Below are 70,502 nucleotides of genomic sequence, written 5' to 3' on the forward strand. Positions count from 1 at the left end.
ATAGGAATGCTCTGTTAAAGGTTTTGAACCAGAATTTTGTTCCGAAAGAGTTACCCATTGAAAAGTTGGACCGATTAGTTTCCAATATACAAGCTGATAATTTTTTATCTTTTTTCTGATGATGAGATCCCTTCTGGGATGATTGGTAGTCAGAAGGCTTTGTATATCACAGTTAAGTGTAAAGGGCATGTGTTGTCCCGGGTTTTGGTTGATAATGGTTCGACTTTGAATGTGATGCCCTTAGTGACTCTGAAGAAGCTTCCATTAGATAGCACACTTATGAGAACATGTCAAAGTGTGGTTCGAGCTTTCGATGGGACTAAAAGAGAAGTGTTGGGCAAGATTGATGTTCCTCTAACTATTGGTCCAGCAACTTATGAAGTTGAATTTCTCGTAATGGACATTATGCCTACGTAAAATTGTTTGTTGGGAAGGCCATGGATTCATCAAGCCGGTGCAGTTCCGTCCACATTGCACCAGAGACTGAAATTTGTGATTGATGGAAGGTTGATATGTATTCATGCTGAAGAGGATATTATTGCTTATGTTTCTACTACTGCTCCATACATTGAAGTGGATGAGAAAGCGGTCGAGTGTTCTTTCAGATCGTTGGAGTTTGTCAATGCTACGTTTGTGGCTGAAGGCAAGAAGATACTAAAGCCTAGACTGTCAAATTGTACTAAAATGGGACTCAAGTTGACCCTTGAAATAGGAGCAAAAGTTGGGAAAGGGTTAGGAAGTCAGTTACAAGGACCGGTGAATCCAATATGCACTGTTACTAAAAGAGATCGATTTGGTTTGAGGTATCAGCCAACCCCGAGGGATAAGCTGAGGGGAATTAAGAAGGGTCAGGAAATGAAAAAGGCCAGATTGGCTGGTGAAGACCTTAGCTAGGAACCCATGACCTTCTCGCCGTTGAGCAGCATTTTCATATCTGGGGGGCATATGTTTCAAGGGAATTCAAGGAATAATGAAATGATGGTTGAGAATGCCTTGGGAGATTTAGGCATTAATGTTATAACTGATGGTGAGTTTGAGGAAATGAGAGCTATGGGCATTTATCTTGCACCGCCGGGCTTCGTGTTGAACAATTGGATCGCGGAAGAACTGCATGTAGTTTACAAATCTGTTACAGAGTAATGAACTAGAACTTTCTCCCTGTTGTTCATACCCTGGGGCAATAGGTGATTTTATGTAAAGGGTTAAGCTGTTTGTTTTTTCTTACTTTCAATAAAAGATGCATTATGTTAGTTCCAAATGGCAAACATTCTCCCATGCATTTCATTCATTCATTCTTTGTTTTATATATGTATGTATTTATTTATTTCTATTTATTTATATGGGAAAAGATCCTCCCATATGTATATATGTATATATATATCTTCTCTTTCATTATTTTTTCAGGAACTCAGATATCAATAATATGAATGCTAATGACCCTGACCTGTAGATTGATTTCGAGAAGCCTATATGTCAAGGGGAAATCAAGGATTATGATGATGATGAGGGATGTGAACTACCTTCTGAATTACTGAAAATGGTAGAGAATGAAGATAAGCAGATTCTGCCTCATAAAGAGTCTACTGAGATTTTGAATTTGGGGACAGATAATGATAAGAGAGAAGTAAAGATTGGTACCACTCTGTCAGTTGGAGGTCGACAAGATTTGATAGAATTGCTTCGAGAATACAAGGATATCTTTGCTTGGTCATACGAAGATATGTCGGGTTTAGATATAGAACTGGTTGTTCACAAACTACCAATAAAGCCTGAACATAAGCCGGTACAATAAAAACTGAGATGAATGAGACCCGAGATGCTGCTCAAGATTAAAGAGGAAGTGAAGAAACAATTTGATGCCGAGTTTCTTAAAGTGCCCAAATATCCTGAATGGGTGGCGAATATCATCCCAGTACCGAAGAAGGATGAGAAAGTTCGAATGTGTGTTGACTACAGGGATCTTAACCGAGCTAGTCCAAAAGATAATTTTCCTTTGCCACATATAGACACACTAGTGGATAATACTGCTGGAAATTCTTTGTTCTCTTTTATGGATGGTTTCTCTGGCTACAATCAAATTAAGATGAACCCTGAAGATATGAAAAAAAGACATTCGTTACCATGTGGGGAACGTTTTGTTATAAAGTAATGCCATTTGGACTGAAGAACGCATGGGCAACATATCAAAGGGCCATGGTGACGTTATTTCACGACATGATGCATAAAGAAATAGAAGTTTATGTCGATGATATGATTGTCAAAGCTAAGACAGAGGAAGAACATATGGGGAATTTGAGAAAGCTCTTTAAAGACTAAGAAGATGCCAGCTAAAACTCAACCCAAATAAATGTACTTTTGGGGTGACATCTGGGAAGCTGTTGGGTTTCGTAGTAAGCCAAAAAGGAATTGAAATAGACCCAGATAAAGTAAAAGCTATTCAAGACTTGCCAGCCCCACGAACACAAAAAGAAGTCAGAGGATTTTTGGGGAGATTGAATTATATAGCTCGATTTATTTCACAGCTGACGAAAAAGTGTGATCCCATATTCCGCCTTCTTTGCAAGAATAACTCAGGGGAAAGGAGTGAGGATTGTCAAAGAGCTTTTGAAGTAGTGAAAATATATTTGTCGAGTACTCCAATCTTGGCGCCACTCATCTCAGGCAAACCATTGATCCTTTATTTGTCGGTTTATGAAAATTCAATGGGGTGTGTGCTGGGGCAACGTGACCAAACTGAGAAGAAAGAAAGGGCTATCTATTATCTCAATAACAAGTTCACTGAATGTGAGACTAGATACTCACCCATTGAAAAGTTGTGTTGCGCTTTGGTATGGGCTACCCGAAGGCTTAGGAAATATATGTTGTATCATACTACTTGGCTTATATCCAAGCTTGATCCCTTAAAATATCTAATGGATGTGCCTGCATTATCTGGAAGATTAGCTCATTGGCAGATCCTATTGTCCGAATTTGACATCTAGTATGTAAACCAGACAACAATTAAAGGAAGTGCTATAGCGGAATTCATTGCAAGTAGAGTTTCAGAAGAATATGAGCCGTTGAGCTTTGATTTACCAGATGAGGATTTAATGCCCATTTCGGTAGAAGAAACAGTGGCATCCACTAGTAAATATTGGAAGTTGAACTTCGATGGTGCTTCAAATGCCTTGGGACATAGAATCGGGGCAATTTTGGTCTCACCAGAATGAGAGCATTATCCTTTTACCAGTCGGCTTAATTTTGATTGTACTAACAATATGGCCGAGTATTAAGCTTATGTTCTAGGTCTTAGAGCTGCTGTTGAACGCAAAGTAAAAATGCTCAAGGTGTATGGGGATTCAACTTTGGTAATTTACCAGCTCAGGGGAGAATGAGAGACAAAAGATCCCAAGCTTGTAGAATATCGTAAGTTGGTTATGGATCTTGTTGAAGAATTCGAAGAAGTAACATTCAATTACCTCCCCAGAGAAGAGAATCAAATGGCAGATGCCTTGGCCACACTGGCAGCGACATTTAAGATGAACGAGCATTCAAATATGATGCCCATTGAAATGAAAGCTTATGAGTATCCAGCCCATTGTTTTAATATTGAAGAGGAAGAAGATGGAAACCCCTGGTATTATGATATCTTGCAATATATAAGGTATTAGAGTTATCCAGAACAGGCCACTGAGAATGATAAGAGAACCATTAGAAGAATGACATCAGGGTATGTGCTTGATGGTGAGACTCTATACAAAAAAAGTCTGGATCAGGTCTTGTTAAGATGTGTGGACGCGAAAGAAGCCAAACTGATTCTTGAAGAAGTGCAAGAGGGAATATGTGGTACCCATGCTAATGGGCATGTTATGGCTAGGCAGATTATGAAATTTGGGTATTATTGGTCAACTATGGAAACAAACTGTATCAATTATGCCCGAAAATGTCACAAATGTCAGATTTATGGAGATAAGATACATACTCCTCCTCATCCTTTGCATGTAATGACAGCTCCGTGGCCATTCTCAATGTGGGGCATGGATGTTATTGGACAAATTTCGCCCAAAGCTTCAAATGGTCATCGCTTCATTCTGGTAGCCATAGATTACTTCACCAAGTGGGTAGAAGCATCTTCTTATGCAAATGTTACCCAGTCTACAATATGCAAATTTTTAAATAAGGAGATCATTTGTAGATATGGTTTGCCAGAGAGGATTATCTCCAATAATGCATTGAATTTAAACAATAAGATGAGTGATTCAGTCTGTAAACAGTTCAAAATAAAGCATCATAATTCCACCACTTATCGCCCAAAGATGAATGGGGCAGTAGAGGCGGCTAATAAAAACATCAAAAGGCTCATAGAGAAGATGACTGAGACCTATAAGGATTGGCATGAGAAGTTGCCCTTTGCTCTGTTTGCTTATCGAACTTCAGTACGGACTTCAACTGGGGTAACTCCATTTTCTTTGGTTTATGGGATGGAAGCTGTCTTAAAAGTTGCCTTCAGAATTCCATAAGGGAGATTTGGTGCTTAAAAGGATTTTGCATGTTCAGAAGGATTTCAGAGGAAAATGGATGCCCAATTGGGAAGGACCTTATGTTGTCAAGAAAGCCTTTTCTGGGGGAGCTCTAGTCTTAACCGAAATGGACAGATCTTAATTACCCTATCCAGTGAATTCCGACGCTGTTAAGAGATATTTCACTTGAAGAAAAATAAAAATGATGCAGAAAATGAAAATGAAAAAAAAATGAAAATAAAAAAAAGGAGAAAATGAAAAATGATGAAGAAAACGAAAAAGAAAAAAGAGCAAAATGAAAAGAAAAAGAAAAAAAAGGGAAAGTGGAAGAAAAAATGAGAAAGAAAAAGGAAAAGAAAAAATGATGAAAAAAGAAAAGAATAAAGGGGGTTCAAGATGAAAATCCGTAAAGGCGTCTTGAAACCAAAGGAGGTCTCAAGTTGAAAACCCGTAAAGGGCGGCTTAAGTTTTAAATTCATAATTTGTGCATGGTGAAGGTTCTGAATTGATTTTGGATGTGAAAGAGCTTCACACTCTTAAGCATCATCATAATTTTGGAGATCCTTTCGACAGAAGCTGTACTCGAGTCATTCTAACGGCGTGCCAGTTCAAAAGCATTTGCATTATTGATGTTTGAAGATGCCTATTCTTTTGTTCTTTTGTTTTTCCGAGTTAAAAGTTTGTCATTTAGTTGCCTAAAATTCTCTGTATTTATATAAATAAAGAGATGTATTTTTTTGTTAATTTCCCATTCGGCAAGCATCTCATTTTGAAAAGTTAAAACATATATTTTAACTTGAAATATATGAGATCATTTTGTATTATTGTACAAAAGGTTTTGGAAAATACAGGTATTCTGAAGTTGATAATGGTTTAAACATGCAAGCTTGTGTGGCTACGGGAAGCTAAAACCTTGGAATTCATAGAAAATCTCAGCCATGATAAGAAGACCCAAAGAGATTGTCATTGATCAAGAAGTTGGTCATGGGCACTGGCGGGTTTCAAGAAAGGAAAGAGTCAAGGTTCTGTTAAGCCGAGAGATACGAAATGAGATTGTTACTGGGTAATTGGTCAAATGTTCTGTACCCAAGATGAACCGAGTTCCATCGATCAAAAGGAGATAGAGTTCCTTTGAAGAGAAAAACACATTGAATTGCATAATTGCATACATTTTAGGCATGATTAGGATCATGACATTCATAATTGCATGATGACTTAAGCAGTTACAGGTTTCCCTGGGATAGTTGAAGATTGAAGATATTGAAGCATTGAGATGAACATAACTGGTTTGGAGATTTTGAAAAGAATGATGTTTATACGAAAACTGAGCCAAAGCAGATTCACGTATCCAATGGTTTCCAGACAAGTTTTCGCGATGGAGATGGATTTTCAGAAATTTTATCAAATTCTAAATTTTTGAATATAATATTTTCAAACATACATTAATGATTGGTAATGTTTGATTTTCAGGTTGGACCTTCGAAACAGGTCAGTCTTAAGCCTTCACGGAAGAGTAGTGAAGCAAACCATCTGTAAGCCTTCACGGAAGATTAGTGAAGCAAACTCATTTTATGAAGATTGAGTCCTATACTCTCTGAAGAAATAGGGAGCATACACATTTTATGAAGATCGAGTCCTATACTCTCTGAAGGAATAGAGACTGGACCCGTTTGTTGAAGATTGATCGAGTTCTATACTCTCTGAAGGAATAGAGAGCGAACCCGTTTTATGAAGATTGTTCGAGTTCTATACTCTCTGAAGAAATAGAGAGCGGACCCGTTCGTTAAAAATTTGATGTAAGGCGAATCTACACGCTTTGATGGAAGAATAGATAGCCTTATTATGTCCCGATTCTAGGATTGACAAGTACTGATGTCCTTGAATTAATAAGCTTGGGCTGCAAAATAATAAGAAAGAAATATGAAATAATGGGTTTAAGAAATAATAATATAGTAAGGAATGAAAGAATAAGAATAGAGATGGCTGCGGAATTATGGGATTGATGATGGTCTTGATGAAGGATGTTGATGATGTTGATGATGAAATGAAGATGGTGGTGATGTTGTATCTCAAACTCGCCAAAGAGGAAACTATGCTATGAAGCACAATCCCAGTCTTCACAAACTTGCTTGAGGGGTGGTGATTGTGTCTTCAACCCATAAGATATCAATCTAAGAATTTAGGAATCAAAAAAATGGAAGGAATGACGCCACAAGTATAGAAACTATACTTGTTTAATCGATAAAGTTCACAAAGAACTTTGAAGAGAATTAACTCACAAGTATATTTTATATTAGAGATGAGATGAGTACAAATGAATTGCACTAGCCTATTTATAGTTTTTCAAAGGGTTTAGGCCGAATAGATACATGATGGCTCGGCCATGGATGAAACCCCTTTGAAAATACATGTTTTTTAAATGAAAATACATGATTTTAATGAAGATACATGCTCTTGGCCGAATGGTAAGGTGTTGGTTCGGCCTATGGATGTTTTAAATGCTTTTGGAAGTCATTTGGGCGCCAAAATGGAGAGGAATAAGTCTTTGGCCGAATAGGAAGCATCCCTTGGCGTTTTGGCGCCTATTTGATGTCACATGGAGTGCACATGCTTGAATGAAGCACATGGCAGCCTACTTGAACGCACATGGGTCTTCTTGCAAGGCTTTGGTGAGGATGCAACCATAGGATAATGTCTTGAAGTCCATGGAATGAAGATGGCAGCAACTAGGCGTGACTTGGCTTCCAACATGCATCTAGGTGTCATGGTCTTCAATGGGCAACAACTTGTCATGAAAGGTCACATTTGTGGAAGGTAACCTTTCATCATTTGAGCTACTTCCCATGTGTATGAGCTGAAGATGAGCTGGTCATAGGTGAATTACATGAAGATGAGTCTTTGGCCAACTCTTTGTGAAAAGGCACCTCTTGGAATAGCATCTCTTCGCGAAAAGGTACGAATCCACAAAAATTGTCTTAGACCATATTTGAAGTATTCTGTGTGGTGGTGATGATGGTGCAACTCTCCAGCTGAAATGAGGTCTTTAGCTAGCTCAAAAGTCCAGCTCAAGTGAGCTATGAGTTCGGGGTCAGCTGATAACTTTTCACTATTTGTTCTTCATGATCTCCTGAGTCATCCTATGTAAATTTTCCTAGCTCCTTATCCTTAGTTAAGCTCAAATGTAGCTCCCAAGTGTCGGTCAAATATTCCTACATGCATAACATAAAGAAATAAACTAAGTATATAAACTATATAATGCATATAATAATATGTGCATATGATAAATATGTAACTCATATATAATGAATATCAATCAATGATACAAACATAGGATATAATGAATGAATGCACATACTATGATAATTCAAGTATAGTCTAATGTGCAAATGTATGCTCATAATAATAATTAGTGCATAATAGTAAATATAAGATAAAGTATGGAAGAACTCCCTTAGAACCAGCTTTGAATAACATCCATGGTGTGATCAAGTCATGGAGAAAATTGGAGCTAGATAGGATCACATTATCCTCCAATTCTTTTGGGTGATTTGTCCTCAAATCGAAAGGTGAATTCTCCTTAGTATATGCCCATTAAATCGTTGCTGGTTTGCCTCCATATGTCATCTTTGTGAAAGGATTCTTATCAAAAGTCATATCCCTTGAATGAATTCGTTGAATGTCCATGACTTCTTTTCGCACTCCAAAAGACATATTACTTGGTTTCCCAAAGATCACGTCCTTTGAATGAAAAGTCATATCTTCTAGCACTTGAGAAGATAATTCTCTTAAGCTTCCAAAGATCATGCCTTTTGGTTCCTCCATTTGACAAATTGCATCATTTGGAATATCTCCTTGATCCGACACATCATATTCGTAAAAGAATATGTATCTTCAACTCCACTCTTTGAATCATCATGATGGTTTGTGGAGTCTTAACCTTTGAAACTTCTTGAAATACTTGAGTTCAATGCAATCAGGCTTATACCACAAAGGATCTTGCCATTATTGGTTGGTAGGATAATACCATGTACATAACTCAAATTCCTGTAAAGTAAATCAAAGTTAAAATATAAGAAATTATTGACAAGATGATGGAAACATCAACCAAGGTGGATGTTTAATAGGAGTTGGTTGCTGAATTCTTTTCAATTGGCAATGCACTTGGAATGTCAATGAACACAACTCTTGGCACTTCAAATGACGCTTCTTTTAGAACTCCAAATGATAGCATCTTTGAAACATCAAGAGACGTGTTTTGTGGATCAAAAGTAACAACTATATAATCTTCAAAAGTCACATATTTTAGTCCTCCAAAAGACATGATTCTTGAATCATCTCCTTGAAAGATATGTCCTTGAATTGTCCTGCAAAACAAAAGGAAGATTAGGAGAAAAAGTAATGTTAGATAAAATTTGTTTTTTACTCTACTCTTTGGATCCAATTTCACTCATCTCATTTTCAACTCCAATGTCTTCTTCAAGTTGATTGTCTTTAATTTGCTCTTTCATTGCTTCAATGTTTTTTCCTCAAGGTGTTTTTGATCTTCATTCACGGCTAGGAGATAATGGAGTCCATATGACTTTTCGTTCATTGTGGATGAATGAATACTGATTTGTGAATCCATCATGGACAACCCGCTTGTCAAATTGCCATGGCCTCCCTAAGAGTAAATGACTCGTATTCATAGCACACGTCACATAGAATCTCGTCTTTGTACTTCCAAGTGAGAATGGCACAAGTACTTGTTCAGTGACCCTTAACTCTTCCTCGTCGTCCAACCATTGCAAGTCATATGGGCTGGAATGTTTAATTGTCGTAAGCCTCAATTTGTTCACCATGTATGTGCTTGCAATGTTTGTACAACTCCCTCCGTCAATAGCTACAAGACACACTTTACCATTTACATGGCAACGAGTGTGAAATGTATTTGTTCTTTGATGTTCGTCCTCCAAGGTTTGGAAAGATGAAAAATCATAAGACATTTGTTAATAAAAAAAATTAAAACCTTACCAGCACACTCAAAAAGTCTCACAAGTTCACTCCAAAGAAATGATAAGATCACTCCACTCAACACTCGTGTTTACTCTCGGGAATATATCTTGGCTTTTAACAATTCCCCTTCTGATCTCACTCTCTCAATTAGCCTTTTTCCACTCCAATTTCTCTTGCTAAGTCCTTTGAAGAACTTACTCAAGATTAGAACAAGTTAATTCTTTCCTTGTGTGCGTCGGCTGCAAATAGGTTAGGGTTGAAAAGAAAAGAAGAAATGGAAAGATAGAAGAAATGATTTAAAGGTATTAAAAGATAAAATGGTTGAAGACAAGGAAAATGAAGGTATAGAAAAGAAAGAGGTGACTTACAATTCAAGAAACAACACTTACTGCAATGTTTCTCAAGAACAATAAGGTTATCTTCTCTTAGTGTAGATGACCTCTTTGATGTACTTTGCAATGGTAGAGCACTTTTCTTGGCTTGCTTTCTCTTTTTATTTTCTTTTCTTCTTTTCTGATTGTTTTCTCTTCTTTTGTCTTTTTCTTTCTTTTTGCACACCAATTTTGATGTAGGAGTCTTTTCTTCTATTTTGCACGCCAATAACACTTTTGTTGTCAATCCAACTATGCTCTGATTACCGCTTGATGTAAGGCGAATCTACATGCTTTGATGGAAGAGTAGATAGCCTTATTGTGTCCCGATCTAGGATTGACAAGTACTGATGTCCTTGAATTAATAAGCTTGGGCTGCAAAATAATAATAAGAAAGAAATATGATTAATAATGGGTTTAAGAAATAAATAATAATATAAGTAATGGAATGAAAGAATAAAAATAGAGATGGCTGCAGAATTATGGGATTGATGATGGTCTTGATGAAGGATGTTGATGATGAAATGAAGATGGTGGTGATGTTGTATCTCAAACTCGCCAAAGAGGAAACTATGTTATGAAGCACAATCCCGATCTTCACAAACTTGCTTGAGGGGTGGTGATTGTGTCTTCAACCCACTAGATATCGATCTAGGAATTTAGGAATCAAAAAATGGAAGGAATGACGCCACAAGTATAGAAACTATACTTGTTTAATCGATAAAGTTCACAAAGAACTTTGAAGAGAATTAACTCACAAGAGTATATTTTATATAAGAGATGAGATGAGTACAAATAAATTTCACTAGCCTAGTTATAGTTTTTCAAAGGGTTTAGGCCGAATAGATACATGATGGTTCGGCCATGGATGAAACCCCTTTGAAAATACATGATTTTTAAATGAAAATACATGATTTTAATGAAGATACATGCTCTTGGCCGAATGGTAAGGTGTTGGTTCGGGCTATGGATGTTTTAAATGCTTTTGGAAGTCATTTGGGCGCCAAAATGGAGAGGAATAAGTCTTTGGCCGAATAGGAAGCATCCCTCGGTGTTTTGGCGCCTATTTGATGTCACATGGAGTGCACATGCTTGAATGATGCACATGGTAGCCTACTTGAACGCACATGGGTCTTCTTGCAAGGCTTTGGTGAGGTTTCAACCATAGGATAATGTCTTGAACTCCATGGAATGAAGATGGCAGCAACTAGGAGTGACTTGGCTTCCAACATGCATCTAGGTGTCGTGGTCTTTAATGGGCAGCAACCTTGTCATGAAAGGTCATATTTGTGGAAGGTAACCTTTCATCATTTGAGCTACTTCCCATGTGTATGAGTTGAAGATGAGTTGGTCATAGGTGAATTACATGAAGATGAGTATTTAGCTAGCTCTTTGTGAAAAGGCACCTCTTGGAATGGCAACTCTTCGCGAAAAGGTACGAATCCATAAAAATTGACTTAGACCATATTTGAAGTACTCTGTGTGGTGGTGATGATGGTGCAACTCTCTAGCTGAAATGAGGTCTCTAGCTAGCTCAAAAGTCTAGCTCAAGTGAGCTATGAGCTCGGGGTCAGCTGATAACTTTTCACCATTTATTCTTCATGATCTCCTGAGTCATCCTATGTAAATTTTCCTAGCTCCTTATCCTTAGTTAAGCTCAAATGTAGCTCCCACGTATCGGTCAAATATTCCTACATGCATAACATAAAGAAATAAACTAAGTATATAAACTATATAATGCATATAATATAATGATGTGCATATTATAAAGATGTGAACTATAGGTTATAATAATAACTCATGCATCATATGATAATGAATGAATATTAATATTATAACTATAGATTATATACATGAATATCAATCAATGATACAAACCATAGGATATAATGAATGAATGCACATACTATGATAATTCAAATATAGTCTAATGTTCAAATGTATGCTCATAATAATATATATAGTGCATAAATAAGTAAATATAAGAAAAAGTATGGAAGAACTCCCTTAGAACCAGCTTTGAATAACATCCATGGTGTGATCAAGTCATGGAGAAAATTAGAGCTAGATAGGATCACATCATCCTCCCCTTCTTTTGGGCGATTTGTCCTCAAATCGAAAGGTGAATTCTCCTTAGTATATGCCCATTCAATCGTTGCTAGTTTGCCTCCATATATCATCTTTATGAAAGGATTCTTATCAAAAGTCATATCCCTTGAATGAGTTCGTTGAATGTCCATGACTTCTTTTCGCACTCCAAAAGACATATTATATGGTTTCCCAAAGATCACGTCCTTTGAATGAAAAGTCATATCTTCTAGCACTTGAGAAGATAATTCTCTTAAGCTTCCAAAGATCACGCCTTTTGGTTCCTCCATTTGACAAATTGCATCATTTGGAATATCTCCTTGATCCGACACATCATATTCGTTAAAAAGAATATGTATATCTTCAACTCCTCTCTTTGAATCATCATGATGGTTTGTGGAGAGTCTTAACCTTTGAAACTTCTTGAAATACTTGAGTTCAATGCACCAATCAGGCTTATAACCACAAAGGATCTTGCCATTATTGGTTGGTAGGATAATACCATGTACATAACTCAAATTCCTACAAAGTAAATCAAAGTTAAAATATAAGAAATTATTGACAAGATGAATGGAAACATCAAACCAAGGTGGATGTTTAATAGGAGTTGGTTGCTGAATTCTTTTCACGATTGGCAATGCACTTGGAATGGCAACGAACACAACTCTTGGCACTTCAAATGACGTTTCTTTTGGAACTCCAAATGGCATCATCTTTGAAATATCAAGAGACGTGTTTTGTGGATCAAAAGTAACAACTATATGTTCTTCAAAAGTCACATCTTTTAGTCCTCCAAAAGACATGATTCTTGAATCATCTCCTTGAAAAGATATGTCTCTTGAATTGTCCTGTAAAACAAAAGGAAGAATAGGAGAAAAAGTAATGTTAGATAAAATTTGTTCTTTACTCTCTTCTTTGGATCCAATTTCACTCATCTCATTTTCAACTCCAACGCCTTCTTCAAGTTGCTTGTCTTTAATTTGCTCTTTCATTGCTTCAATGTTTTTCCTAAAGGTGTTTTGATCTTCATTCACTCGGCTAGGAGATAATGGAGTCCATATGACTTTTCGTTCATTGTGGATGAATGAATACTGATTTGTGAATCCATCATGGACAACCCGCTTGTCAAATTGCCATGGCCTCCCTAAGAGTAAATGACTCGTATTCATAGGCACCACGTCACATAAAATCTCGTCTTTGTAACTTCCAAGTGAGAATGGCACAAGTACTTGTTCAGTGACCCTTAACTCTTCCTCGTCGTCCAACCATTGCAAGTCATATGGGTTGGAATGTTTAATTGTCGTAAGCCCCAATTTGTTCACCATGTATGTGCTTGCAATGTTTGTACAACTCCCTCCGTCAATATCTACAAGACACACTTTACCATTTACATGGTAACGAGTGTGAAATGTATTTGTTCTTTGCTGTTCGTCCTCCAAGGTTTGGAAAGATGAAAAATCACAAGACATTTGTTAGTGAAAAAAATTAAATAAAATTAAAACCTTACCATCACACTCACAAAGTCTCACAAGTTCACTCCAAAGAAATGATAAGATCACTCCACTCAACACTCGTGTTTAATCTCGGGAATATATCTTGGCTTTTATCAATTCCCCTTCTGATCTCACCCTCTCAATTAGCCTTTTTCCACTCCAATTTCTCTTGCTAAGTCCTTTGAAGAACTTACTCAAGATTAGAAAAAGTTAATTCTTTCCTTGTGTTCATCGGCTGCAAATAGGTTAGGGTTGAAAAGAAAAGAAGAAATGAAAAGATAGAAGAAAGGATTTAAAGGTATTAAAAGATAAAATGGTTGAAGACAAGTAAAATGAAGGTATAGAAAAGAAAGATGTGACTTACAATTCAAGAAACAACACTTACTGCAACCTTGCTCAAGAACAATAAGGTTATCTTCTCTTAGTGTAGATGGCCTCTTTGATGTACTTTGCAATGGTAGAGCAATTTTCTTGGCTTGCTTTCTCTTTTTCTTTTCTTTTCTTCTTTTCTGATTTTTTTCTCTTCTTTTGTCTTTTTCTTTCTTTTTGCACTCCAATTTTGATGTAGGAGTCTTTTCTTCTATTTTTCTTCTATTTTGCACGCCAATAACACTTTTGTTGTCAATCCAACTATGCTCTGATTACCGCTTGATGTAAGGCGAATCTACACGCTTTGATGGAAGAGTAGATAGCCTTATTGTGTCCCGATCTAGGATTGACAAGTACTGATGTCCTTGAATTAATAAGCTTGGAATGCAAAATAATAAGAAAGAAATATGATTAATAATGGGTTTAAGAAATGAATAATAATATAAGTAATGGAATGAAAGAATAAGAATAGAGATGGCTGCGGAATTATGGGATTGATGATGGTCTTGATGAAGGATGTTGATGATATTGATGATGAAATGAAGATGGTGGTGATGTTGTATCTCAAACTCGCCAAAGAGGAAACTATACTATGAAGCACAATCCCGGTCTTCACAAACTTGCTTGAGGGGTGGTGATTGTGTCTTCAACTCACTAGATATCAATCTAGGAATTTAGGAATCAAAAAAATGGAAGAAATGACGCCACAAGTATAGAAACTATACTTGTTTAATCGATAAAGTTCACAAAGAACTTTAAAGAGAATTAACTCACAAGAGTATATTTTATATAAGAGATGAGATGAGTACAAATGAATTTCACTAGCCTAGTTATAGTTTTTCAAATTTGAAAATACATGATTTTTAAATGAAAATACATGATTTTAATGAAGATACATGCTCTTGGCCGAATGGTAAGGTGTTGGTTCGGCCTATGGATGTTTTAAATGCTTTTGGAAGTCATTTGGGTGCCAAAATGGAGAGGAATAAGTCTTTGGCCGAATATGAAGCATCCCTTGGTGTTTTGGCACCTATTTGATGTCACATGGAGTGCACATGCTTGAATGATGCACATGGCAGCCTACTTGAACGCATATGGGTCTTCTTGCAAGGCTTTGGTGAGGTTGCAACCATAGGATAATGTCTTGAAGTCCATGGAATGAAGATGGAATCAACTAGGCGTGACTTGGCTTCCAACATGCATCTAGGTGTCATGGTCTTCAATGGGCAGCAACTTGTCATGAAAGTTCACATTTGTGGAAGGTAACCTTTCATCATTTGAGCTATTTCCCATGTGTATGAGCTGAAGATGAGCTGGTCATAGGTGAATTACATGAAGATGAGTCTTTGGCCAGCTCTTTGTGAAAAGGCACCTCTTGGAATGGCAACTCTTCGCGAAAAGGTACGAATCCACAAAAATTGACTTAGACCATATTTGAAGTACTCTGTGTGGTGGTGATGATGGTGCAACTCTCCAGCTGAAATGAGGTCTCTAGCTAGCTCAAAAGTCCAGCTCAAGTGAGCTATGAGCTCGGGGTCAGCTGATAACTTTTCACCATTTGTTCTTCATGATCTCCTGAGTCATCCTATGTAAATTTTCCTAGCTCCTTATCCTTAGTTAAGCTCAAATGTAGCTCCCAAGTGTCGGTCAAATATTCCTACATGCATAACATAAAGAAATAAACTAAGTATATAAACTATATATTGCATATAATATAATGATGTGCATATTATAAAGATGTGAACTATAGGTTATAATAATAACTCATGCATCATATGTTAATGAATGAATATTAATATTATAACTATAGATTATATACATGAATATCAATCAATGATACAAACCATAGGATATAATGAATGAATATACATACTATGATAATTCAAGTATAGTCTAATGTGCAAATGTATACTCATAATAATATATATAGTGCATAAATAAGTAAATATAAGATAAAGTATGGAAGAACTCCCTTAGAACCAACTTTGAATAACATCCATGGTGTGATCAAGTCATGGAGAAAATTGGAGCTAGATAGGATCACATCAAAATTATTCGAGTCCTATACTCTCTCATGGAATAGGGACCCGTTTGTTGAAGATTGATCGAGTTCTATACTCTCTGATGGTATAGAGAGCGGACCCGTTTGTTGAAGATTGTTCGAGTTCTATACTCTCTTAATGAATAGAGAGCAGACTTGTTTTCTGAAGATTGTTCGAGTCTTATACTCTCTAAAGGAATAGAGAGCAGACCTGTCTTTTGAAAATTTTTCAAGTCTCGTTTATCCTGAAGTTACAGTGGAGCAAATTAATTTTTTAAAGTTCTCATGATCGTACAAACTTGACCATCTATTGATCTTTGCTTTATTCTCGTTACACGACAATGAGCAAAGAGGGGCAGCTTTAGATGCTCGATTTGTCTGGGGTGTCATTTGGTTTTTATTTGGTTTTTATATTTTAGTAATTATATTTATGTTAGTTAGATTTATTAATTAATATTATTTAGTTAAATAAATTGTTAGGGTATTTATATGTTATACGTATTATAATTATATATAGTCGAAATAAATTAATGTTGAAAATATACATATATTGATTGGGCTTTATGAAATACTAACTAAATATTTTATTTTTATAGGTCAAACTCAAAGTGCTCAATTAGTGGGAGATCAAAGCCATATTGGTAGCCCAACAACAAAGAATCGAGCTCCGCTCCCAGCAACAATGGTCCCCAGCCTCTGCATGAGCGGTTTGCCAACTGAAAATGAAAGGAGCCCCTGCAAACAAATATAATAACCAAGGCAGCACCAAAACATGGGGGGAAACCGTTAGCAATAGAGAGAGATATTTTGAGCAGTCAAGAAAACCGTAAAGGATCGGTTTATATTTAGCAATTAACCACCAAGAACGTGGGGCACAGACATGAAACTAAAGGGGGAAAGATATTAGTAATTCAACAGGAGTAATAGAGGGGGATCGGGAGAAACAAGAGAGTATACTGTAAATCCACTCCCGGACATTCAAAACAAAGGGCAAATTGAAAGGGGTTCTTCCCTATTTTCTGAAAGAGAACGAAGCAAAAGAAACAAAAAAGGACCATTCGAGTGAAGGGAATGAGAGAGATACATTGTAAAAAACAGGGGGTTTCCCCTTTGTTCTTGTAAGCATAGAGTTCAAAAATAAATAGAAAAGAAGCAGTTTCTTCTTCCTGGTACATTCGTTTTTTCAGCAATACAATCAATACATAACATAGCTTTTTTAAGGTACATAATACTTCATTGTTCCTCTTTCTTTCTTACAATCGAAAAGCATAGATAGATAGGGAGTTGAGTTTTTACCTTAACGGTACAAGCTCTCATGGCTGGAGTGGTAGACATGGTTGTTTCTTAAATTAGTGATCAAAAAATAAGCGAGTAGTAAACATAACAACCCAAAAAGAACAATCCATCAAAACCCAGGAGAAAATATAAAGGAAAAAAGGGGAAAATCTAAGGGAAACCTTACGTCTTCTGCGATAACAGCCTTTGTGCCTTCATCAAAGGAAGTAAACGTCTTCAACAGTCGAAGGTAATGCTCTTATAGTATCTCAGTTGGGGTTGTTTGGGTTTTTAGAATTTGTGTTTATTTGTGGGTTGTAAGGCCCGAAGAGGGATGATTTAGAGACTACGTTTGAAATGGAGTTGTATAGTAGTCACTCAGCTCTTCGTCGGAGCCGTAGAGTGACGAGGAAGGGCTATGAGCGGCTTTCTCGTTTAAGAAAAAGAAAGAGAGTGAGATGGAGAACTTGAGTGACCGAAAGTTGAGGATAGAAGAAGAGAAAAAATAGGGTTGTTTAGGATTCTTGTAGAGCTTTTAGTGGTCAGAGTGGAGTGTAGTAACCACCGGGGAGGCTGCCGGTGTCATAAGTGTGAAAACCTTGAACTTTTCGGCTGTGCAAATAAAAAGGAGAATGACGAAGAAAGCCTGAGCAGTATTGGAGAAGGAGAGTTAACGTAATGGGATATTAGGGTTAAAAGCAAGTTTAAACCATGTTTATTAAAGCCAAAACGTTTCTGATTTTAGCAAATATAGGCCAAGAGTTGTGTTTATTTTGTTATTGGGCTTATTAAGTGAGGGATCAATTTAGTTTTGAGGTTAATGCAAGTTGGTTCTCAGTTTGAGGTCTTTCTAATTTTTGATTTAGTTTCTTTATTTTACATGCATTTTAATCTCGTAAGTGTATTTATTTCATTTGTTTGTCATTTAGCATGGTGGTCTATTTAAATACGTATACGTACAAAAATATATGCATGGGTTTGTTTGTGCTTAAATTATTTAGATACGAATTATATGTATGTATAAATGCATTTGTTTTTAAAAATCCTGTGAACTATGAATAGTGGGATATATGAGCATTGGTATGTTAACACATATTTTGCACATAATTTTGGGATGTATGTTTACATGTATGTATGTACTTTATCTTTTTATTTATTTATTTATTTAGTATTGGTAGTATTTATATAATGTATTCTTGTTTTTTTTCAAATATATTTATTATTTTAATTGGTATAAAACCATATAGATTTAATTGCATGTATCTTTAATTTCCGGTGTATGAAACCTCATTTGCATAACTCGACATAATACATAATTGGACTAAGGGTAATATGCTTTTAATTTAAAATTGTTTTAAGTGGGCAGTCATAACTGATTTGAGGTCCGCTTTTAATGATTTTAAAATAAAAGTGTATCCCATTAGTGACGCCTAAAAATTGATCCATCACTCTAAAATTTGGGAACAAAAGAAAAAGAAATGTTCGTTTATTTAAATTTATCGAGAAAAGGTTGTTATAACTTTTAAGATCTGGTCTCGATATTTGTAAATAATCGAACATTCTTTATCTTTCTAAAACGACTCGGTAATTTCAATTTAATTTATTTGAGTGCTTTTGAATGTTTTAAATTTACATTTTTGTTTTATGAGATCAAAAATCAAATTAAATTTGAAGTTGTAAAGTTCATTGCAAAGACGTTAATTAATCGACTAGGTACTGATTTAGGGCATTGTGGGGGTGCTAATCCTTCCCCACACGTAACCGACTCCCGAACTCGGATTTTGGTAACGCAGACTCAATTTGTTGTTTTAATTAAAATTAATTTTTATTTAAAATGACAAAGCATTTTTGGGTGCCCAATCACACCCTAATCAATGATTGGTGGCGACTCTTCGAACCGTATTTTTTGATCGTAAAGGAAATCCAAATTTTTTTGAAACGAGAGGTCTTTCAAATCGCATTTGTTTTTAAATTAAAAAGAGATAATTAAGAATTAATGTGGTTTTTTAAAATCTCACCTTCTCACCTTTTTAGAAAAAAATCGTTTCGACAGTATGATGGAACAATTAAAGTTGTTCGAGATGTGCGGCACATGAAAGGCCTGAAGAAAAATTTATTATATTGTGGATTGTTGGATAATAATGCAAGCAAGATTGAAACACGGAAAGAAATCATGAAGGTGTTTCGTGGAGCGCTAATGGTGGTGAAAGGCGAAAAGATAGCAGCAAACTTATACATCCTGAAAGGAGAGACTTTGCTAGAAGGAGAAGCCTCTGTTGCCTCATGTAGTTAAGATTCTGCAATGCTATGGCATCAGAAACTTGGACACATATCAGAACAAGGAATGAAAGTCCTTGTGGAGCAAAAACTACTTCAAGGCTTAACAAAAGTATTATTTACTTTGTGTGAGCATTGCATAACAAGTAAGTAACACCGGTTGAAATTCAACACGTCAAATTCTAGAGGCAAAAGTGTTCTAGAATTGATTCATTCTGACGTATGGCAAGCACCAGTTACATCCCTAGGTAGAGTAAAATAATTTGTCTCATTTTTTGATGGCTACTCCAGGAGATGTTGGGTGTACCCTATTAAGAAGAATTCAGATGTGTTTTTAACTTTCAAAAACTTCAAAGTGTGGGTGGAACTTGATTATGGAAATAAGATCAAGTGTTTCTAAGCAGATAATGGAGGAGAATACACAAGTGAAGAATTTGATGACTTTTGCAGGAAAGAAGGCATTAAAAGACAGTTCACAGTGGCGAACACTGCTCAACAAAATAGAGTGGCAGAGCAGATGAACAGAACCTTGTTAGAAAGAACAAGAGCAATGTTGAGGGATGCAGACCCAGAAAAATCATTCTGGGTAGAAGTAGTCAATACCGCCTGTTATTTGGTGAATTGAGCCCCATCAACTGCAATAGAGCTGAAGACATCAATGAAGATGTGGACTGGTAAACCAACTAATTATTCAAACCTTCATGTATTTGGAACTATAGTGTACATGATGTAAAACTCCCAAGAAATTTCAAAGTAGGATCTAAAATCCAAGAAATGCAAATTCTTGGGGTATGCTGATGGTATAAAGAGATATCGCTTGTGGGATCCCACTGCCCGCAAAGTGATCATTAGTAGGGATGTTATCTTTGTAGAGCATAAACTACAAAGAAAAGAAGAAGATAGTAGCGCTGAAAAGTCAGAGACTACACAGATACATGTGGAAAATGAGTGAACAAGGAGATTCTTCTGAAGCAGAACCAGCACATGATAAACAAGAACCAGAGAGTTCTGAAGCTCCAACAACTCGTCAATCAGATCGTGTGAGAAGACGTCCCAATTGTCACTCAGATTATTTTATAGAAGGTAATATTGCATATTGCCTTTTAACAGAGAACGGTGAGCCATCAACATTTTAGGAGGCAATAAACAACTCAGATGCTTCACTCTGGATAATGGTAATGCAAGAAGAAATTGAAGCCCTTCATAAAAATAATACATGAGACCTTGTGTTACTACCACAAGGAAGGAAGCCAATTGGTAACAAATGGGTCTTCAAAATCAAGCGAAATGGTGACGATCAAGTGAAGAGATATCGTGCAAGACTGGTGGTCAAAAGATATGCTAAAAAAGAAGGTATTGATTTCAATGAAATCTTTTCTCATGTGGTTTGACTGATAACAGTTCGAGTAGTCTTGGCAATATGTGCTACATTGAACTTACATCTAGATGTTAAAATAACTTTTCTTCATAGAAATCTTGAAGAAGAGATTTATATGCTCCAGCCTGAAGGTTTTGAAGAAGACGAAAATAAGAACTTGGTTTTTAGGTTGAACAAATCTCTGTACGATCTAAAGCAGGCGCCGAGGTGTTGGTATAAGAGATTTGATTCCTTTATTATATGCCTTGGATACAACAGACTTAATGCAGACCCTTGTACTTATTTCAAGAGGTTTGGTGATAACGATTTTGTTATATTGATGTTGTATGTGGATGACATGTTAGTTGCAGAACCCAACAAAGATCATATTGAAGAATTGAAGGCACAAATGGCTAGGGAATTTGAAATGAAGGACTTGGGATCAACAAACAAGATTCTAGGGATGTAAATTCATCGAGACAGAAGTAATATGAAGATTTGGCTTTCACAAAAGAATTACTTGAAGAAAATATTGTCACGTTTCAACATGCAAGATTATAAGTCAATTTTACCCCTCTTCCTATTAACTTCAAATTATCCTCCAGTATGAGTCCTAGTAGTGAAAAAGAGGATGGAGATGTCTCGAGTGTCGTATGCATCGGTAGTGGGAAGTTTAATGCTCGCTATTATATGCACAAGACCAGACATTGCACAAGCTGTAACAACCCAGAAATTTGAAAATAATAGTTAATTGAAATTTGAGTTTTTAATTGTGAAAATTGATAAATTTTGGTGACTAAATTGAAAGATTTTAAAACTTGTAGCTTGTTTTAGAGTTAAAGAAAATTTAGGGACCAAGCCCAGAATTTACCCAAGAAAAGTTGGTGAGGTTTGGTATTATATACGGCAATTGGTTTCTGAAAAAAGTTAGAAACCAATTGCTCCTAAATTCCCTTCCCCCAACGTCAACTTCCGACAACAATCCCGACGCCGTCTGAATTCTGATCGTCATTTTGAAACCACCATCATGTTCGTTATCGAGTCAGGAAAAATTCCCTTAAATTAATTGAGGTGAAACGATGCCAAACATCGGGAATTTCCAGTCAAAGTCTCGACGTTTTTTTAGCACAATCGCCGAGAAAATCTTAAATTCATCGCCGATCGTTGCTCCGTTTACGACACCTCTTGCACCATCGTGTTCCTTGTGCCATTCCGAGTCCACCGGTGTCATCCTTGGTCTCCGTAGATGGTGGCACGTGGGGAGGTGAAGTGGTCAAAGTTTTCGATTTGTTTAAATTGAGCTCTCCGCCGTTCAAAAATTTGAACCGAGCTTTGTAAGTATCTCGAAATCGCTCAAAATAATTTTTAGAAAATTTTCCGTGAATTATAAGACACCGTAGGACGTCACACGTGCCCCTACGCGTCGCCACTGCGCGTGGGGAACCTTCGGTAGTAGCTTGAAACCGGTTGGACCGGTTTTTGACCGGTCTGAACCGGGTTGACCGGTTCGAACCGGTTCGACCTGACCCGTTGACCGTTGACCTTCTTTGACCAGAACTTTGACCGGGTATTAAACGACATTTGATTTTGACCTAGTATACCTATCCTGACATTTTTCGACGTTCCAAATCTGAATCCGAAGTCCGTTTCACCAAATTCGAACCCGAAAGTCTCCAAATTGTCAGTTAAACCCTTTGAATTTGACTTTGACCAAGAATTTAAATATCCGGAAGGCCATACATTATGTTTTTTGGACGTCTTGAATCTGATTCCAAAGTCCGTTTTGCTAAATTCTGACCCGAAATTTCCAAATCGAGCATGTGAACCCAAAAAGGCTTAGTATTTTAATATTTTGATTATTTAATTGAGTTTTGGTTAAGGAATTGATTCAATAAAATATTGTATGAAAGTACTGGTGTTTCAACTGAGAGAGGATCAGTTAGGTCCGAAATTGTTCGTTCGTCAGATCAGCCCGAACCACGTACTACTAGACTTACCCGTAGGTTTCCGTATATTATTTAAATAAAGATTAAGATTATTTATATTATGATTCCAATATGGATTTTTTTCAATTCGTAGGATCTAGAGCTGCAGCAGAGCGTGATCGACAAAACCAGTAATAGGCTTCCCTATCTGATTTCTCAGACTGTTACAGGTGTGTTTCCTGATAGTGTTATATTATTGTTTTAAAGTATATAAATATCTGAATACTGTGTATCTGATTTCTGATTTACTGTATATTTCTGATATGATTTTTGGTTATGGTATTTTATACCGTTTTCTGAATACTGATTTCCCAACATCTGAATTACCATACATTAATGATTTGATTTTTGATTTCTGTATTTCTGTTTATGGTTTTCAAGCTTGAAATATTCTTATGTTTTTAAAGAATTATTCATTGTTTTACGTGAATACATTCATGTTCATTACTATCATTGGGGGAATATTATTGGATGAAGATTATCTGCAGGCTCCTCGGCTGTGTGCTCAGGGCCTTACTGGTTGTGCGGGGTGTATGGTTCTGGGAAACCTACACAAACAGATTGTGAAAGGATAGGGGTAGTGTTCATGTTTTCAAAACATGTTGCATAAACAAATTTTATTAAAATATTTGGTTAATATGTTTTTATACACTGTATGGAGCACACTGAGCTTTTTAGCTCATTCTGTAGTTTTTACCTTTTTCAGATAACAGCAGACCGTAAGCTAGTAGATTTGGTATCAGGAGAGATCAACTACTTATTTTGTACGAACATATATCTCTATATGTTTTTCAGTTATATTTGGTGACATGTATTTGCTATCATTTTGGATATATATGTATTAATAATATTTTGTTCTATATTATATTTAATGCTCTATAAGTTGTTAAGAAAAAAAAACCTTTGAATAGGACATGTGACCACTTAGGTTTGGGTCTAACTTACAGACCGGGTCTGGGGAGGTTACATTTGGTGGTATCAGAGCCTTCGGTTTTAAACACTCGGACTGTATATGGGTCCTAAATTTTGGATTTTTAATAAATAAAAAAATGTCAACTTATTTTATGATTTAAAATTTTCTCGAGATCCCTGATGCTAATCTGACATATGTTTCAAATTATTTCTGTAGAGCCTTATAGATCCAACGATGAGTGCTGCTAGAGGTCGTAGGACAAGACGTGGACGTGGTCGAGAGTGAGTTGCTCGATCTTCTGTTACGATTGACGATCCGATGTCTCCACGTGATCCTCCTGTTCCACAAGTAGATCCAACCCTTTCTCATGATGATCAGTTTACTCCTGTGAGAGACCCTCCCGTCACTGGAGATGAGGATACTGACGTGAATGAAGACGTCATTAATAGAGCTATATTCTGCATGTTTCAGAGAGCTGCAGAGCCCCTAGTAATATGACTGCGGTTGAGATTTCAAATTCTCTGGTTGCTGATGGTGTAGTTCCATTCGAGGGTATTACTGGTGGACCCTCGACAGACGCTGAGTATTGGCTGGAGGACACATATATGATTATGGATGAGATGGACCTCAGACCTGAGTAGAAGTTGAAGGGGGTCGTAACTATATTGAAGAAAGAGAGCTTTAGATGGTGGCAATCAATTTCTGGTAGTATTCTGAGAAACCAGTTAACATGGGATCTTTTTAAGACTCGCTACCGGAGTCGCTACATCAGAGAGAGATACTTGCAGGAGCGACGTCAGGAGTTTCAGGATCTGTAGCAGGGTAATGTGTCTGTTATGGACTACGAGGTTGAGTTCATCCGATTGAGTCGTTATGCTCCTGGACTTGTTGGCACAGAGACAGATAAATGCTTGATATTAAAAAATAGACTCCGGTATGAGATCAGGAGTCGAGTCGCTACCCACCGGGAGAGGAATTTTGATGCATTGGTTGACATAGCCAAGACTGCTGAGGAAATATAACGATTGGGTATGGAGCACAAGAGAGATAGTGATCGAGCCCAAAATCGATTTAGGAGGCCTTCTGGTTCTGTTGATTCTTCTACACACCCTAGAAAGAGAGGCATGTGTGAGTCATTTCGAAGAGGCGGTGCGAGTGTCAGACCTGTTGCATCTGGTTCTTCAACTTTTCAGCCTTCTAGATATGGTGGATCTTCTGGGTCGCAATCTTTGCAATCATGTAATTATTATAGGAAACCTCATTATGGGGAATGCAGGAAGAAATTGGGTACATGTTTTAGATGTGGTTCAGGTGACCATATTGTAAAGGATTGTCCAGAGTTAACTCATTCAGTTCAGACACCAGCTCGTACTCCCGCTAGTTCTCATAGTACAGTCCAGACTCCAGCAGGGGGTCGTGCTCAAAAGAGAGCACCTGGATCGACTAGTATAGGCCGAGCATCTCAGAGTAGGGGTCCAGTCAAATCTGAGGCCAGACAACCTGCATTGGTTTACACTGCTAGACTTTGACAGGATCGCGATGGGCCTAATGTGATTTCAGGTACTGTTACTATTCATTCAGTTCCCTACTTTGCATTGTTTGATAGTGGTTCTACCAATTCCTATGTATCACATTCAGTTTCTAAGGGTCTAAATATTCATGTTGAGAATACTGAGCATTCAGTGATAGTTCAAAGTCCCTTAGGCAAATCCATAATGTTGAATCGTATTTTTAGAGAATGTCATATAGAGATCAATAGGGAAATTTTTCTGGACGACCTGATGGAGTTACTTTTGGAAGAGTTTGATTTGATTCTCGGTGTAGATTGGTTGGACAAACATCGAGTAAATATTGATTTTGAGACCAAGAGAGTTGTTCTGAAGACCTCAGATAATCGAAAGATTGTAATGATCGGGGAACGCCGTGGATTTCTAATGAATGTTGTGTTTGCTTTGGTAGCTGAGAAGATGATCAGGAAAGGTTCCGAGGTGTTTCTTGCTTACATATTGGATACTAGGAGTTCTCAGTCTGATATTAAAGGTATACGGATTGTCAAGGAATTTTCTGATGTTTTTCCCGAGGAGTTACCTGGATTACCGCCGGATAGAGATGTTGAGTTTGAAATTGAAGTATATTATGGTTCTACTCCGGTTTTAATGGCTCCTTATCGTATGGCCCCAAAGGAGCTTAAGGAACTGAAAGTCCAACTTCAGGAGTTGTTGGATAAGGGATTTATCCGACCCAGTGTATCACCGTGGGGAGCCCCAGTTCTCTTTGTCAAGAAGAAATATGGGACATTGAGACTTTGTATTGATTATAGAAAATTGAACAAGCTCACGGTTAAAAATAAATATCCTCTGCCCAGAATCGATGATCTATTTGACCAATTTCGAGGGGCTTCTATCTTTTTAAAAATAGACTTGAGGTCTGGTTATTATCAACTCAGGGTGAAAGACTCGGATATTCCGAAGACTGCTTTTCGTACCCGGTATGGGCATTATGAGTTTTTAGTGATGTCATTCGGGTTGACAAATACCCTGCTGCATTTATGGATCTGATGCATAGGGTGTTTCGACCTTATTTGGACCAGTTTGTTGTTGTGTTCATTGATGACATACTGGTGTATTCTAGAAGTGAAGTAGAACATGAGGAGCATTTAAAGATTGTTCTACAGACTCTAAGGGAGAATAAACTATACGCTAAGTTGAGCAAGTGTGAGTTCTGGCTCAGCGAAGTGACTTTTCTTGGACATATCGTTTCTAATGATGGTATTCGGGTGGATCCAATCAAAGTGGAGGCTATTCTGAACTGGAACTAACCCAAGAATATTTTTAAGATTCGTAGTTTCTTGGGCTTAACTGGTTACTACCGTCGTTTCGTTGAGGGGTTCTCCCTTATTGCAGCTCCTCTAATAAAACTATTGAGGAAAGATGTTCCATTTGTCTGGTCTGAGAACCAACAAGCTAGCTTTGAGAAATTGAAGATTGTTCCAACTCAAGCCCCAGTGCTGATTCAACCTGAATCTGGAAAAGATTTTTCTGTCTACAGTAATGCTTCTCACTCTGGATTAGGATGTGTTTTGATGCAATATGGGAAGGTTGTCGCTTATGCTTCACGTCAGTTAAAGTCGCATGAGCGTAACTATCATATTCACGATCTGGAGTTAGCTGCCGTGGTTTTTGCTTTAAAGATCTGGAGGCACAGCCTATATGGAGAAAAATGTTATATTTATACTGATCATAAGAGTCTAAAGTATCTGCTTACTCAGAAAGAATTGAATTTGAGACAGTGTCGCTGGTTGGAGCTTCTAAAGGACTATGATTTAGAGATAGAATATCATCTAGGGAAGGCTAATGTAGTGGCGGACGCCTTAAGCCGTAAGGCTATATCAGATCTCAGAGCCTTATTCGCCAACTTGAGTTTATTTGATGATAACAGTTTGTTAGCAGAGTTGTAGGTTAAACCTACTTTGGCAGAAGAGATTAAGACCAAACAACTTCTGGATAGCTCATTGCTACCCATTATTGAACAAGTTAAGTAGGGATTGAGTTCGGAGTATACTGTGGATCAGGATGGTATTTTGTATTTCATGGTTGTTACTACGTCCCTAAAGATGATAAGTTGAGACGGGTTATTCTTCAGGAGGCTCATAGTAGTCCTTATACTATGCATCCCGGCGGGAACAAAATGTACAATAATATCAAAGAGCGATACTTTTGGACTGGTATGAAGAAAAATATTTCAGATTTTGTGGCGAGGTGTTTGACTTGTCAGTAGGTTAAGGCAGAACACCAGCATTCATATGGATTGTTATAGTCAATTAAGATTCCTGAATGGAAATGAGAACACATTACGATGGACTTCGTTACTGGTCTTCCTCTGAATCCTTCCAAAAAGGATTCTATCTAGGTGATTGTTGATCAACTCACCAAGTCAGCGCACTTGATCCCTATTCGGGTTAATTATTCTCTGGACAAACTAGCTAAGTTGTACATTTCTGAGATCGTTAGACTTCATGGTGTTCCGTTATCTATCATATCTGATCGAGATCCGAGATTCACTTCCAGGTTCTGGAAAGCTTTGCACGAGGCTTTAGGTACTCGTTTGAATTTCAGTACAGCTTTTCATCCTCAAACTGATGGACAGTCTGAACAAGTTATACAAGTGTTGGAGGATATGTTACGGGGTTGTGTGATTGATTTTCGTGGTAGTTGGGAAGATTTCTTGCCATTAGCTGAGTTTGCTTACAATAATTGTTATCAGGCGAGTATTCGTATGGCACCGTACGAGGCTCTGTATGGACGTAGATGTCGTAATCCTATATGTTGGACAGAGATTCATGATAGAAAAATTCTGGGTCCAGACTTGGTTCAAGAGACTGAAGATACTGTCAGATTGATCTGTGATCGCATGAAAGAGGCATTTGATAGGCAGAAATCATACGCAGATAAGCGACGTAAGGATATCGAGTTTGAGGTTGGAGATCAGGTTTTTCTCAAAGTATCTCCATGGAAGAAAGTATTGATATTTGGACGTAAGGGTAAACTGAGTCCGCGATTTATTGGGATGTATCGTATTTTGAAAAAAGTTGGACCTGTTGCTTATCAGCTTGAGTTGCCTCCCCAACTTAGTCGCATTCATGATGTTTTTCATGTGTCTATGTTGAAGCGATACCGTCTAGATCCATATCATATCATTCAAGTTGATGAGGTAGAGCTAAGACCTGATTTGTCGTATGAGGAGGAGCCTGTTCATGTTTTAGAGTGGGATAAGCGAGTTCTTTGGAATAGGCGTATTATAATGGTTAAAGTTCAATGGAGTAATCGTAGCCCCTTAGAAGCTACTTGGGAGACATTGGAGTCAATGGAGGTTCAATTTCCGTATCTATTTTCATAAGGTAAATTTCGAGGACGAAATTTCTTGTAGAGGGGGAGAATTGTAACAACCTGAAAATTTGAAAATAATAGTTAATTGAAATTTGAGTTTTTAATTGTGAAAATTGATAAATTTTGGGGACTAAATTAAAAGATTTTAAAACTTATAGCTTGTTTTAGAGTTAAAAAAATTCAGGGACCAAGCCCTGAATTTACCCAAGAAAAGTTGGTGAGGTTTGGTATTATATACGGCAATTGGTTTCTGAAAAAAATCAGAAACCAATTGCTCCTAAATTCCCTTCCCCTAACGTCAACTTCCGGCAACGATCTCGACGCCGTCCGAATTATGATCGTCGTTTTGAAACCACCATCGTGTTCGTTATCGAGTCAGGAACAATTCCCTTAAATTAATTGAGGTGAAACGCTGCCAAACGTCAGGAATTTCCAGTCAAAGTCTAGACGTTTTTTTAGCACAATCACCGAGAAAATCTTAAATTCATCGCCGATCGTTGCTCCGTTTACGACACCTCCTGCACCATCATGTTCCTTATGCCATTCCGAGTCCGCTGGTGTCATCCTTGGTCTCCGTAGACGGCAGCGTGTGGGGAGGTGAAGCGGTCAAAGTTTCTCATTTGTTGAAATCGAGCTCTCCGCCGTTCAAAAATTTGAACCGAGCTTTGTAAGTATCTCGAAATCGCTCAAAATAATATTTAGAAATTTTTTCGTGAATTATAAGACACCGTAGGATGTCACACGTGCCCCTACGCACCGCCACTACGCTTGGGGAAGCTTCGGCAGCAGTTTGAAATCGGTTTGACCGGTCTGAACAGGGTTGATTGATCCAAATCGGTTCGACCCGACCCGACCCGACACGTTGACCCGACCCGTTGACCGTTGACCTTCTTTGACCAAAACTTTAATCGGCTTTGACCAGGCATTAAACAACCTTTGATTTTGACCGAGTATACATATCCTGACATTTTTCGACGTTCCAAATCCGAATCCGAAGTCTGTTTCACCAAATTCGAACCCGAAAGTATCCAAATTGTCAGTCAAACCCTTTGACTTTGACTTTGACCAAGAATTTAAATATCCAGAAGGTCATACTTTATGTTTTTCGACGCCAAATTCTGACCCGAAATTTCCAAATCGAGCATGTGAACCCAAAAAGGCTTAGTATTTTAATATTTTGATTATTTAATTGAGTTTTGGTTAAGGAATTGATTCAATAAAATATTGTATGAAGGTACTGGTGTTTCAACTGAGAGAGGATCAGTTAGGTCCGGAATTGTTCGTTCGTCAGATCAGCCCGAACTACGTACTACTAGACTTACCCGTAGGTTTCCGTATATTATTTAAATAAAGATTAAGATTATTTATATTAGGATTCCAATATGGATTTTTTTCAATTCGTAGGATCTAGAGCTACAGCAGAGCGTGATTGACAAAACCAGTAATAGGCTTCCCTATATGATTTCTCAGACTGTTACAGGTGTGTTTCCTGATAGTGTTATATTATTGTTTTAAAGTATATAAATATCTGAATACTGTGTATCTGATTTCTGATTTACTGCATATTTTTGATATGATTTCTAGTTACGGTATTTTATACCGTTTTCTGAATACTGATTTCCCAACATCTGAATTACCATACATTACTGATTTGATTTTTGATTTCTGTATTTCTATTTATGGTTTTCAAGCTTGAAACATTCTTATGTTTTTAAAGAATTATTCATTGTTTTACGCGAATACATTCATGTTCATTACTATCATTGGGGGAATATTATTGGAGGAAGATTATCTGCAGGCTCCTCGGCTGTGTGCTCAGGGCCTTACTGGTTGTGCGGGGTGTATGGTTCTGGGGAACCTATACAAACAGATTGTGAAAGGATGGGGGTAGTGTTCATGTTTTCAAAACATGTTGCATAAATAAATTTTATTAAAATCTTTGTTAATATGTTTTTATACACTGTATGGAGCACACTGAGCTTTTTAGCTCATTCTGTAGTTTTTACCTTTTTCAGATAACAACAGACCGTAAGTTAGCAGATTTGGTATCAGGAGAGATCAACTACTTATTTTGTACGAACATATATCTCTATATGTTTTTCAGTTATATTTGGTGACATGTATTTGCTATCGTTTTGGATATATCTGTATTAATAATATTTTGTTCTATATTATATTTAATGCTCTATAAGTTGTTAAGAAAAAAAACCTCTGAATGGGACATGTGACCATTTAGGTTTGGGTCTAACTTACAGACCGAGTCTGGGGGGTTACATTTGGAAGCAGTAGGAGTGGTTAGTCGATACATAGCAAATCTAGGCAAATAACATTGAAATACAATAAAGAGGATCCTATGATATATCAAAGGGACCTCAAATGTTGCACTATATTACGGAGGATCAAACTTACTTATCAATGGGTATGTCGATTCTGACTATGCAGGGGATTTGGATAAAAACAAATCTACTACAGGATATGTGTTCAAAGTTGTTGGTGGAGCTGTAAGCTGGGTTTCAAAATTGCAATTAGTTGTGGCTACATCTACAATAGAAGTAGAATATGTAGCAGCTACACAAGCCAATAAAGAAGCAATTTGGTTGAAGATGCTATTGGAGGAGCTTGGGTACAATCAAGAGTATGTCTATGTTTTGTGACAGTCAAAGCGCCTTGCATCTAGCAATGAATCCAACATTTCATTCAATGACAAAGCACATACGAGTTCAATATCATTTCATTCGTGAAAAAGTAGAATAAGGAACGATAGATATACAGAAGATCCATACCAAAGACAACATAGCAGATTTCATGACGAAGGTAATCAATGCTGATAAATTTACCTGGTGTCGATCCTCTTGTAACCATTCAGAGACGTAAGCAACATAGTGGTACAAGGTAGAAAGAATGGTGTGAAGATATGATTGTTCCAATCAAATCTTCAACTGAGAGATTGTTGAAAGTCAAATATGGAAGGTGGCTTTCGGTGCAATAAATGCACCGAATGTGCATTTGTCAAAAAGGCTGTAGAAATTTTTTATTTTTTGGCAATGGTAAAATATCAAATTTAGTCCAAGGACTTTAGGATATTTATAAGATTAGTCCTTAAGCTTCAACTATAAATACCCTAGCTCATTTAGCTTCAAACCATCCCAAATCATTCTAGCTTTCTCCTAATACTAGAGAATTTAGAGAGTTTCTCAAGATTTATTTTCTCTTTTTATCAAGAGAGAATTATCATTGCTTTCTCCTTGTTAGATCGAGAGAAGTTGTAATTCTTATTTTCTCATAGTGAAATTCTTCTACCATTGCCCGTGGTTTTTACCCTATATTATTTAGGGTTTTCCACGTAAATTTTGTGTCTTCTTTATCTTTATTTTTATTTTCTCAAATTATCAGTTGCGATTTTGCTCTATCCGATAGCCGCAGTTTATTGTGGCAGCAACAAATCGTTTTCTATGAAGGTTCTGGTTAGCCCACAAAAATCTTTACAACACAAGAGTTAGCTATGGCCACTGGAAATTACGCAGAGAGTCGAGTAGTTGGTCGAGGAGGCAATGGAACAGTTTACAAAGAAATCCTAGTTGACGGTAGAGTGGTAGCGGTAAAGAAGTCGAGAATGGTCGACGAGAACCATAACGAAGAGTTCATCAATGAGGTTGTTGTTCTCTCTCAAATCAACCATCGAAATACAGTGAAGCTCACAGGATGTTGTTTAGAAACCGAGGTTCCTCTATTGGTTTATGAATATGTTCCCAAATGGGAGCCTTTAGTACTGAAGACAACAAATTTCGTCCAGTATATCATTTTATATAATATATATGTTTTATAATAAACTATATTATATAATATATAAAGTTTGATTATTTGGGTCTTATGTTACATGAACATGTCAAATACACGTGACCCAAATGGCCCAGTACGAAAGTGGCCCAACACCCAAATCCCATGTGACCCATTATAGACTTAAGGTTTCCAGAAACCCTAGCACTGCACGCCCTCTCTCAATCTCATCCAGCGCCGTTCGTGTAGATTCCCACAGCCGCACGTCTCGCCCAACATCCCGATTCGTCCGGCGCAAGGAAGCAACCATCAACAGCAACCGCGAATTCCAAGCAACAAAAGCAAACCAAGAACCATTAGGACTCTATTATTAATAGGATTCTAAAAATAGTTGGTTTTCTCATTATAAATAGCATTTAATCCTCACTGTATTTCACACATTCGGATATGAAATAAAAGGCAAAAATTACAAAGCAAAACTCGGAGCATTATTTTTGTTTTCGAAGGGAACTACAAGGTAAAGAATCATACCTTTTTTCGTTCTTCATTTTGCATGAGACCCGTTGTGTAGGTTTTTATTTTTTTCTTCTTTTCCAAGTGCCGATGACCGGAGGGGAAAAACGTTCGAATCTTCTTTTTCAGATTCACACTTCCCCGAGGCAATTTTGAAAAAACCATGTTGATTTTCGGAACGATGGTGCAAAGATCTTTCAAAAAAATAAAAGCTTTTTCATTTTCGCCGCCGATAACGGCGGTCGATACCGTTCAGGCCAGCCGACGAGGTGGCACGTAGTGGTCGCATATTGGGTTCTTGAAGAACCACGACGGCCTGTTCTTGAATCTTAAGAACAAATCAGAGAAAACAGAAAAACAGGGGGGGCTACGTGCGTGAAGGAGAGAAAATGAGAAATTAAAACAGCAAAATAGATTTTATACGCCAAGCCCGACCCGCGTGTTTTCAAACGTAAATAGGTTAATCCTAGTTTTAGTTACCTTTGTTTTAATTATTTCATTCTTCCCCCTTGATTCGATTTTAAATCCAATTTTCTCATAATTTGGTCACCTAACTTGCTTTTTAATTCAATTTGACCCTTATATTATTATTTTTATTATTTTATATTATTTATTTTGTTACATATACATTTTTTATATACCTATTATTAATATGTATATATATATTAATTATTTTTATTTCAATATTTTTTATATACCTTGTTTAAAGTTATCATATATATATATATATAAATATTATTATTATTATTATTCATTTTTACCATTAACGTATATATGTATACTTTTAACTTATATTTTACTTTTTTTTACTTTCCTATTTTCTTTATTTTCTGTAATTTTATATTTTTATGTTTTCCTTTGTCTTCATTTATTTTCTATTTATTTTTATTGTTGTTTCATTTATTTATTTGTTATATTATTATTAGGTTATTTGCTTTATTCATTTTCCTTTTTTATTTTTTACTTTTACTTATTTTATTTTCTTATTTTTTTCTCATTCTGTTTATTCACGTTGTGTATGTGTTTTATTTGTTTTATTTATGTACTTTCATTGTCTTTCTCCTCTAACGTGTTTCTCAACTTTTTTTAAGGGTTCACTTTTAAATCAATCAATGGTAAGTTTATGATAAAATTTTACCTTTTAATTTAAAATTACAATTTTCTTAATTAAAGACAATTGGAAATTGCGTAGTACCGAAAGGGCAGTTCAAGGGTGCTAACCCTTCCATGACTGTAACCGACTCCCGAATCCGACATATCACTGGTAAGATGTAGATCAGGTAAGGAATAAGGTATCTGATCTACCTATTTGTTTTAAAATAAAAGATCGGTGGTGACTCCAATCCATTTAATCTAAGTAAAAACCCAATTTCGGGCTCACCCGAAAGATGGTTCCGACAGCTTGGCGACTCCGCTGGGGACACAGGTAAGTGAGTCAGGCTAAGGTAATTTCCAGTTGTCTTTTTAACGAAAAGGGTAAGTTTAAATTTTAAGGTAATATTTCGATCCTTATGGCTTACTTTTGATTATATTTTTCGAGTAAATAGTTGTACTAACCGTTTTCTAATGATTTCAGCCTTCCAAACTCATTTTTTCCTCTAAGGCTCTATACCCGAGCTCTAAACCCTATTTTAAGTGGGGGTAAAAGCGACATATTCGTGTGAATTTATTCACCGTGTGGGCCTAGCAAGTAGCCTTCAGGATTCATATACCTTATGTCTTCGTGTGAATTTATTCACCGTGCGAGCATAAGAGAATGTGTCCTTTCGAGTTTAACTTAGTCCACACAAGCCTGTGATGGGTTTAGGACTAAGGGTCTGGCAAGCCCAAGGGGGCACCGGTAAGGAGAACTCAGGTACCGTTTTTTAGAACCTATACCGGGAGACCATGGAGAATTAGAGCCTACCTCAAAACCATATTCCAAAACCTAGGATATTTTTACCCTAACTATTTTTTATGTTTTTTTTCTTTTGTCATTATTTATTTATTTATTTTTATTTTACTAACTTTTTTGCCTTTGTGTTTGTTTTCTAGCATTTGCATCATAACAAAAGGCTATTGATCCATAAAAAGCATTTGTTATACATAAAATAATCCGAATTAATGGAAAAAGGTATTGTAATACAAGAGATTGAAAACACCGAGGCACGACTATGGTTCGAGAAAACATAGAAAGAGAAGAGAGACAGTTTTCAGGGGAAACTATGTGTCAGAGCTGGTTAGTTACGCCTCTGTCAGCCTGAAACAGAACGATGTTCAAGAGCTGCAGAACATTTGGGACAGTTGGAAGAATGATAGAAAACAGAAGTTCAACCAACAATATGGTGATATTGCCCTCTTACTCCATGTCAAGACTGATGGGCCCCTGCTCCGAGCATTAATTCAATTCTGGAACCCGTGATATAGTTGCTTTACCTTTAACCGGGAGGAAATGGTGCCCACTATCGAAGAGTATACTACCCTATTGCACTGCGAAAACATCAGACTAGATAGGCCATATATCAAACACATCAAGAGTCATCCTTTCAAGAACGGACTGGCTAAGATTGCAGGGGTTGATGAAAAATGGGTGATTGATCGACTCCGACACAAAGGTAACGGGAAAGGAATCGAGTGGATCCACATAAGGCAACTAATGAAGAACCACCCTGATGAATGGAAAACTATAGACCTTTTTGCAATGGGTCTGTACGAGTTTACTATCTTTCCGAAGACCCTGGGGTACATCGACGCAGCCGTGGTGGAGCTATTCGAACAACTTCCAAGGCGAGTCAACCCAGCACCAGCCATCTTAGCCGAGACCTTTCGATCTCTTAATCATTGCAGAAGAGCTGGTGGAGGAAGGTTCATTGGGTGTGTTCAGCTCCTTCAATTCTGGATTCATAGCCACTTTTGGAAGACTAACGGGGTTGCCTACCGCCGATTTAGTACCACTTATTCACCTTTGGGAGAGTTCATGACAATGAAATGATATGAAGATGCTTCAAAGGAAAAGTGGATGAAAGTCTTTACACATCTTCAGGATCGGGATATTACCTGGAGAGCCCCCTAGTTGTTCCTCGGTGACATTTTTTTTCGATGTGGGGACTCTGATACTATGACCTTACTTAGACTTTGGGGTGCAGTTGGGTATGCTCTGTTGTTATCACTTAGACAGTATGGGGCACGTCAGTTTGTCCCAACAACAAGCGGATTAGTTAAATCAGAGTTTGTGTATCACGGTGACAGCTATAAAAAATGATCAAGGAAGCAGTCGATTCATGGAAGAAAGTATTCCGGATGGATGTTGTAGCTTCCAGAGACATTCTTACTCTGGATTATGTAGAGTGGCGAAGATTGAGGAAAAATGAAAACAACCCGGTGCCAGATTATGAAGACACCCGGACCATGGAGGAACATCTCAGGCCTGTCCCTTCTGAACTTGAGATAGCCAAGGTAGAGTTCGAAACTGTGAACAATGAGCTGAAGCAGAGGGTTAGGGAGCTTGAAGCTGAACGTTATCAGTGGAAGCTAGATACCGACTCTCATAAAGATAAAGTAGACAAACTAGAAAGAGAACAAAAAAGAGTGTTTTGAGCTCGAAGATTTGAGAAAGGGGTACCAAGATAAAGTCAAGGATAACTCCAAATTAAAAGTGGCCTCTGAATACTGGAAAGACGAAGTTCATAGCCTGAAAAGAAAGTTTGAGTGGCCCGATGAAAGAGCTTGGAATGAATAGTTGAAAATGACTTAAAGGCTCTTAGCAGACAGTCAACATCAGAACCAACGTTTGAGAATTCGAGTGGCCGATCTTGAGAAGCAACATGAAAATGATGGCAAAACAATAGTTAAGTTAGAAGCTATTGTAGATGGGTTCTAGAAACAAGCAAACGAGCTTCAGATAGTGCCTTTCGACGGAGGTTTACAGTGGTGTTTCCGTTGGGAGCAAGCACAGCAAAGGGTGAAGGCCAGAGACGCAACCATCCGAGATTTTCTGGATCAAGTACAGAAGGCAGACTGTCATCTTCATGGCCTGGCAAGGGAAGCTGGAGTATTTTGATAAGGCATTCAACCAGTGACAGATGAAGGCAGAAGACTTGTCAACCTACTAGAATATGTTCGGGGTCTAGAGGATTTAGTTTGGATGTACCTTTAATTTGTTTTTATGTCTCTTAAAAGATAAAACATTTTTTTCTGAATAAGGATTATTTATAATAATGGATACTTTTCTGGATCAATGCCTCCAAATTGAATACATCATACATTGCATATTTTGCATTTTATATTTCATGTTTATTTTTTTATTTTATATTTTCCATGTTTTTACATTCGTATTAACTAACAGAACATGTCTCAGACACCAAGCTTACCACCGTAAGCATTAGATATGCATCTCCCGCATAATACTCGAGAAAAAAATAGACAAATGGATGCCAGAATCGAGAAGACAGAAGAGAACATGGCAAGGCTACAGAAAGAATTGGAGGACAAAATGACTCAGAACAGTCAAAGTACTATTGAATCCATCAAGAAAAGCACGGAGTCCTTAGTCGACTAGATCGTGGCTAAGTTGTCTGGTTTACAACAACAAGCAAGTGCATCCGGAGTAGGTGCATCTGAGGGGATAACCATACCACCGACCCCACAAGTGGTTATCTCATCCGGGATCTTACCTGGACTGCAACGTGACTCATCTGACGCCAAAGGGAAAGCTGTATCGGTTTCAAATTTACAAACTTCTGCAGCAAATCCTGATAGTCATCCGGACGACTGCCCTATCCCGGATTTTGACGAAGAGGATAAGGCAAAGAAGATGGAAGAGAAGATCATGATGTTAGAAGATCAAATGAAGATGGTCCAAGGGGACCATGATTATTATGGAGTGGACGCAATGGAACTCAGCCTAGTTCCAGATTTGGTGCTTCCACCTAAGTTTAGAATTCTTGAGTTTGAGAAGTTCGACGGGAACAGCTGCCCTTCTGCCCATATCACTATATTTTGTCGGAAGATGACAGGATACGTGAGAAATGACCAACTCCTTATCTATTGCTTTCAGGAGAGCCTGTCCGGTTCAGCTATCCAGTGGTACAACCAGCTCAGCCAAACTCATATTAAGACGTGGAATGTTACATCCTCAATATCGGGTTAGTGACTAGATTGAAATTTTTTAGAAATTAGTGATTTAAGTAGGATAATTGAATAGTTTAATGATTTATTGGAAATATATGATGAAGGTTATTTAGTAATTATGGAATGAATTAAAGGGTAAAATGATCAATTGACAAGTAAGATTTTTATTCTTCCTTTATAAGAAAAGGGAACCACGTGGAAAGGGAGAGATTTCTCCAGAGTTCTCTTCTTCTCCTTTCTTCTTCTTCACGTGGAAGCCAAGAGCAAAGGTAAGTTTGATTTAGCTGTTGATTTCTTGAATATTTAAGTTGGATTTGAGTCTTTGGGGGTTATATAAGCTTAAGGAAAGCTTATATAAGTTTAAAACACCAAGAAAAGAGAATTAGAAAGTAATTTTTATTAAGAGTTTATAAATGAACTTTTATTATAAAAAGGTTTTTGAAGTTCTAAGGATAAATTTGACTTGTCAAGGGTCTAATTAAGAAGTTAGAAGCAATAGAATTGAATTTAGAACTTGTTGAAAATTTAGTGTAATTCTTGAATTACATATAGAGAATAGGATTTTGATGTTAAAGAGGTGATTAATGAATAGAAATGAGTTTGAATATGAGTATGTAAGTTAAGAATAAGAAAGGAGATGATATATAAAGTAATTAAGCTGAAAAGAGTGGATTTTCGGGCATAAATTGGAATTTTGGGCTAGTGTGCATCGGTACACATTCATCATATACCGATGCATTATACCGATGCATCAAGGGTAAATTTCCAAAAATTGTTCAGTGTGTATCGATGCACAGGAAGTGCATCGATGCACCCCTTAAAAAGGGAATCATCGAATGCAATTAGTGCATCGATGCATAAGGAGTGCATCGATGCATATGTTAAGGGATGCATCGATACATTGTAGAATGCATCGATGCACTTCAAGGGGAAATAGAAATAAACCTTTCTTTTGGTCTAAGAAATGATAGATTAGAGTATATTAATTGGATACTAATATGTATCAATGCATGATTATGTAGATATCGAACATGAACAAGTTCCGGTATGATCATCAAGTTAAGATTCGATCGAAAGAAAGGAAATCATAAAAGGGGATTGAAACTTAGTGAGGCCAAGGTGAGTGCATCTTATTTTATAGAATGATATAGAAATTGGACTTGCGATAAGTCTATTTCCGATAGTTAAAGTGCATGAAGTCTTGATTATAAGTAGGTGAATGACATGAAATGTATGTATTTTAATATATAAAGTTCTAGTTGGCATGTATTCAAAATAATATATTGTACAAGCTCTGAATAGTTCTGTAAACGTTTTGAATAAGTTATATGTTATAAAAATTTTAAATTACTCATTATTTTATACAAGTAAATATTTTGAAAAGTCAATGTGACACCTCGGACTCGAAACCGGGTCGGATACGGGTTGGGGTGTTACATTTAATGGTATCAGAGCCAAGGTTTAGCCGATTCTAGGCTTAAACCAAAGTTAAATGAGATTTAAAATGTGTACATGCCACCACAAATTCAATAATTTCTGATCTGATAAGTGTAAGGAGTATACTATCTTGTTAATAGAATAAGATTTGTATGATATAGTAGAAATTGATTATAGAAATGGTTGAAGTGAATCGATAGCTGACAAATCTGATGGTGATAGCAATTCACCTGCCCTGGCCAGGCAGGATGAAGAGCGAAAACCTCAGAAAGTGTCTTATAAGATTAAAGCTTGATTTCAGAAAGTTGAAATCATATCTGAATAATGATAGAAAGTTTTTCACTGTTTTGAATCGAAAAAGTGATATGGAGTAGTTTTATTATTTCGTGGATAAGATAGAATATGGTGAACAAGTGTCACCATAAGAGCGTTAAAAGATCAAATGATGCAGTGAGAATTGGTAGAAGAGTTCAAGAATAAATGTATCAGTGACAAGCGTATAAAATGTATAAAGTCAGAGCTTATGAGTTTGAAATGAAGGGATAGCATTGTGTATAAGCAAGAGTGTTTATATGATAAGGGTTTGCAGTTAAGATGAAAAGAGTTAGCGTTGGCTAACCAGAGTACGTGATAAAATGTACTGGAATTATAAAATTATAAGATATTGTCAGGTTATGATAACCAAATATGAAATGGATCTGGATACAGTTGTATATTTGGATCATAGTAATGTGGTATAGTAAATGAAAAGGGAAATAAGGATTTGTATATTTGAGTAAAGCTGAGGATGGATAAGATGAGTTTAAGAATGAGTATATCGATGATCAGATTATAAGACAAAGGAAGTCAGAATGTTGAGTTTGAGCAATAGAAATTACAGGATGTATGAGAATAGAGGTGAAATTGATAAGTTAAATAAACTAATTTTGAGATAATTTCGATTGAAATGAATGTATATGATTGGTTGACTAGGGCTTGTGCCCTAGATTGAACAGATGCTATTGACTAGTTGTCAGAGTAAAGGTGATAGAGTTATAATATTAGAGGAAAAGATAAAGTTGAGTTAATTGATTATGATGTGAATCTGAATATAGTTGTGTATTCTGATCAGATAGCATGATGTAGAAAAGGAGATAAGTATTTGCATGGAACCTTAAGGAAGGAAAATACAAGTATAGGAAATGATAAAGAATGAAGTTCTATATAAGGAAATGGGTTATCAAAGTTATGAGGATGCAACGAAGATTGGTACATAGAGATGAGTATAGGTGATAAGACAAGAGTATGTGAACATGAAAGAAAAGATATGATTTGGGTATAAGGAATAAATAAAGGAATAATGGAATAAAGAAATGAAAGGGATGAGTTAAAAGATCAGATACGATAAAGGTTATATGGAAGTGTAGATGACAATTTTGATATAGAAGTAAGAAAGTGTGCAAGGTGATGTGAAAATATTCTTTAAAGTGTATGTTAATCATATTTAAAGAAGATATAATGTTGTGTTCTCGGTCAAATGATGTTGGAAAACGAGTTGGTTATTGTTATAAGATAATTAAAGATGGATTTATGAGGTTAAGTGATGAAAATGGATGTTACTGTCTACGTGATTAGTGATATTATATGAAATTTCAGAAGTGGTCAAAGGAAAATGCATAATAGAATGAGAGAAAAGACAGAAATGGATTAAAGTTACTAGTTACTGTTTATATGATAAGTGACAATAGATGAATATATAAGGGAAAACGGTAGTTGAAGAACTAAAGGAATGAAAGATTAAGTAAAGGAGATAACATGAGAACATTAGGAGATATGTTCTTATTAATATGTTCAGTGAAAATTCGAGGATGAATTTTCTTAAAATGATGGGAGATTTGTAACATCCTCAATATCGGGTTAGTGACTAGATTGAAAATTTTCAAAAATTGGTGATTTAAGTAGGATAATTGAATAGTTCAATGATTTATTGGAAATATATGATGAATGTTATTTAATAATTATAGAATGAATTAAAGTGTAAAATGGTCAATTGACAAGTAAGATTTTTATTCTTCCTTTATAAGAAAAGGGAACCACGTGGAAAGGGAGAGATTTCTCCAGAGTTCTCTTCTTCTCCTTTCTTCTTCTTCACGTGGAAGCCAAGAGCAAAGGTATGTTTGATTTAGCTATTGATTTCTTGAATATTTAAGTTGGATTTGAGTCTTTGGGGGTTATATAAGCTTAAGGAAAGCTTATATAAGTTTAAAACACCAAGAAGAGAGAATTATAAAGGAATTTTTATTAAGAGTTTATAAATGAACTTTTATTATAAAAAGGTTTTTGAAGTTCTAAGGATGATTTTGACTTGTCAAGGGTCTAATTAAGAAGTTAGAAGCAATAGAATTGAATTTGAAACATGTTGAAAATTTAGTGTGATTCTTGAATTACATATGGAGAATAGGGTTTTGATGTTAAAGAGGTGATTAATGAATAGAAATGAGTTTGAATATGAGTATGTAAGTTAAGAATAAGAAAGGAGATGATATATGAAGTAATTAAGCTGAAAAGAGTTGATTTTCGGGCATAAATTGGAATTCTGGGCTAGTGTGCATCGGTACACATTCACCATGTACCGATGCATCAAGGGTAAATTTCCAGAAATTGTTCAGTGCGTATCGATGCACAGGAAGTGCATCGATGCACCCCTTAAAAAGGGAATCATCGAATGTAATTAGTACATCGATGCATAAGGAGTGCATCGATGCATATGTTAAGGGATGCATCGATACACTGTAGAATGCATCGATGCACTTCAAGGGGAAATTAAAATAAACCTTTCTTTTGGTCTAAGAAATAATAGATTAGAGTATATTAATTGGATACTAATATGTATCAATGTATGATTATGTAGATATCGAATATGAACAAGTTCTGGTATGATCATCAAGTTAAGATTCGATCGAAAGAAAGGAAATCATAAAAAGGGATTGAAACTTAGTGAGGCCAAGGTGAGTGCATCTTATTTTATAGAATGATATAGAAATTGGACTTGTGATAAGTCTATTTCCGATAGTTAAAGTGCATGAAGTCTTGATTATAAGTATGTGAATGACATGAAATGTATGTATTTTAATATATAAAGTTCTAGTTGGCATGTATTCAAAATAATATATTGTATAAGCTCTGAAGAGTTCTGTAAACGTTTTGAATAAGTTATATATTATAAAAAATTTAAATTACTCACTATTTTATACAAGTAAATGTTTTGAAAAGTCAATGTGACACCTCAGACTCGGATCCGGGTCGGATATGGGTTGGGGTGTTACATGGAAAGACTTAGCCAAATCTTTCTTAGAGCAGTACAAGCATATCAATGATATGAGACCAGATCGGGTTATGCTACAAAGCCTGGAGAAAAAGCATAACGAAAGTTTCCGACAGTACACAAAGAGATGGAGGGATTTATCTGTGCAAGTTCATCCACCCTTGGATGAAAATGAAACTAGAAAGTTATTTGTACAGACCCTGAAAACACCTTACTTCGGGCACCTGGTGGCAATCACATCGGGAAGTTTCTCAGATCTGGTTATAGCTGGCAAAATGGTTGAACTTGCCACAAAACAATGAAAGATTGAGGGATGTGACTCCAGTAAAAAGCCTCCCATGAAGAACAAAGAGTGGGAGATCAACAATGTCAATACCTACAACACCAACAAAGGTGTTACGGTCTCAAGTTCAAAAACAACTGCAGCTGTACCATCTGGTACTTCTAACCAAACTCAGAGAGAACCAAGGAAAGAAAGGGAACAGTTCGATTGCATTCCCATGACGTATAAAGAGTTATATCAATAACTCTTCGACACTCATGCGGTATCACCCTACCCAATGGATCTGATAAAGCCCCCATATTAGAAATGGTTTGACTAAAACGCCCACTGTGAATATCAGGGAGGTGTGTAGGGGCATTCAATTGAAAGCTATCTCATATTCAAGAGGCTTGTACAACGAATGCGGAACAAGAACTGGATCTATTTCAACTCTGGAACACCGAACGTCGCCCAGAATCCTTTGCCTAATCATCAGGAGACAGGAATCAACCAATCACAACTGAGAATGGCAAGAGAATCAAAACTTGTGTTTCGGAAGTTAAAGCTCATTTGGCTTGGGTTTGGAGCCAAATGGTAAAGGTGGGGCTTCTTACACCCCAATCACATGCAACGAGGATTTAAGATGGTAACCATTGTTGTTACCACAATGAAGAGGGGCATAAGGTGCAAGATTACCCAGAATTCACATCATTAGTCCAACTCTTGATGGACCGGAAAAAGTTGGAATTTTACGAAGAAATTCAAGATTCTTTGGAAGTAGATGTTTGTGCCACTGGAGAATCATCAGACAAAAGATTCGGTAGGGGTAGTCATTTGATAATTACCCCTAAGAAAAATATGACAGTAACAACACCAGCCAAGGTGGTGATCACATCACCTCGGTCTTTTCAATACAAGGACAATCACAAGTGCCATGGAAGTACGAATGCCAGGTGAGTACTTCCAAAGGATGTGATAGCAAAGTGGGGTAAAGACCACTTGAGCCATTCAAAGAAGATGTGCTAGTTGTCAATGAACCTATAAAGGAGGAAGAAGCTAAAGAGTTCCTCAAGATCTTGAAGCACATCGAATGCAACATTATAGAACAGCTCCACAGCTTACCTACGCGTACTTCAATGCTAGCACTGTTTTTAAACTCGGAGGCACACCGAGAAACACTGTTGAAAGTCCTTAATCAAACGTTCATGCCACAAGACATACCACTCAGCAAGATGGATCGACTGGTGAACAATATTCAAACTGATAATCTCATCTCGTTTTCAGATGATGAGATTTCATCCGGAGGAAGAGGTCGAACAAAGGCACTGCATATCACTATGTATTGCAAGGGGCACGTTTTACCGAGTGTATTGATTGAAAACGGTTTGGCCCTAAATGTGATGCCTTTGGTGACATTGAATAGGCTGCCAATAGATACATCTCATATGAGAACATGTCAGAACGTGGTCCGAGCATTTGACGGGACCAAAAGAGAGGTAGGCGGTAAGATCGAGGTATCGTTGACCATCGGACCATCCACCTATGATATTGAGTTCCTTGTGATGGATATCATGCTGTCCTATAGCTATCTTTTGGGAAGGCCATGGATTCATCAAGCAGGTGCAGTACCTTCCGCATTGCACCAAAAAGTTAAATTTGTTATTGACGGGGCCTTAGTAATTATCAATGCTGAGGAAGATATCGTGGCAAGTGTGACCACGGAGGCCCCATACATCAAAGTAGATGAAGAAGCGGTGGAGTGCTAATTTTGCTCCTTAGAATTCGTGAATGCCACATTCGTGGGAGAAGGAAGAAGTATTCCTAAACTCCGACTCTCCCAGTGCACTAAGATGGAGATCAAGCAAACCTTGGGACGAGGCGCCAAGAACGGATGAGGGTTTGGGAAGTTGCTACAAAGAAGAATCAATCCAGTTCTTCCTGTTTTGAAGTTAGATCAGTTTGGGCTCGGTTTTCAGCTCAGTTACCATGAAAAGAAGAAGGAATTTTGGAAGAACTGATAAAGAAGACTAGCCAGGTTAACTGGAGGTGAACTTCAACGGGAACCCATGGTATTCCCGCCTCTTTACAATACATTCAAGTCGGGTGGTTATGTGTTCGAGACCACCTCATCCAATCTAGAAGCGGCTGTGGAAGATCTGAACATTAATATCGTGACCACAGAGGATGTTGACAACGAAGATAGATCCGGGTTATGCCCTCTACCACATGGGTTCGTGCCTAGCAGTTGGTAGGTGGAAGAACTACATGTGGTTTACAAGAGTCTTTCAGAGTAATATTCAAACTATCCCTATTTGCCTATACATCCATATTTGCCTATATCCGGGGAAATAGGTGATCTTTTGTAAGGATGAATAAATATTTTGTTTAAGTTCAATAAAAGATGCATTTTTCCCTTTCCATGGCAAACAAGTTTTCTTACTTCATTTATTTTTGAATTTATTGTCTATTTTTTTTCATTCTAGTACTCTATTATATTATTCTTCAAATTTAATTATTTCGTGTGGGATATTTCATCTCATGCATACATATCTTCTTTGTTCCTTCAGGACCCCAGATAACGATAATGCAGGCACTGATGATCCTGATCCGGAGGTTGATTTTGAATCGGCCATTTGTCTCGGGGAATTTAGTAAATACGACACTGAAGTGGAGTGCAACTTACCCACCGAATTGTTGAGAATGGTAGAAAGAGTAGATAAACAAATACTACCACATGAGGAGACAACCGAAGTCTTGAATATGGGTACTGAAGATGATAGAAAGAATGTTAGAATTGGCACAACTCTTTTAGCTGAAGCAAGACAAAACCTTATAGTCTTACTTCAGGAATACAGAGATGTGTTCGCCTGGTCGTATCAAGACATGTCGGGACTAGACACAGATATGGTAGTTCATAAACTACCAATTAAGCCAGAGTGCAAACCCGTGCAAAAGAAACTGAGAAGGATGTGACCTGATATGCTCCTTAAAATTAAAGAAGAAGTCAAAAAGCAATTTGATGCCGGTTTTCTTCAAGTGGTCAAGTATTCGGAGTGGGTGGCCAACATAGTTCCTTTTTCGAAGAAAGACGGGAAAGTACGCATGAGTGTCGACTACCGGGACCTTAACAAAGCAAGTCCTAAAGACAACTTTTCTCTACCACACATTGGCACGTTGGTAGACAATACAACCGGGAACGCTTTCTTTTCATTCATGGATGGATTTTTGGGATATAACCAGATCAAGATGCATCCTGAAGACATGGAGAAGACCGCGTTCATCATAATGTAGGGAACTTTCTGCTACAAGGTGATGCCCTTCGGACTGAAGAACGCTGGGGCAACATATCAGAGAGCTATAGTGACATTGTTCCACGATATGATGCACAAAGAAATTGAGGTTTATGTTGATGACATAATTGTCAAGGCAAAAACCGAGAATGAACATGTCAAGAACTTGAGAAAGCTCTTCCAGAGATTGAGAAAGTTCCAACTGAGATTGAACCCTAGCAAGTGCACTTTCGGGGTAACATCCGAAAAACTATTAGGCTTCGTGGTCAGCAGAAAAGGCATCGAGGTCGATCTCGATAAAGTTAAGGTTATTCAAAGTCTACCTCCACCACGAACACAAAAAGAGGTCAGAGGTTTTCTGGGCAGATTGAACTACATAGCACAGTTCATATCTCAGTTAACCGACAAGTGTGACCCAATCTTCCGTCTTCTCCGAAAGAACAACGCTGGAGCGTGGGATGAAAAATGTCAGATTGCATTTGAGAAAGTAAAAGAGTATTTGTCTCACTCTCCTGTCCTGATGTCCCCTATCTCGGGCAAACCTCTGTTCTTGTATCTCTCCATATTCAAGAACTCTATGGGACGTGTCCTAGATCAACATGATGAATCTGGGAAGAAGGAAAAAGTCATCTACTATTTAAGCAAGAAGTTCACCGATTACGAGGTCAAATATCCTCCTATCGAGAAGGTTTGATGTGCTTCATTCTGGGCCACAAAAAGACTCCGACAATACATGATTTACCATACTACTTGGCTGATTTCCAAGTTAGATCCCCTGAAGTACATGATGGGTGTACATGCTCTATCTGGAAGGTTAGCCCGATGGCAGATGTTCTTGTCTGAATTTGACATCGAGTACATGAGCCAAAAAGCAATCAAATGAAGTGTCATATCAGAGTTCTTGTCTAGTAGAATCGATGAGAATTACTAGCCATTGGACTTTGATTTTCCAGATGAAGACTTGATGGTTATATTCATAGAAGAAGTAAGTACTTTAATAGACAGTTCTTGGAGAATGCATTTCGATGGTGCATCAAATACATTAGGACATGGCATCGGGGCAATCCTGATCTCTCCAAAAGGGAATCACTACCCATTTACCAGCAGACTGAACTTCGATTGCACTAATAACATGGCAGAGTATGAAGCCTGTGTCTTGGGAATCCGAGCTGCACTGGGGCAAAACATAAAGACCTTGTAGATATACGAAGATTCAACATTAGTAATCTATCAGCTCCGCGGAGAATGAGAAACCAAAGATACAAAGCTGATGGAATACCGGAGACTAATACTGGATTTGCTCGAAGAATTCGATGAAGTCACATTCCACTACGTGCCTAGAGAAGAAAATCAAATGGCTGACGCATTAGCTACCTTGGCAGCCGCATTCAAGGCTAGTGGGGAGTCTGAAATGATGCCAATTAACATGCAGTCGTATGAGTACCCGACTCATTATTACCAAATTGAAGAAGTGAAAGATACTAAGCCTTGGTACTACGACATTCTGCAGTATATCAAGTATCAGAGTTATCCAGAAGAAGCCACCAAAACCGATAAGAAAACCCTTAGAAGGATGGCAGCTGGATACGTCCTTGACGGAGAGGTTTTATACAAGAAAAACCATAATCAAGTCCTGTTAAGGTGCGTCGATGCTGAAGAGGCAAAAATGATAGTGGAAGAAGTACATGATAGAGTTTGTGGAGCACATGCAAATGGACATATGATGTCAAGACAAATAATGAGATGCATATATTTTTTGTCCACACTGGAAAGTGATTGCATCAACTATGCTAGAAGATCTCATAAATGTCAGATTTACGGAGATAAAATCAATGTTCCACCTTATCCACTTCATGTAATGACATCGCCCTGGCCTTTCTCTGTGTGGGGCATGGACGTTATCGGGAAAATCCATCTGAAAGGCTTCAAATGGTCACCGTTTCATCCTTGTAGCCATCGATTACTTCATAAAATGGGTATAAGTTGCAACATATGCCAGTGTTACTCAATTCACTATTTACAAGTTTCTGAAGAAAGAAATCATATGTCGGTATGGTCTACCTGAAAGGATTATCACCGATAACGCTACAAACTTGAACAACAAAATGGTGAATGCTGCTTGTGAGCAATTCAACATAAAGCATCACAATTCTACCGCTTACAGACCAAAGATGAACGGAGCAGTAGAAACAGCAAACAAAAACATTAAGAAGATAGTGGAGAAAACGATTGAGACTTACAAAGACTGGCATGAGAAATTGCCTTTTGCTTTGTTCGCTTACCGAACCTCGGTACGAACCTCGACTGGGGTAACTCCATTTTCACTAGCTTATGGAATGGAAGCAGTGCTACCCATTGAAGTAGAGATTCCGTCACTTCGGGTCTTGACAGAAGTTGAACTGGATGATACAGAATGGATACAGTCCAGATATGATCAGCTTAATCTGATAGATGAAAAGAGTTTGAAAGCCATTCATCATGGTCAAATCTATCAGAAACGGATGATCCGAGCACATAACAAAAAGGTGTGCCCGAGAATATTTCGTGAAGGAGATCTGGTGCTAAAAAGAATTTGGCCAGTCTAGAAAGATTTTCGAGGAAAATGGACGCCAAATTGGGAAGGACCTTATGTCGTGAAAAAGACCTTTTCCGGAGGAGCCCTTTTCCAGACTGAAATGGACGGACCTGTATTGCCACATCGCTTAGGATGAAAACCCGAAAAGGCGTCCTAAGTTGAAAAAAAACAAAAACAAAAACAAAAAAAAACAAAAAACAAAAAGAGAAAAACGTTTAGGGTGAAAACCCGAAAAGGTGTCCTAAATTGAAAACAGAAAAAGAAAAATTAAAAGAGGAAAAGAAAAAAAGAAAAAAAGAAGAAAAAAGAGAAGAAAAAATAAGGTGGGTTCAACATGAAAACCCGAAAAGGGCGTCTTGCAACCAAGGATGGGTCCAAGTTGAAAACCCGAAAGGGCGATTTGGATATTGACTCAAGAAATCCAGACAGTGGAAACATCCCAGCATATAAATCTTCTACAAACTCAACAAATCGGAAAAAGGTTGCACTCTCCAGAATGTTGTCGCATTTTTCGAATATCTCTTGGCAAGGGCTGCGTTCAAGACCACCTAACGGATTTTCAGCTCAGAAGTGCCCACATTATCGAGATCTAAGACATTCATTTCATACTTCACCATGTATTCATTCTCCAAAGTGTTTGTCATGTACTATTTGTTCTTTTTCCCTTATAAATAAAGACAATATTTTTCTCTAAATCAATTCCTTTTGAGCATCTTGGATTGAATTTAAACCTAATGATTTGTTTACTTTTGCAAAAGATAATCGCATATTACTGTACAAAGATTCATTAAAAAGTACAGGTACCCGGAAGCCGATCAAGCTCATGCACATACTTGAAATGGTCTGGAAGCATTTTTCTAAATCAAGAAACAAATGGAATGTGCACATCAGATTTGAACATTTGAAGAATTCAAGATCAGGGATCAAAACTTCAAGATTCCAAAATCAAGAGTCAACAGCGACAGGCCACCTGAGATCGAGATTTCTCTCCAGAGCCCAGAAAAACATATGTTGCATATGCATTTTAGGTATACCTAAGAGCATTGCATCCATAACATCGCATATATGCACATCTTTGCAGGTTTTATCTAGAGTCAATTTCAACTTCGCAGCGAATGATATTGGACTCGAAACAACACAATTTGTTCGAGAGTAGATTTCAACTTCACGACGAATGATATCTAGCTCGAAGCCAAAATTCACAATAAAGGGGTCATCCACGGTTTCAACTTTACGGCGAAGGGAATCGTGTCCACCCGCAACATACAATACTTGGATTTCAACTTCACGGTGAAGGATATTCAAGTCAAAGCTCAACTTCATTACGAATGGGTCATCCGCGATTTCAACTCCACGACGGAGGATATCGTACCCACACATCCACGATTTCAACTCTACGATGGAGGATATCGTGCCATTCAGGGCTCAACTTTATGACGAAGGGGCTTCCCAATTTCAGAGTCAATTTCAACTTCACAGCGAAGGATATTGGACCCAAGACAACACAAGCTCAACTTCACAGCGAAGGGGCGGCTGATTGTCAACAAATAGCCTTTCAATTTTATTCAGAGTCAATTTCAACTTCACAACGAAGGATATTGAACTCAAGACAACACAAGCTCAACTTCACGATGAAGGGGCGGCTGATTGTCAACAAATAATTTCCCAATTCCAGAGCCAATTTCAACTTCACGGTGGAGGATATTGGACTCGGAACAACACAAATTACTTGGATTTCAACTTCACGACGAAGGATATCCAATTCCAGGTTGAACTTCATGACGAAGGGGCCACCCGCGGTTTCAACTTCACGACGAAGGGAATCGTGCACACAAGCAACATCTACCTCTAGATTGGATATCAATTTCACGACGAAGGATATCCAACTCAAAGAAGGAGTGTCTGTCAATAAACTTTCTAGTTTCAGAGTTAGTTTCAACTTCACAGTGAAGGATATTGGCCTCGAAACAATGCAATCAACATTGGATTTCAACTTCACAACGAAGGATATCCAATTCTAAGGCTCAACTTCACGACAAAGGGGACCTATACGTTTCTAACTTCACAAACAGATTGACCCAACTTCGCGTCAAAGGAGTCATCTGTAACATAACAACACCAAAGTCTTCAGGTCAAGTTTCATCTTCACGATGAAGTATCTTGGACCACAAGACGAGTCAGAGGTTACTTGCCAAAAGTTTTGGGTTCGGTTTCAACTTCGCGACGAAGAATACCGCGCTCAAAATTTTTCAATTCAACTAAACCTCGCAACGAGAGTCATTTCGAGCTCCAATCCAAATTGACAAACCAGTCCTAATATCGGATGTCCACTCTACGACAGAGGGCATTTCGATATGGACGAAATTCGTGTATTTTAATCTTTGCTCTATTTTCGTTACACGATAATGAGCAAAGAATAGAGCAAAGAGGGGCAGCTGAAGATAACAAATTTCGTCCAGTATATCATTTTATATAATATATATGTTTTATAATAAACTATATTATATAATATATAAAGTTTGATTATTTGGGTCTTATATTACATGAATAGGTCCAATACACGTGACCCAAATAGCCCAGTATAAAAGTGGACCAGCACCCAAATCCTACGTGACCTATTACAGACTTAGGGTTTTTAAAAACCCTAACGTCGCACGCCCTCTCTCAATCTCATCCAGCGCCGTTCGTGTAGGTTCCCACAGCCGCACGTCTCGCCCAACATCCCGATTCGTCCGGCGCAAGGAAGCAATCATCAACAACAACTGCGAATTCCGAGCAACAAAAGCAAACCAAGAACCATTAGGACTCTATTGTTAATAGGATTCTAAAAATAGTTGGTTTTCTCATTATAAATAGCATGTAATCCTCACTGTATTTCACACATTCGGATACGAAATAAAGGGCAAAAATTACAAAGCAAAACTCATAGCATTATTTTTGTTTTCGAAGGGAACTACAAGGTTAAGAATCATACCTTTTTTCGTTCTTCATTTTGCATGAGACCCGTTGTGTAGGTTTTTATTTTTTTTCTTCTTTTCCAAGCGTCGATGACCGGAGGGGAAGAACGTTCGAATCTTCTTTTTCAGATTCACACTTCCCGGAGGAGATTTTAAAAAAACCATATTGATTTTCGAAACGAGGGTACAAAGATCTTTCAAAAAAATAAAAACTTTTTCATTTTCGCCGCCGATGACGGCGACTGACACCGTTCATGGCGGCCGGTGAGGTGGCACACGGTGGCCAGATATTGGGTTCTTGAAGAACCACGGCGGCCTGTTCTTGAATCTCAAGAACAAATCAGAGAAAACAGAAAAACAGGGGGGGCTACGTGCGTGAAGAAGAGAAAATGAGAAATTAAAACAGCAAAATGGATTTTATACGCGACCTGGCCCACCAAGCACGACCCGCGTGTTTTCAAACATAAATGGGTTAATCCCAATTTTAGTCCCCTTTGTTTTATTTATTTCATTCTGCCCCCCTTGATTCGATTTTAAATCCAATTTCCTCCTAATTTGGTCACCTAACTTGTTTTTTAATTCAATTTGACCCTTATATTATTATTTTTATTATTTTATATTATTTATTTTGTTACATATACATTTTTTATATACCTATTATTAATATGTATATATATTAATTATTTTTATTTCAATATTTTTTATATACCTTGTTTAAAGTTATCATATATATATATATATTTATATAACTATTATTATTATTATTCATTTTTTACCATTAACGTACATATGTATACTTTTAACTTATATTTTACTTTTTTTTACTTTCCTATTTTCTTTATTTTCTGTAATTTTATATTTTTATTTTTTCTTTGTCTTTATTTATTTTCTATTTTTCTTTGTATTTTTCCTTATTTATTTGTATTGTTGTTTTATTTATTTATTTGTTATACTATTATTAGGTTCTTTGCTTTATTCATTTTCCTTGTTTATTTTTTACTTTTACTTCTTTTATTTTCTTAATTTTTCTCATTCTATTTATTCACGTTGTGTATGTGTTTTCTTTGTTTTATTTATGTACTTTCATTGTCTTTCTCCTCTAACATGTTTCTCGACTTTTTTTAAGGGTTCACTTTTAAAATCAATCAGTAGTAAGTTTATGATCAAATTTTACCTTTTAATTTAAAATTACAATTTTCTTAATTAAAAACAACTGGAAATTACGTAGTACCGAAAGGGCAGTTCAAGGGTGCTAACCCTTCCTTGACTGTAACCGACTCCCGAATCCAACATATCACTGGTAAGATGCAAATCAGGTAAGGAATAAAGTATCTGATTTACCTATTTGTTTTAAAATAAAAAATCGGTGGCAACTCCAATCCATTTAATCCAAGTCGAAGCCCAATTCTAGGCTCATCCGAAAGACGGTTCCGACAAGTACCATCTTCACAATCCGAACAAGGCGGAGTTGATCTCGTGGGAAGATCGATTGCGGATCGCCAAGGAAACTGTTAATGCTCTTGCTATCTCCACTCTACAGCTGTAATTCCCATCATCCACCATGACGTCAAGTCCTCCATCATATTATTGGATGACAAGTACACCGCAAAAGTCTCGGATTTCGGAGCTTCGAGCCTTGTTCCTGCTGATCAGACTCAAATAACGACTCTGGTTAAAGGAACACTAGGGTACTTGGATCTGAAATACTTCCAAACAAGCCAACTAACAGAAAAGAGTGGTGTTTACAGTTTTGGAGTGGTGCTAGTGGAACTACTAACAGGGCAGTTACCAGTATCATTTGCTGACGCCCAAAGTAACTTATCTTCCTACTACATTCTGGCAATGCGACAGAGTCGTCTCTTTCGAATTCTCGATCCTGGACTCAAAAATGAAGGGGACAAAGAAAAATTCAATGCTGTTGCGGATCTGGCAATGAGATGTCTCTGATTGAAGGGCAAAAAACGGCCTACGATGAAAGAAGTGGTGTTAGAGCTTGCAGGTCTGAGAGGGATCAACAAACATCCTTGGCATCAAGTTTACCATGAGGAGAGTCACTGCTTGCCCGATGAATAAATGGGCTCACACATCTCTGAGAATTCATCAGTAGTGAACCTTCACAGCGACATGTCAACTAGGCAATATAGCATTCACAGTTTAGGAACAAATTCAATGGATTTCCCTCGTTAATCATTCTTATATTAGAAGTTTTTAGGGAAGTATGTGTTATGCGGGTTGTATATAATATTATTTAGTATAAAATTTTGTATTTCATCTATATACATATGTAAATTTATATAGATAACATGTATGTGAATGAGGAGTAAAAAAATAAATATCGCAAGTGTTAAGTATAGTGTGCAGACATACACAAATATCGAAAGGATTAATCTCTATGAACAATCGTGGATCCGGATAATTAATATCCAACAGTAAAATAGAAACGACTTTTGTCAAGAGATCTGCTATAAGAATGATCATCGAGGGAAGTCCGTTGAAAACATCTGTGAATTCTGAATGTTACTCTCAGCTATGTGTAATTCCAATTGTTCATTGAGCAAGGAGCGAGTCTCCTCATGGATAAGTTGATCCCAAGGATGTTTGTAAATCCCTCTTGACCCTGCAAGCTCTAACACCACTTCTTTCATCGTAGGTCGTTTCTTGCCCTTCAATCGAAGACATCTCATCGCAAGATCCGCGAAAGCTTCAAGTTGTTCTTGGTTCCCTTCATTTGCGAGTCCGGGCTCGAGAATTTGGGAGAGATGATCCTGTTGCATTGCTAAAATGAAGTAAGCAGATAAGTTCCTTTGGGCTTCAGGCCTTGCAAATGAGAGCGGCAACTGTCCTGTTAGTAGTTCCACTAGCACCACTCCGAAGCTGTAAACATCGCTTTTTTCTGTCAGTCGGCTTGTTTGGAAGTATTCTGGATCCAAGTACCCGAACGTTCCTTTAACCAGAGTCTTTATTTGGTTCTGATCAGCGGGAATTAGCCTCGAAGCTCCGAAATCCGAGACTTTCGTGGTGTACTTGTCGTCCAATAATATGTTGGAGGACTTGACATCTCTGTGAATGATGGGAATTACAGCTGCAGAGTGGAGATAAGCAAGAGCATTCGCGGTTTCGGTGGCAATCCGTAACCGATCTTCCCATGTGATTGACCTCGCCTTGTTCGGATTGTGAAGATGGTAGTGGAGGCTCCCATTGGGAACATGTTCATAAACCAATAGGGGAACCTCAGTTTCCAAGCAACATCCCAGGAGCTTCACGACGTTTCGATGATTGATCTGAGAGAGAACAACGACCTCATTGATGAACTCTTTGATATGGTTCTTGTCGACCATTTTTGACTTCTTTACGGCGATCACTCTACCGTCGCATAGGATTCCTCTGTAAACTGTTCCATTGCCTCCTTGACCAATAACTCGACTCTCTGCGTAGTTGTCAGTGGCCTTAGCTAACTCTTGAGTAGTAAAAATCTTTGTGGGCTCTCCAAAACCTTCATGAGAAGCAATTTGCTGCTGCAACAATAAACCTCCATTTTGCTGGAAGAATTTTTGTTTGAGTTTGATCAACTTTCTTCTCTTTATGCAAATGTATAAAGAAGGGGCTAGGAGAAGCAAGAACAAGGGACAACCTATACCTGCGGGATAAATCAGGCCAATGCACAAATTTCTTCTTTTTCTCTTAAAAATGAATCATTGTATCAATTAGGAGGTTTACCGAGAACAAGCTGCAATGTCGGAAACTTTGAAACCTTGCAATTATAGCCACCAGGAAAATTAATGCAAGTACCTTCTCCTTCACATGGGTTATGCGGAGCCATACACTCGTTAATGTCTTCAAGAATCAATATTCAACAGTATGTGTTAGCTGATAAATAATTTACTAGATGACAGAAAAGATTAAGTCCACGAATTTAATGAGTTTTAAGCAAAGTTTTACGGACCTTGGCATCCTGAGCTGAGATAAGGGTTCCCTTCATAGCCATGTTTGCAACTGCAACGATAACTTGGACCACCATCTGGTTCATATGCAACACACTCGCTGTTCATCCCTTTGCAGGCATAAGTATCCCTAAGTTTTTCAGCTGCTTCACAAGTCTCATTGCCTATAACCCAATCAAGAACAAAGGAGGAATTCTCTATCTTCGATGAGGAACAACGATCGAGATCTGATGCCTCGAACATGTAGCTCTCTTGGTCCGCAACAAAACCGTATCCGCAATTATCATGAGGCGCGGTCCGCGTGGATATAAGTGATTCGTTATACAAATCGCTCATCATTGAATCGTTAACAAGGTTCACAACCACTATGCCAATTGCTTTAACACGCTCGAATATGGAGGTCTGACAGCAGCCACGCCCAGAGCAAGACCCGTCGGTTACACCCTCGAGGTTATCGCTGCACAGAGACAAGCAACCAGTCGTGATAGTTCCATCTCCAAAGGATAATAAACCAATGGAGTTACAGCCCGTGACGATGAACTTGTTTGCAGTGGTGTTGAAAACGAATGGTGTATCGATCAAATTGATGCCGGTTGCACTCGCAACCGCGGTTCCGTTTTGGAGGAACCCTTTGGTACGGACCACAGGGCTCCTAACACGAACCTGATTGTGTGCTACAGATATATCGGCAACCTCATGTTGGGTAGCTCCCAAGTGTAGGAATGGTTTTGGTAGACTGTAAGAAGCATTGCAGGTTATTTCGAAGCCGTGCATGAAACATCCTTCTCCGATACCGAAAGGGTAATCGATTGTGAAATTCCCACAGCTCCGTTGGCAGCTGGACATCGGGTTTACTGCCTCGGCTGCTGCCGATGATAAAATTGATGCCAAAACAACAACAGACCATGTTCCAAACCTGAGCAAAGGATGCTGAGATACAGACATTTGTTATTGATAAAGTTGGCGATCCGATCGTTATTCTGATATTGCTATGTAACGTGAGAAAGTGAAAACCGGAATTTTGTGCGTTCATTGTTTGAATTTAGTGTGTTTACACACGCCATTTCGAAGAAACTTCAACAATTTTTAAAAAAAAATTAATGTAGCTATCAGTTCATATATATATTTAATTTGACTATGATTTCTTTTAAATTAATTATGGCGTTCAACTATTACTTTTGTCAATAATCATGTTTTTTAACGAGAATAAAGATTGAATGGGTAAATTTTATGATGATGTGTGTATGAATAGAACTAAAATATTTAAGGGGTAAAATATAATTAATTTTATAAAATATGATAAAACCAAAATAAATTAAAACTAAAACATTTAAATAAGTATATGTTGAGATATATTTTCAATAACAACTAAATTACATGAATCATTAATGTACCTTGCTCTATTTCTTATTTTATTACTGAACTTTATACATTTAATTTTTTTGGTCACTCGATCTTTTCCCACTAGCGACGCTATGACGTGGAATTTTTCATTATTATATTTAAAAAACATTTTCCAAATCAGAAAAAAATTAAAACAAAAAAAAAAACCCTTTTTATTTCTTCCCCATTCTCTTATTCTCTGCTCAACTCTTCTTCTCTCCCCCTCCACCTTCCTCTACTACACCCTCTTCTTCCCTCTCTTCTCCTGAAACTCCGCCTTCCTCCACATCTTAATCCGATTAAGGGACTCAACAAATAAATGCAACGCTAAGAGTCCACAAAATAAATGCAGAGAAATGGAAAACCAAAACCACGAATCAACCCCAAGTCAGCCAAATCAACGAGTCAGTTCACCGTCTCACGAGCTGCCATCGACCTTTTCAGCTGAACAAACCCAGAAACGCAACCGCCAAGAATCACAGCAGCACAAAAGTCACGACGAGTCCTTAATCCCCAAAACGCTCGAGAAAAGCCAACCTTTCTCCACTGTCGTTTCCACTAGAAATCATTGTCGAGATCCTCTCAAATTTGCCCGTCAAATCCCTCTTCCGTTTCAGGAGCGTTTCCAAGTCCTGGAAAACTCTCATATCCGACCCTTTCTTCATCAAAAGCACCTAAAACAACGACCCAAGTTCTCTAAAAAAAAACAAGTCTTAATCAACACAGGAACCACCCAAACCCAATATAGCATCAAATCGTGCTTTCTTAACTCTATTTTCCATAACCCAATTGTCACTATCATGGAAATCGAATACCCATTGAAGAACGATTCCCGTTGTGATTGGGTTGTGGATTCATGTAATGACTTAATTTGCGTAGTTATTAGACAAGATACAATCATTTTATTAAACCTCGATTTAAGGGTTTTCAAAAGGTTGCCTGAATTAGGGTTTAAGAAAAGGAAGGGCTGCTATACCGTTTATGGGTTTGGTTTTGATGCTTCCCTGAATGGTGAAGAGGGGGAGAGAAGAAGAGTTTCAAGAAGGCGGGGTTTCAAGAGAAGACGAAGAAGAGGGTGGAGGAGAGGAAGGCGGGATTTCAGGAGAAGAGAGGGTTCTTTTTTGTTATAATTTGTTTTATGACTTGGAAAATGTTATTTAAAAATAATAATAAAAAATTTCACGTCATAACGTCGTTGGTGGGAGAAACAATTGAGTGATCAAAAACGCTAAATATATAAAATTTAGTGAAAAAATTAAATATATTTAAAGTATAATGAGTGAAATATAAAATAAAACAAAATATAGTGATGATTCGTGTAATTTACCCTTTCAATAATAACAAAATCGAGGGCAGTGTTCCACATGGGTGTATTTTATTTTATTTTTTTTGTCGTATTTTGATTTTAAGGTTATGTTTACAGCTTATTTTGATAACTAAATTTTTTTATATATACATGAACTCAAATTTAATATCTACTTAAATCATATTAAATTACTTACTACTGAAAATAATTGTATGGGTAGATGAGTGTATTTTATTAATAAGATATTAATCTTTTATTAACATAATATTCTAAGTCACCTTATATTATTTTATACTTTTAAAATATTTTTATAAGTTAAAAACTATTTAATGACATAACTTTGAATAACGATAGTAATAAAATATATTTGTAATTTTGAGGTGGAACATAATACATTTAATTGATGAAATATTATTTGTATGTCATATCATATTTTTTTCAGTTGTTGAAGTACTATATAACGTGTTAAAAGTTTTAATTTTAGGCAATACAGAAAAAAGAAACTGGAGTAATATATTGTGTGAGCGAGACTGAGAGAGAGAGAGAGAGAGAGCAGAGGTACATATTAAAAGATGTCAAATCTGGGTACAAAATATATAGATATGACTTTCTAAATAAATAGATATTTTAAAAGCCGGTGTAAATTTATTATCTATTTAAGGTTTAATTATGTTTTATGTAGTTGATTATTAAAATTTATAAAATGATCATTTAATTATAGAGTGTTGTTTTGTTTAGTACTGTGATATTTTTTTGATTAATTTGTGATAAGTATAAGGTAGCATCTATTTATAGATAACTCTTAATCATTTGACATTGAACACTTACACCCTAATATTCTTGATGCTCGAAATAGGACGAGTTTAGATCATATGAATAATTATGTGATTATTTTGTAGATTTTAATAGGTGAGGGACTCGAAAAAATAATTTTATAGAGTCAAGAGACCTATTTGTAAATTTTAATAATCGATAAACTTGATAAAATAATATATTATAATCAAAGAATCATTTGTGTACTTTACTCTAAAATTTAATGTGTGCTTATAATAATTTATTTATTTTATGATTTGAAGGAGTATATTAGATCACATGTTTTTAGTTCAATCAAATGAATTTGATTTAAATAATTATATTTCTTATGAATTCATTTAAAAAATATTCTTCTCCTGACAGTTTTGAAATTCAGTAAAATGATTATAAACATATATTAATATAAAAAACCACTTTTCCACGTTCGAGAGAAAAAAAATCTAACGAACTAACATAGAATAGTCTTCCCTTTAATTTGTTTATACCACTAATCTAAACCCTAATAAAAAACTATAAAATTATTTTGACGATGTCAATAGTTATCATTATAGGTTCTTTCAGTCCCGTTGAAAAGTGGAGATTTCGACCATGGAAAAGTCCCCTTAAAGTGGTTGACACTTGGCAGGATGAACCTAGGGATGAGCATGGGATCCATAGATGGGTTTCGATCCGACTTAATTCGATTAGGTTAGATTTTTTTAAATTCGGATTCAGGTTGGAATTTTTTAAAGTTGAAGTTTGGGTCAGGTCAGATTTGGATTTAGGGTAAAAAATATCTGACTCGAAAAAAATAATTTTATTTTATATATTTAGAAATAATTACAATAATACCCTTTATATATTATTTTTTCAATTAAATAACTATTTTTATTAAATAAAAATAATATTTTTATTATTTCGGGCCGGGTTCGAATTTTATTTCAAAAAGTTGGGTCATTTTCGGGTCGGGTGGAGGGTATATATTATGCGGGTCGGGTCGTATTTCGGGTGGATGAGTCATTGTTCTCGGATTGGGTGGACCAAAAACCCGACCTAACCCGACCTATACCCATCCCTAGATGGACCGATGGTTCTGAAAATTTAAATTTATTATATATTTTTAATTTTATATATATATATATATATATATATTAAAAAAAATATTTTTTAGAATTTTTGTTTACCCTTAAGTTTAAGTTCGTCTCTAAACATAAAATTTTACGTCCGACTCTTATAGTTGAGTTAATAAAGTAAAATTATATTAATGGCTCATGAATTGCCCGTCAAGCTCAGTTGGTAGAGCATAAGGCTTTTAATCTTGTGGTCGTGGGATCGAGTCTCATGGTGGGCAATTCATAATTCTGACTGCTGAAGGTCTTCTACGGAAGCTGCTCTCAACCTGGCGTTGGGGGCCAGCCTACTACACTACTTTCCCCTTACCCCATTACATATGGGAATAGGGTCAACTAATTTATATTAGTGACTCACTCAATCTCATATTAGTTCTCAATTTAATTGATTAATTTAATAATACAAAATATATAAAAATAAACGATTTATAATTGAAGATTCATATAGTTTGTTAATTTCTGTTAAAAGAGGTAGCCATGTGTTTTAATATTTATATAAACTTGATTATTCATGAATTTTATTTTTATTAATATAAACAATTGGTTCTTTTTCTTTAATTTGATAAGAAATAGTATACAAATACATTTTATAACATTTTTATATTTAAATTTATAATTTTTACAAATACATTTTATATTTAAAATTATAACTGTCAGAAAATGATTAAAAAATTATAGACATCTTTTATTGACGGAAACAACCGTCGCTAAGATGGTCAATTCATACAAGGCCCAAAAAAGTAGTCAAAATATAAATTATGTATACAATTAGATTAAATACGTAAATAGAACCCTGAAAATACCGCTCTCCCACATTTAAGTAGGGATGACAGGGGACGGGACTAGAACGGTTTTACATTATCTATTTCGTTTTCAACATTTACGGATATGATTTTGAGGTATCCTCATTATATATTTCGTTCGGTTGATCCCTATACCAAAAAGTATATAAATATTTTTGAAATCAACGTAACCTCTAAAATTTGTAAGATATATCAGATTATCTTAAATTGGACTCTATCTATAATATAAAAGTTTCAAACGTCAATATTAATATCACACTGTCGTAACCATTTTTTCTGTAGGATAATCGTTTAATTGTTTTAGAAAATAGTTACGACTTTTAATTTTAGAAAATGGTTGATTTTGAATTAATTTGGATTAAATTGGAAAGAGTCGCCATCGACCTTTGGGTTAGGTAGGTCGAATACCTAAAAAACTTCTTTTAAAAATAATTTTAAGAAAAAATCATTTTTTAAGACAAAAGTTGGTCTGCATTTACCAGACGTTCATTTTAAAGGGTTCGAGAGTCGGTTACGCGTGGGGAATGATTAACACCCCTACAGCGCCCAAAATTGGTATTATATAGCTTACCTATCGTCGTAAATAGTGGAATTTATGAGTTGAATATAAAGTTAAAATATGATCCGTTTATTAAATATTAATTAATTTGCTTCGTAACTTAAAGGAGTAAATTCAAAAGGACTGAAATGAATATTACAATCCTAAATACAAATAGAAAAAATAAGTATTTAAATTTATAAAGACCAATATAGAAAGAAAAAAACTTTAAGGATCGAAATAGAAAAAATAGAAAATTAAAGGACTAAAATGATATAAACAAAAAATTTAAGTCCTAAAATAGTAATTTCCAAAGTTTAAAAGTTCAAAATAATAAAAACAGATTCTAAAGGGATTAAAATGAAACATTTACTCATGCTAAAACTTAAACCATAACTTTCAAAAAGTAAATAATAATTAATAATTTTAGTCGAAGCTAAAATCCATTTACATAAATAAAGAATAACGTGAAATCAAGAAAAGAATAAAAATGTCGGGTCATGTTGCAAAGGTTAAATATTAAAAAAATAGAATGGTCACATGCAAGCATAATATTCATTCTAAACCAAGTATCTACTCACGGATTAAACAGAGCACTACAAGTTAAAATTGTCATTAATCATGCATGCTGCCCCAACAACAAAATTATTGTCAAATATTAATAAAATATTAAAACATATAAATGGTGATTTAAATTCAAAAGTTAAAAAATAAAAGCCCAAAACACAATAATACAATACTTAAATTAATGGTTAAAATGAAGTAATTGAAAATATTGTAACCAAAATTAAATATTCACAATAATAATATATCATGAAATAATATAACTAAAATATAAATATTAAAAATTAAATGCTAAAAACGAAATGAAGCAAAACTTCACTTAGTGGCTAATATATAAAAATACAAAAGACAAGGACTAAAATAATAAAACTAAGAACTTAAAAGACTAAATCCGAAGACATCAAATATTTAAAGGATTAAAATAACAATTAAACCAAACAAAGAACAGTGATAAAAATAAAAAAACATTAAAATAACATAACCAAATTAAAACAAAACAAGGCAATGACTAAAATGATATATTTTCAAATGTTATAGCTTAAATCTAAACATCCCTAAAAATACACAAAACACTAAATTAGTGACCAAAATTAACCATTTATAAATAAAATGACCAAAATCGAATATTCACATTAATAATAAAATAAACAGAAAATATGACTGAAATATAAGTATTAAAGCATTAACGCTCAGAATAAAATAAAGTAAACATTTATTAAGTGACCATACTGAAACTTTTACAAGACAGAAACCCTCCCTACATGATTCATCCATGCGCCGAATATATGAAAACCCTAAGTGACCAAAACGACGCCGTTTTACCTTATATTTATACTACCTTAAGGGATTTTGAAACCCTTATTTTTTATTTGCTTCTTCCCTCAACCGTTTTCCCCTTTCTCTGTATCTCTCTTTTTCTCATGATTCTTCACCAAGAAGAATAAATTCGGCTCCCCGGCCACCGTAAATCGGTAGCCACATGGAGCAAAACACAAGGTTGGATATGGCTAAAGGTATGTCTCTTTTTTTTGTTCGAATCTGCCCTTGTATTTTTCTATTCGAACCCCCTGTTCGAATATCTCTATATTCTTTTCTTTCTTCTTTCGTCCCCCCTCCCTCTCTCTGGTTTCCATGCTTTTATAATGGAATTTTGGTTGTTGTTTTGATGGATTTTCCACTGATATACGTATGGTGGTAGGGTATATTAGGTAAGAATACCTAATTTCTGAAATTTTAAAATATGTTTAGTGGATGTATGATTTGGATGATAATGTCTTCTTTGTTTCGTGATATTTGACGTAAGTGATGATGCTCAGTGGTTGTTGTTGGTACAGTGGCTCGTCGGTTCGGTGAAGAAGTACTCGACATTTGCTGTTGTGGCTGGGTTCATTGGCGGCAGTAACTTGTTTCCATCATTAGAGGCGGCTGGACTTTAGGGTTTCCAAAACCCTAGTTAAAAATTGGTCGGATTCGGGTCACGGGTCGGGTTACTAGACTCGGGTCAGATCTGCTGTTGGGTGTTGTTTGAGTCTTGAGACTTGTAATCTGAGCTCCTGATCTGCTGGGTTTTGGTGTAATGTGGGCCTGCAAACATTATAACCAAAATTATTATTAATAATAATACTAATAATATTATTAATAATAAATATAATAATAAATATAATAATATAATATTTTTAAGCCCGGTCAAAAACGGGTGTCTACAGCTGTCCCTCTTTGCACATTTTTGTGTTAACAAGAATAGGGCAAAGATGAAAAAGACAACCATTTTTTGTCTGGTTTTCTTTTTTAGCGTGTGATTTGGATATCCTTCGTTGTAAAGCATTATTTTGAACAATTTTTTTCATTATGAACTTCTTCTCTCTTGTTGGATGAGTTCTTCTCATTATGAACTCTTCACTGGAAATGTTAATCCCTCAAGCGAGATGTCACTGATTTGAAATGTCGTGAATCGAGTGATAGGTCGAACAAGCTCTTCTCATTATGAACTTCTTCTTCCTCTGTCGGATGAGTTCTTCTCATTATGAACTCTCCATTAGAAATATCAAATTCTCAAGCGAGGCGTCACTGATTCGAAGTGCCGTGAATCGAGTGATAGGTCGAACAAGCTCTTCTCATTATGAACTTCTTCTCCCTCTATCGGATGAGTTCTTCTCATTATAAACTCTCCATTGGAAATATCAATTCCTCAAGTGAGGCGTCACTGATTCGAAATACCATGAATCGAGTGATAGGTCGAACAAGCTCTTCTCATTATGAACTTCTTCTCCCTCTATCGGATGAGTTCTTCTCATTATGAACTCTCCATTGGAAATGTCAATCCCTCAAGCGAGGTGTCACTGATTCAAAATATCGTGAATCGAGTGATAGGTTGAACAAACTCTTCTCATTATGAACTTCTTCTCCCTCTATCGGATGAGTTCTTCTCATTATGAACTCTCCATTGGAAATGTCAATCCCTCAAGCGAGGTGTCACTGATTCGAAATGCTGTGAATCGAGTGATAAGTCGAACAAGCTCTTCTCATTATGAACTTCTTCTCCCTCTATCGGATGAGTTCTTCTCATTATGAACTCTCCATTGGAAATGTCAATCCCTCAAGCGAGGTGTCACTGATTCGAAATACTGTGAATCGAGTGATAAGTCGAACAAGCTCTTCTCATTATGAACTTTTTCTCCTTCTATCGGATGGGTTCTTCTCATTATGAACTTTGTACTGGAAATGTTGATCTGTTTATCTTCTCTTTGAAAATTTTCAGACCTGCAAAAGATTATCATGTGTCAGTAATAATTGTGTTTGAAGTACTCGAAGGTATTGACCCAAAGGTTCTCGAATCTTTGTTGAGATCCATTTCTTTCAATGGTGAAAAATATGGATTAATTCTTTGCTGAAATCGTGAAACAAAATCTTTGTTGGCTCTTTGAATTCCTGTCAGAAATTTAACACTAGACGAAAATTAATAAGAAACTTGTTTTAAGATAAGATCTCTCGAGTGAGATAAATTTTGTTTCACAGGAAAATTATCTCAAGCAAGACGAAGTAAGTTTTAAGAAAAACCATCTCAAGTGAGATTCAAGTTCTTGTTTCAAGGGAAAGCTGTCTCAAGCAAGACGAATTTGGTTTTAAGAAAAACCATCTTAAGGGAGACAAAACTTTGTTTCAAGAGAAACTATCTCAAGTGAGACGTTCTTAAAATTGTGTTTCAAGAGAAACTATCTCAAGGGACACAAAAAAAATTTCAAGGGAAACGTTCTTAAAATTGTGTGTTTCAAGAGAAACTATCTCAAGGGAGACAAAAATATTCAAGGGAAACGTTCTTAAAATTTTGTGTTTCAAGAAAAACTATCTCAGGGAGACAAAATTTGTTTCAAGGGAAACTGTCTCAAGAGAGACAAATTTTTTTGTTTCGAGGCAAATTGTCTCAAGAGAGACAAAAAAAAAATTGTTTCGAGGGAAACTATCTCAAGCGAGATAAAATCTTTTGTTTCGAGGGAAACTATCTCAAGCGAGATAAAATCTTTTGTTTCGAGGAAAACAATCTCAAGCGAGATAAAATATTTTGTTTCAAGGAAAAACAATCTTGAACGAGATAAAATCTTCTGTTTCAAGGAAAAACAATCTTGAGTGAGATAAAATCTTCTGTTTCAAGGAAAAACAATCTTGAATGAGATAAAATCTTCTGTTTCAAGGAAAAACAATCTTGAATGAAATAAAATCTTCTATTTCAAGGAAAAACAATCTTGAATGAGATAAAATCTTCTGTTTCAGGGAAAAACAATCTTGAATGAGATAAAATCTTCTGTTTCAAGTGAAACAGTCTCAAGTGAGACAAAGTCTGTTTTAAGAAAAGCAATCTCCAGTGAGATGAATCCTCTGTATTAAATGAGATTGTCTCAAGCGAGACAAAATTTGTCTGGAAATATTGAATCTGAAGATGATTGCTCCCTCTTGCTGAGGATGTCTTGTTGTCTTTTAATCTCATCTTCTCCTGAAAGATCTGCAAAAATGTAGCTGAATGCAACTATTATGATGATGGATGTTTGATGCAAAGATGCAAATTCATGTAGGTGTAATGCATGTTTTTCTTGATTAATAGCAGTGAAAATGTGCTCATGCAATCTTGGTTCTCTCCTTGATATGTTCATCTTCATTCTTCTCTCACACCAAGGTGTATCATCGCATTTCTTTGCAAACATATGCTTTTCTCGCTCCCTAACATTCCAATTCTTTGCCCCATTTTCTGATTTTGAGCTTCTAAGTTTGAGGGTCATATGTCAAATACCAAGATCCACTCTAGAGAGATTGTCTTGTTTGAAAAGTGTTTTTCTTCTTCTTTTATTTTCAAAAGTTTTGAAAATATAAATTAGAAGAGTTTTGAAAAATGTTTAATCAAAAGTTTTGAAAATATTGCTCATTTCTAAGTTTTATAATTGCGACAAATCATAAAACTAAAATTCATTGGATATCAAAGAATTAATTACACTGTTAATCCTTCATTAAATTATAGCTTTTTGACAAGTGCCAAGATCAAAGATATCTTTGGGAAATGGTTAGGTAAGGAAAGGGTAAAATGAAACTTAGGTTATTGTGTTTGGTCAATGGTTTGGCGTTCTTATTTCTTTGATGTTCACTGATCTGATGGGGTAGCTTGTATGCTCATCTACGGGAAATGTTCTCCGACTCCCAACTCTCATGGTCACACTCGGATTGTGCAATGCCTTATCAAGGAATTTGTGCGATCGCCTCAGCTGCACCATTTTTTATATTCGAGCCACCTTTTCAGGTTTTCAACTTGAATCCTCCTTTGGTTTCAAAACATCATTCAAAATTTGCGTCTTGAACCCCCTTTTGTTATTTTTCCTATCATGCATTAAAGATTTTAGAAAACCTTTTGCAAATAAAGATTAATCTTGATGGGCGAGATGAAATCTGAAGATAATCTCTTCTGTCTAGAAATCCATGTATGATTAGAATGGACTTTTTAAGGCACGTAATGTAGGCCATGGTTCATGGTTATGAAAGAAAATGATAATTAGGCCCAAACAAGTGTTTCAGGGTATTGAACCAAGGATCAATTCATTCTGATGTCTTCAATCCTGTCTTGCTCAATTTGAATTTGTTCATATGTGTCTCTCTCTTGATGCTCTCTGGATACTCTATATTCTTCTAGAATGATTATGCTTGATCAATCTCATAGTTTGAAGTTTGATGCGCCATTTGAGATGATTCTCGTCCATTTTTCTTTACTTTTTTTTCTTTGTTTTTTTTCTTTATATTTTCTTTATTATCCTTGCTTTATTTTTTTTCATTTTTTCCTCTTTTTGCTCTGATTGGATCTTCGCACTTGACATTTAGTTCACCTTTTGGTATCTCCTCTGGATTGATGTCTACATTTATGTGAGTAGATCTCCGCCTTGCCCCCCAGTGTGGGGGTGATCCTTGGTTAGGGTTGAATCAGAAGAAAAAATACTATAGGCTCAAAAGGGGACAACAAGGGATATATATATATATATATATATATATATATATATATATATATATATATATATATATGGATAAATGAAACAAAGCCGTTCATCATCTCATACACAAAAGTCATCACAGAAGAGATATCCCCAGGGGGATAGATTTTCAGAATTAATTTTATTCACATGAAAAAAATTAATTAATGCATGATAGAGTTATTTTGAATTCATTCTCCTTTCTGATTCTTGCTCCCAACATGTCTCAATTGTTTAGGTTCATCTTCAGGAAGTTGATGCGTAATGCCCCAAGTTGTATCTTCTGGTATAAAGGTTCATACTCAAGTGAACATCTTGAACTCAATGTCTGCATGTTTTATTGGTAGAAAAATGTTGTTTTGCGTCTAAAAAGACGATGGTGTGACTTTATTGACTCAAAGGTATCGATATAACTATTTGTATCTCCATGAATTATTTTGGGTAAAAATCAAGGGATTTTTTTTGTTTTAGACATGATAAGAAAGATATGATCTTGTCATATGTCAAAAATCTATAATTCTTGAAGAATTAAAAGAATCCTTAATTCATTCGATATTCGAAGAACTAAAGATTAAAATTTGCTCAATTATTCAATCTTAGAAGGTAGCATAAGTTTAGTCACTTAAAAGATTAAGCACGTATAAAAGATAGAACAAAAATGATTTCAAACAAAATAATGCTCTCAATGCAATGGTAGATGCAATGCCCCCATAAGTTTCCAATTATCCATGCCCCTGAATCAATCAGGTTCTGGATTTTGCACTTTAGTGCCTCACAATTCTCAGAGGAATGCCATGAGCTTCTTATATGGTAAATGTGCACAATATCAACATCGTATCCTTCAGGATATGGGGACTCTTTTCTCAGATCATTCTGAAAGGCTCAGTCCTACAATCAGCTAAACATGCTCCAACTATAATTATTTCAGCTTCTTGATTTTATGTAGTGTCACGTGGTAGGACCACTTTATAAAATCCTTCATGAATGAGCTCCATGTTTTTTATGAAAATGTTTAAAAATGAAATGCAAATGCAAAATGCAAAGATGTAAATGCATATGCAAAATGCAAAGATGCAAATGCAGATGCAAAAATGTTGATCCCAACGATGGATATCATAGAACAATTTTCACCAGTGATAAAAGCTTTCACATTATTAGACAATCCACTTTACAGACATGCCTTCGCTTAGATGGTTGAGTCTGAAGTTGATTACTACTTTATATTGAATCTTCGTCCTTGAAAATGATGCCTCTCAAGCGCTTTGTAACCTAACTCTATTAGTGCTCCGGTGACACTGAAGTGCATTACTCCTTGATGGTTAATGATGAAATGATCATAGATAAAAATCTATTGCTGGATTATTTCTTGGATCAATGGATTATCATTTCAGTCTCAAATGTTGCACGATCTTCGAACAAGTCTCATTCTGGATTCTAGTACTTCTTTTAGCCCTCGACACATGTCTGTGTATGCGACTGCTTGATTGAAAATTTTTATCTCTTCTGTGCAAAATTTTCTCATGAATATCCCCTTGTGAATCAATATTTTTGCATTATGTTATGTTGATGCAATGCAATGCAAATGTAAAATGTGTTAATTCAAAAAGTGACCACCATAGAACAACCTTCATTTAGACAACAAGATTTCATTACACCATGTAATCAAAATACAATTGTGATTCTTCGTTTCTTGATTTCCTTGAATCATACTCTTCATGAAATGGCACCCAAAAGTTGTTGGCGTATTTTATCACATTTGATGACGTCGGATGTCCTTAAATTGAATATTGAAACCTTCATCTTTACTTTCAATGCAAAATGGTATTCATGCCTTTGTAAAGGGTCTTCTCGTCCTTGGTATGACTGTATCTATCTTCTAAGGAAACATCTCGATCCTGAAGCTTTTAAAGGTAATATTCGATCAACTTCAAACTTCTTCATTCATCGAAGATCTTTCTTCATGAATTGGTCTTCAATCAGTTTTAAATTTCTTCATTCATCAGATGTCCTTCTTCCTGAATCCTTTGAACATCTTTGGATCTCTCGATTTTGACTACATGGTTAAGAATTTATTGTCTCATTATGACCAGCTTTTTTATTAGTCAATCACTTGTGAATTAACACCTTTGGATGACATGAAGATGCAAATGCAATAAATCCAAAATAAAATAAACACAAAACCAAAATGGGTTATTACACATAATATAAACAAAATAATAAGTAAATAAAACCTATCATCACATGCTGACTACCCAATCATGCTTTAGTAAATCCTACCCAACATGATATCTACCCCCATGCTTTGTCATTTACAAAAAATCCTAACCGCATGATATCTAATTCGTATACTTGTTTGAAAAGAACAAATATATTCTATGAACATAAAGCAAAAAGGTAAAGGTTCAAAAACACTCATTCTTTGTGTACACCTATTTGGCTACTGATGGACAGAGATTCAGTAACCGTTCTATGGTTCACTATATGCATGGTTTCGGCTCTATCAAGAAAAGGTACTCGAATTGTCCTTGATGTCAGTGCCCCCTTGGGCTGCCAAACCCTCGATCCTCACCCATTACAGGTTTCAAGCGGAACGAGTTCAATTCGAGAGGATACATTCCCTTATGCCTATGCGGAGAATAAATTCACACGAATACATAAAGTATATGAATCCCGAAGGTTACTTGCTAGGCCTACACGGAGAATAAATTCTCACGAAGACGTCGCTTTCGCCCCCACTTAAAAAGGTTCAGAGCTTGGGTATAGAGCTTATGTTA

The 70,502-nt window shown here is 36.4% G+C and overlaps 1 protein-coding gene and 1 pseudogene across 1 annotated transcript; one reads left to right on the plus strand and one right to left on the minus strand.

The window, feature by feature from the left end:
• The first annotated feature begins 24,784 nt into the window (after positions 1–24,784).
• LOC120183398 lies at positions 24,785–53,717 on the plus strand (annotated as a pseudogene).
• A 511-nt stretch (positions 53,718–54,228) lies between these two features.
• On the minus strand, positions 54,229–56,659 carry LOC120183404 (wall-associated receptor kinase 3-like). Its single transcript, XM_039188109.1, has 3 exons — positions 55,714–56,659; positions 55,488–55,604; positions 54,229–55,407 (listed from the first exon to the last, which is right to left on the minus strand). The coding sequence occupies exons 1-3, from the start codon at positions 56,654–56,656 to the stop codon at positions 54,245–54,247; spliced, it is 2,223 nt and encodes a 740-aa protein (XP_039044040.1). The 5' UTR covers positions 56,657–56,659; the 3' UTR covers positions 54,229–54,244.
• Between the last annotated feature and the right edge of the window lie 13,843 nt (positions 56,660–70,502).

The sequence above is a fragment of the Hibiscus syriacus genome, unplaced genomic scaffold, assembly GCF_006381635.1.
Source record: "Hibiscus syriacus cultivar Baekdansim isolate YM2019G1 unplaced genomic scaffold, ASM638163v2 tig00112761_pilon, whole genome shotgun sequence".
In the NCBI taxonomy this organism is placed as follows: Eukaryota; Viridiplantae; Streptophyta; class Magnoliopsida; order Malvales; family Malvaceae; genus Hibiscus; species Hibiscus syriacus.

What these genes read in the sequence shown, in the direction of transcription:
- LOC120183404 (XM_039188109.1), bottom strand. Translation starts at nt 56,656, where the DNA reads ATGTCTGTATCTCAGCATCCTTTGCTCAGGTTTGGAACATGGTCTGTT. An exon ending in TCTCAGCTCAGGATGCCAAG is followed by an intron (nt 55,605 to 55,713) that starts GTCCGTAAAACT and finishes TGATTCTTGAAG; the next exon opens with ACATTAACGAGTGTATGGCT. An exon ending in GACATTGCAGCTTGTTCTCG is followed by an intron (nt 55,408 to 55,487) that starts GTAAACCTCCTA and finishes TTTATCCCGCAG; the next exon opens with GTATAGGTTGTCCCTTGTTC.